We start from the raw sequence: 72,089 nt of genomic DNA on the forward strand, positions 1-72,089 counted from the left end.
AGGATGGGCTCCCCTTTAGAGTCTTGGTTCCTCTCAAGGTTTCTTCCTATATACCTCACATGACTCCTGACCTTTCCTCGTGCTCCAGCCAGCACTCCCAGTCACCAGAATACTAACTCTGTTCACCTGTCCTGTTGTCATGTGACCATAGTAGTTTAATATATAAGCTCAGGCTTTAGCATAGACTAGTTGTGAGGTATTGCATCTATCTAGATCTACTGAGTGTTCTATTGTGTTTATTATTATTCCTGTGTATGACCATGTTTGCCTGTTTATCGACTCTGCCTTTTGCCTGACCCTTTGTGGACTGTTTTGCCTTCTGTTATGTTTGTCTTTTTGTGTTGGCTGTCTTTTTTGGATTTGACCCACACCTGTTTATTGACCATGAAGCTGATATTTATTTTAACAGTAAAGCCTCTTTTTCTCCTTTTAACTGCAAGCATCTGAATTCTTCTGGCACATTCCACAATACATATACATGTACATATATGTGTCAATAACAGGAACAACAGTGCCAACAGAAAATAAAAGCCTAGAATAAGAAAGGCTATTGGATACACAAAGTACACCTACGTCACATGTATGAAAAAAGCAGCTTATTGGATTATGTTACATACAGAAAGGTGACAACTTAAAGAAAAATAAGAGTAACCGAGTGTTTTTGTAAGATGTTAGGCCAACACAAATTGCTTCATTGTGCCTTGGCAGAGATTCTACAAGTCTCTGGAACTATACTAGAAGTATGCAGCACTGTTATTCCAAAAGACATTCCCTTAATTGTTGTTTTGATGATGGTGATGGTGAGAATGCTGTCTAATTTGTCAATCCAAAATCTCCTATAGATGTTCAACTGGGTTGAGATCTGGTGACTGTGAAGGCCATAGCATATGATTTACATCATTTTCATACTCATCAAACCATTCTGTGATGCCTTGTTCCCTGTGGGAAGGGGCATTGTCATCCTGGAAGATATCACTCCTATCAGGGTAGAAGTCTTTGTCATAAGATAAAGATGATCATACAGAATGTCTGATCATAATTTGTATTGATTTGCAGTGACCCTGGTCGGTAAGGGGACAAATCGACCCAATCTATTCCAGCGAAATGCTTCTTACATCATAATAGAGCCACGGGACCCTCTCAACAGGTGTGCTGGGAGCAGGAGGAACACTAAAATGTGCAGGGCAGGGGCTAATCCATGACCAGTGACCTTTGCAGTTGTGGGGAGACGTGCTGACATCCGTCACTGACATTCTCAGTCGCCTGAGGAACAGTTGCTTTTCTGCTTTTACTTACATATGGCACTAATGCAGAAGCATCACAGACAGTGAAGTGCACTTTCATACCACAATTTCCTGTTTACTGATGTTTTTCCTACAGATCTACATGCAGAGGTCACTTTAGACACGAAAGCCACTTCAGCAGGCAGCCTTTGTGACCAACTTTTTCTGACATTCTCACCCCAGTAATGAAGTCTCTTATGCTTGAACCCCAATATGTTTCATCAGTGGATGGCCCATAGATGTGTTTCATTGATATTAGTGCACAACAACACTGTTCAGATGGGCTTAAATCAGAGGTGGGGAACTGAGGGTGAAATCTTTATTTCTCTGCTCTTACACACCAACAGTTAAACTCCAGTTACATTTAGCATGATTTCCCCAACCACGAGGCATAAACTCTAAATATTCATCACTAAAAATCTAACTGGAGTAGAAGTTCATCATTTTGCATGAATTTAATAATAGAAATCCTTAGTAGTTGAAGCCAAAAAGCTATAAAATAATGTGTCATAGTTTACAGGAAATGAATGAATAAATACACAAATGACCACATTTTTTTAATGGTAAAGTATTTGTGAAATCAGCAAATTTTAATATTCAACTATTCACATAGATACAAACAACAACTATATGTATGTATATATATATATATATATATATATATATATATATATATATATACATATATATATTGTTATTATAGCAAAATGAAACTAAATGTAGTTATCACATGGGAAAACCGACACATACAGAAATACAGGAACTTCTATAAATCATGACATTATGTAACATTTGTGAAATGAGCACAGTTTAGTAGTTATGATGACAGTAGGTTTCCAGGTTTGATTGTAACTCTGATGTTGTTTCTACTGATGGGTCTTTACCTGTGCGTACACAGGCTGATCACTGCTGTTCTTTGTTCTGCTTCTTCTTGAGGAGGAAGACTGAGCAAAGCTTAGAGCTGCATAGTTCAAGACGTCAGTATCTTCAGCCTGATAGACCACACAATCAAATATATTATACATAGAGAATAACATGACATTTCAGAATGTGTGATAAACCAAGCTCCAATATTTTTAATTAGAATGACTGATAAACACAAAGGCAATAGTAAGTTTAAAGTTTAGATGTACACTTTATAATCAGTACTACATTTAATATGAACATTGGGGCCATAAAATGATTAAAATAATTAATTGCAATTAAACACATTACTATATGTTTATTACAATCAGTCACTTTTGTTGTAAATGCTGACATTTTCTCATAGAGAGTCTTTACTCCATGTAAAACCCAGTGCTTTTTTTTTATATCTATATGTAATTATAAAATAAGCATCATCGGAATGTATTTAATACTTTCAGCCTTACCCTGACCCTAATCTGCTTTCCACTTTGCTATTGCTTTTGTTATTTTGCTATTGGTTGATTTATCTACAGCTTTTCAGTGAGCAAAGTCCAGTGTTAGTCTGCTGAATATGTCCTTTGGTGATAATGTTAATGATCTTACAGATACTGCTGCACTAGCAGGTTTTGCTTGTGATGATGCTTCAAACTCAATGAACTTAAGTGATAAACACAAATTTACGGCATGATAATAGATAGAAAACACTTTGGTTTTATCAAAACAGCCATCACTAGAATTCGCTATTTAATAGCTTTTCAGTGAAAGTAGAGGGCTGCGGTCAAGGACTCAATCATGGCAAGTTACAGTACATGAGCAGCTCAACTTAGGCTGGATCATTATATGGATGATTTGAAGGTGTTAAAAGACATAGTGATGTTAATTTATCACGTTAATAACATGATACATTTGACACTACTAATTTATAATAATTCATGCACACTCATAAGACAACGTTTGGGCGCTTCTGGTCACATCTTTTGTTGATTTTCTATTTGAAAATATGTTACCACATCTTCTACAGAGGACAGACTTCTGCACATTTTAATACAGAACTACTATTTATTGGCTGAATGTAACATATTGTGTATTTTCTCTGTACAGGATGTATTAACTTACATAAATCAACAAAACATAATTTTTAGAGGTATTCAAACCTTTACAAATAATTGTACATTCTAAATTCACAAACAAAATAAATCTTACTGGATATTCACCAGACAATCCAATGTTGATTTATAGTGACATATTTTACATTTGGAACCCACAATAAAATTACAAAGTTTTTGTATTTTGAGTGTAAAAAAAAAAGATAGAAGTAAATAAAATAATCACCTGATTTACTTGTACTATGTGACCTTCAGCAACACCTTCAACATAAAATAAGTAAATAATTTAAACATACTAAAAAAAATATGTAGAAAAAATGTGAAAATTACATTAAACAGTAATAAGAACTAAACAATCAAATCACAGCCTCATATGCATAAAACATACCTTTATAGTGACTGTTGTGTAATTTTCTGCACAAAAATAAAACCACAGCCATGAATATGATGTTTGATGCTGCTAAACCAAGAATTGCTGGATCCAAAACACCTTTCTCTACAATAAACAGGAAAAATTTTGATAATTGAATCATAATTTCTGATTAATGTAATTCAAACATCACATATTCATATTATTAGTCATTTACATCATATATCTTTGTACATTACATTATTACTGCATTGCAGATATTCTGATATAATTATATAATATGTATATATCATAATGATATCATTTTCTCTGGATTTGGCTTGAGACTATTAAAATGGATTGTAAATATCTGTTCTCACCTACAAAGTCCAGTTTAGTTCCGTTCCCAAAGATGATCTCTCCACACATGAGCACAGCACAGTAGTAAGTTCCAGCATCAGAGAGGCTGAGGTTTCTCTTGGGGAGTTTGTAGACACAGCTCTGTGTAGGAGAATCAGTCTCAGAGCTTTTCTTACACTCATCACTCCTGTTTCCATGAGTGTAAATGATTCCTGGATGAGATTCTCCTGATCCATGTCTGAACCAGTACACACTGTGTTCTCCTGCAGACGTATCTGTGAGTATTGAACACTGCAAAGTTGTATCTCCTCCCAGTTCAACAGGATCTGATACAGGAGGCTGGAGAACAGCAGAGAGACTTGAAGGTGAATCTAAAGAGAGAAAAAAGGTGAATTTTGATTGAGATGCAGATGTAGATTTCAGGTTAACAATGTAGAAGGATTTGTAGCAGACTGTAGTAGACTAACACCTACCTTTGAGAACTAAAACTGTGCAGTCTAATAATGCAGCATCTGAATAATCTGCACCTGCACAGTAATATGTAGCTGAATCAGATGGTTCTGCATTTGAGATACTCAGAGTAAAACTGCTTTGTTCCCTCGATGCATTAAAGCGGCCACTCTTGTCAAAACCATTGTGATATTTAACTGTAGTTGAACGAACAGCAGAAGCAATGAGAAGAAGCTTTTCTCCTGGAGTCTGTTTGAACCATGTAGTTGTTATTGCATTAAAAGTGAGAGAAGGACAATTCAGAGTGATGCTTTGCCCGCTCTGAATGAACCTCATCCCACCTAAACAGGGAATGTCAATCTTTGAAGGGCTACCTGAAAAAACAACAGTGAAAATCTTTTAAAACTATTTTAAATTCACTAAAAAGCTGTACATTAAATACTACTGAATCCATGTGCTTTCAGTACATAGTACACAAATTAACGTCATTAATGTTGAAAAGCAAAGAAAAAGCAACACTTAAACAGTACCTACTGCTGATGAGAGCAAAACCATTACATACAATGAAATCATTGCTAAACTCTCCTGAAGAAAAATAGAAAAAAAGAATAGTATTAGTATTCAGTTATGTATTCATTTTATTTTAGGCTTATGTTACGTGGTTACTTACAGTGTTTGTAGGACAGGAGTAATCTTTTAAGTCGTAGACAAGACGTGGGCATCTCTACACTCTACACTTAAACTTGTACAAGAGCAGCTTTATAATTCTGTGCTGAAAGCTGATTGGCTGCTATAAAAGGAAGTTGAACTTGGCCCCAACCACTCACATCACGGGTATAAATATAGAATGTAATATGCAGCTGAGTTACAAACCTGGTTTATCCAAAGAAATCACACCAAAATAAACATCTCAAGATTGCAGGTTATCTCTTGACACATTTCATTTCATTATTGTGGTGTCAATAAACTGTAATGGGAATGTACTAGTGAGGGTACATGAGGGCAGCACATTACTATGATGAAATACTGTCAAGGCTCACCAGACACTTCTTTGCAATAATTAGAGTGAGCATCTTAGATTATAGAACGTGTGTCTGTGGTATGTTGTTTATTTGTATGGAAAATATGTTTTTTTTCTGACAGACTGGTGTTGAGGTGCTACACTGCATTGTGTAGTTTGAAGGCAGGCAGTAGAAAAGATCCCCAAAAGCGCCTCCTACAGCACCTTGGTGGAATGTGCTGGAGGTTCGTCGGTGCTTTTGACTGTCACACTATGAAGTGGATAAGCAGAATTATTTAAAATGTTCTCCAGGTTTGCTCTCATCTTCTTCTTTGTCACTGCCTCCAGTGAGTCCAGAGTCAGACCTGCAATACTGCTGGGTTTTTAGATCAGTTATTTAAGTTATTTGGCTTCCCCTGCAGTGAAACTGCTCCCCAAGCAGATCATCACATAGAAAAGACTGTTGGGCTAGACAGACTGATAGAATAACTCTGGTAGCTTGGTCACACATTGGAAGACCTAAGCCTCCATAAAGAAGGCCTGCTCTGGCAGATTGTGGTCATGTGTACAGTTAGAGTATTTTATTTTTTTGTTATAAACATTTAGAAGTTGACAGGTTTAGGAAATGAAAAGAGGGGAACACTTCTGTAAAGTTTCATTATCACATGTATGATTTTTTCTGAAATAGCTTTTGGACAGTGGCTGCAGTTTCTGCAAACTGCCATTACCACTATGACAGCAAAGCAACCATCTACAAATTGCATTGCCATTAGTGATCATCGGGGTCCAAGCACCTAATCAACACAGTATGGACATTCTAGCACCTAGAACACATATGGTGGGCAGAGTTTTTAAGATGTTATTTAGGAGTAAATACTGAAAACGGGGGTTCAAAAGGAGCTGTCTGGCAAATCCTATACACTTTGACCTTTTGACCTTGGTGTGGTAATCAATATATTTTAACAAGTAAGTAAAATACCTGAAAAGCAATAAAAAAAGACTTCCAATTGCAAAATTGTTAAACAAAATTGTGAACTGAATCATTCTACAGCATTGACTTGTTTTCCTGTATTTTATTTTCAGAGTGCTTCATTTTTGTATTGAATGACTAAAATTGTCTCCTACAGGATTAAGCTGCTTAATCCCCCTACAGGGGGGTTGTTTCTGAACTTTAGTATTCATGAGTTTGCATGTCATAATAGTGAAATGATTAGGCTTGTGATGAGATATTTTACCAGATCTGCTATTGAGTGTAAAATATGTAATGAGCTAGATCCATTTTGTGTGGTAGATGCTATGTTCTTAGTAACATAACTTTTTTGTTAGTAACTTAACATTTTTTTTTTTTTTAGAAATAGTAGGAGATAATTCTAAAGCACTTTGTAAAGGCTTTATTTGGCCCCAGAACAGGAATTATGGACAATTGTAGCCCCACCTATAGAAATCCTAGAACTGACGCTGCTCTAACACACTGCAAATCCACTACCAATTCTTTTGTATTGGTTACTTTTAAGCAAAAGACAATTTTCCATGCTAAGACAAAGTCCTCTACCAGCCTTCTGAATTCTTACTTATCTCCTTCACTGATACATCTTCGAATTGGGAGAGTGAACACAAAACTTCTGCAAGTTGCATGAGATGGTCTTGTCCTGGACGTCTGCTGTGTAGAGGGCAGATAGAAATGAAGACATGAAAATTCCCTGATGTACTCCAGTGCTGCTCACCACCCTGTCCAACACACTGAAGCTGGGTGTAAATATGAAATAGGCAAGAACATAGCAATTTATTTAATAACAATGATATGCAGTGCAAGATTTCAAAACAAAAAAAAAGTTTGTACTACTGACTGCACTTATCTGATTCAAAAACCCTTTCTTTGTGATGCTTTTCCTTCATTATTTAAAGATTGCAGACTCTATCCATAGGCAAAACAATAATCACTGTGCCATTGAGAGCACCACACATCTGCAGTCACATGATCCATAATGTTACAGGATCAATCAGTATTCAAGGGCATGATACATTACACATTTACCATGCACATTAACATCTGCACATCGCATGGCTGTTCCTTTTAATCAGGTGTTTAAGATGTAAAGTGTATTAATCTGTCTGGCTTTGTATGTAAACGCATAAAATGAATGAACAGTTAATCCCACAGTACCTCATGTACCTGTCTCTGGTAAACCCAAGTCCCTAATTCTTAATCCATCTATATCTATCTAGTATAATGTCAAAACTTTAGGGTTAAAGGCCACATAAAGCCTGGTAATATTCTATGTGACTTGGCATGGAATAACCCATTATCCCTTTTTTAAATTCTTGCAGCCATGGAAATGGTATCAAACTGCAAACTATATATATATATATATACCACATATATTTACAATCTGCGCAGTGTCCCAACTTTTTTGGAAATGGGGTTGTAAACACACACACACACACACACACACACACACACACACACATATATATATATTATATATATATATATATATATATATATATATATATATATATATATATGTGTGTGTGTGTGTGTGTTTACAACCCCATTTCCAAAAAAGTTGGGACACTGCGCAGATTGTAAATAAAAATAGGATGCAATGATATGCAAATCATGTAAGTCATATTTTTAAAGGAAGATACTACAAAGACAACATATCAAATGTTGAAACTGAGAAATTTTATTGTTTTTTGGAAAATATATGCCCATTTTGAATTTGATGCCAACAATACGTTCTAGGACAGGGTCATGTTTACCACAGTGTTTCATCACCTCTTATTTTAATAACACTCTGAAAGTGTTTGGGAACAAAGGAGATCGACTGTTGTAGTTTTGAAAATGAAATGTTTTCCCATTCTTGATTGATATAGAATTTCAGCTGCTCGACAGTTCAGGGTCTCCTTTTTTGTAATTTTTATTTCATAATGTGCCAAATGTTTTCACTGGTGACAGGTCTGGACTGTGGGCAGGCCAGTTTAGCACTCAGACTCTTTTAATATGGAGCAATGCTGTTGTAATACATGCAGAATGTGGTGTGACATTGTCTTGCTGTAATAATCAAGGCCTTCCCTGAAGAAGACGTCATCTAGATGGCAGCATATGTTGCCAAAACCTGTGTATACCATTCAGCATTAATGGTCCCTTCACAGATGTGCCAGTCACCCATGCCATGTGCACTAATGCACCCCTATACCATCATGAATACTGACTTTTGAACTGTGCACTGATAACAAGCTGAGTAGTCTTTATCCCGGAGGATGCAGAGTCCATAATTTCCAAAAAAGAATTTCAAATGTTGATTTGTCGGACCACAGCACACTTTTTAACATCCATTTTAAATGAGCCCGGGCCCAGAGAAGGTGGCAGCATTTCTGGGTCCTGTTTATATGTGGTTTCTTCTTTGCATTTTAGAGTTTTGACTTGCATTTGTGGATGCAGTGACAAATTGTTTTCACAGACAGTGGTTTTCAGAAATGTTTCTGAGCCCATGCAATGATTTCCTCTACAGAATCTTTCCTCTGTTTTTAATGCAAGGCCCAAAGATCATGGCCAGCAAATACTGGTTTTTGGCCTTGTCCCTTGCATATAGAGATTTCTCCAGATTCTCTGAATCTTTTAATGTTATTATGTACTGTAGATGATGGAAAGCAAAAGTTATTTGCAATTTTACATTGAGAAACATTATTCTTGAATTGTTGCACTATTTGCTTGCATAGTCATTCAAAGAGTGATGAACCCCTCCCCATGTTTACTTTTGAATGACTCAGCCTCTGAACCGTTGCCAACTGTTTGTGTCCTCAGAGGGAGGAGCCAAGACTCGAAGAAAATTATCCAAGGACAGGAAGGAGGAAGCCCTCAGTAACTATGTGATTAAATGCTAAAACTACTCCTCAGTGAAACTTCTCTCTCGATCTGGCTGCTGTAGGCAGACTTTTTAAGGGAGGCCTAATTTGACTACTCTGTATGAGAGATGAGACAAAATTAAAGGGATAGGGAAAAATGGGGCCTGTCTGGGGGTCCTTGAGGACCGGTTTGAGGACCACTGCTCTAGATGTCTGATTAACATTTCACATTCTCAAACATCAAACATTCTCATTCACTGATTGTTGATTGGAAACTCAGAAAGATGATTCCCAGTGATCCTGGATGACTTATTTAGTTTCATTCACTGAGGAACAGCGGTGGAATTCCCCCCCCCATTTCAGCAATGAATTGCAAGGACTGAACTGAAACGCCATGCACACTAGACCTAATTGCAAGCAGGAAATTAATTTTTTATATATTTGCATGTGATTGATTTGACACACATTGCTTTATTGTTAGGCCTGAATATCACTTTCAGCACACAGTGCTGTTTCATTTAAATTTTGTTTTGCTTACTGGGTACTCGCTATAACAAAGACAGCAATTCTCACCCTTCTCTTATAGACACATGCAAACACTCTCTTAATCTTCCACACACACACACACACACACACACACACACACGCACACACACACATACACACACAGTTTTAGCCAAACAGTCATTTAGCTTATATACACAGTAAATATATACTGACTGTTGATACTTTTGTGTAAAAATAAATGTATAATTTATAATTAATAATTATAAATAAATGTATCAATTTATAAATAAATTTATAAATGTATAAATACATTTATAATTTATCATTTATTTTCACTGTTCTGTGCCTTGATGTCATTCAAATACTGTTTGCTGGCAATTACAACATAAAGAATTCACATTTATTATAAAAACTGCTAAACTTGTGATTAATATTACTTTCTTTTCACTTCTGCCACCCCCCCCCCACACACACACACAACAACAACAACTTAACTTTTGGTGCCATTTCAGACTATTTCTATTGGTCATTCATCATTAACAGTGTAAATGACAACTGCTGTGTTCATTTGTTCATTTTTTAGACAGTGTCAAAATACTTATCATGTGTTTGTAACCAGACAGATTACAACGTAAATAAGGCATGAATAGCAGAGTAAATGTCAGCTTATATCTTGTAAGTGTACATTACTTAGAATTAACCCCTAAAAATCCCAGGCTTATTATATATTAAGACTTATTATTTAGTAACTACAGGGACCAGTGCAAACTGGTTGATCTATTCTCAGGTTATATGTAATAAAACTTTGGGCCTGCTGGTGGGCCCTGGCCAGTTAGAGGATTAAATTCATTTGTGTATACATTTCATTGCCACTCACAGAATAGAATGTGTTTAGTTTGTCACTTTGATTCCATCCTCCCACCCATCCACCCCCCACCAAGCACATCCTATTAAAACTCTGCATTCATTTGGGCATGAAATTCATTAGTTGTTCTTTATTATATTTATTAAGAATAACTTTGTGATGTTACATGGATTTTGATTATAGATTTACTTTGATTGTGTGTGCCAGTACTATGAATCTGACTACCAGTGTTTACAATGCTTCTACTATATAGTATAGTATAGCCTGCTAGCACTTGTAGCCTACAAGCCCTGGTTGCAAACCGTTAAAAGTAGAAGTAGAAGTAGAGGTAAATCAGCTTGCATGTGGTCAGTGTTAAAGTCTTCTCAGATTTTTGCGGTTCTCTGTGACACTGGAATGTACTAGAATGCAGTGCCATTTGATCACACTCTCACACAGCAAAATCTGTATTTCTGTATCTTGTTTTATTTATGATCTGTTTTAACAATACATAAAAAAACGAATGATCAATTTAAATTGAAAGTCATGGCATTGTTAGAAAGTTCCATATGCCTCAATCAGTAAACACTGCGTTTCAGTAAGCTTTAGAAATTCAGTTTTGTTGGTAATATATGACCCTGGAATACACTTCAGTCTTTTTAACCTGCTGTGGTTCAGTGTTGAAACTTCCTGCTGCAAAGTTGAAAGCTTCATCACATGTGGCCTGCAGAAAGAGACTCTCTTTAATAAACTGCATTTAACAAGTTTTCCTGCTAACTAGCTGAACAAAGTGCAAGATTATAGAGTTTAGCAGAAAAGTTAATAGAAAGTAAAATTTTCACCTGGGAAACTTTAACTATGTGAGCTTCAGCAGCACCTTCAACAAATAACCAAATAACAGAAATCATTCAAATATAAAACATTATTGAACAGCTTGCAAAAGTACATTCATCAATGATTAAAAGTGATCATCAGTTTCAAAGGTAAAACTTACCTTTATGGTATCTGTGTGATTTTCTGCACAGATATATAACCACGAGAATGGACATGATGTTTGATGCTGCTAAAACCAGAATGATTGGGTCCAAAGCACCTTTCTCTATTATTACAAAAATAAATAAATAATTAGAAATGTAATAATTTTAGTAGTTTAATCAAGATCATCAATGAATGGGAAATAAAATAGTATTACATACAAAAATGGCTGTTGTTCAAGAAAAATAAAATCATAATAATATATCCTAGCATTCAAACATTAAGAATCACTTGTTATGTTAAATATTTCTGTCATGTCATTCAATTTTACCTTAAACTGTGTGGACTGAAATATTATAAGCTAAATGCCAGAAAGCATTTCAGGATGTTTTTTTTTTTCAATATTTCAAGTTTTTTTTTTTGTTATTAAATTAAAAGTTATTACATGATTAATGAAACACTGCATTTATCTATGTATAGTAATTTCCTCATAAGTTATCTGGGTAGCACTTTATTTTACAGATTGGTAATAAGTGGGTAATAATATGGTAATATTATGGCAACAAGTTATATTTTACAGAAAACGCATATGATATTTTTAGGTTGTTAGTTTATAATATGCTAGTGGATATAACAATAACAAACAAGTAATAAAATGTAATAATAATAGTAATAATAATAATAATAATAATAATAATAATAATTTTGCATTTTACAGGTCCAATACCATGTAGCCTGTAGCTGTGTCTGAACATCATCCTGAGCCTGACCATTATAGGTAACAAAGAAATGAATTAGTGTTTGACGGCACTAATACAATGTAATTTTAGCAGAACTACTTCAATGTGTTTGTCGTAATAAGTCTACTAACTCTAAAACTGTATAATGATTTAAAATATTTGGGATGGTATATTGATTACACAGATATTATGCTATAAGAGCTGGAAGTCCTTTCTCTATAAATTAAAAATAAAAAAAAAATAAAAATTGTATACTTTATTACCAACTAGTTACCTCTACAATTATTAATTTACTTTTTAATAACAACTAGAATATTAGCATACAATTTATAGGTTAGTATAACCTGTTACCATATTATTAACATTTTTACCTACTTATTACCAATCTGTGACATTTGATCACCACGTCAAATAAAAAGAATTATTATAACTTCTTTCTCAGCATTATAAAAAATCATAACAGGATCATCTACAGTTTATCATTCTTGGAACCATCCTTCTAAACACATCTAAAAGTTCTACTTTTGAAAGCCTCCTACTTATCAGTTGACATCTGTAACATTTTAGAGCTGTAGTATCATAATAGCATCTTTCATACAGAGAATGTATTTTAGTAAAGGTATGGTACACCTTTAGGGCTTGATGTTTTAAGGCATTCTAAAAATTTGCTCTTACCTACAAAGTCCAGCTTAGTTCCGTTCCCAAAGATGATCTCTCCACACGTGAGCACAGCACAGTAGTAAGTTCCAGCATCAGAGAGGCTGAGGTTTCTCTTGGGGAGTTTGTAGACACAGCTCTGTGTAGGAGAATCAGTCTCAGAGCTTTTCTTACACTCATCACTCCTGTTTCCATGAGTGTAAATGATTCCTGGATGAGATTCTCCTGATCCATGTCTGAACCAGTACACACTGTGTTCTCCTGCAGACGTATCTGTGAGTATTGAACACTGCAAAGTTGTATCTCCTCCCAGTTCAACAGGATCTGATACAGGAGGCTGGAGAACAGCAGAGAGACTTGAAGATGAACCTAAAGAGAGGAAAGTGTTACTGATTATTGAGTGAGATATAGATGGAGATATACAGTCTACAATGTAGAAAAAAACTGAGTTTCAAGATTGGTGTTATTTAATAAAAGCAGACTGTAGTAGACGAACACCTACCTTTGAGGACTAAAACTGTACAGCCTAATAATGCAGTGTCTGAAAAATCTGCGACTGAACAGTAATATGTAGCTGAATCAGATGGTTCTGCATTTGAGATACTCAGAGTAAAACTGCTTTTTTCTCTTGATGCATTAAAGCGGCCGCTCTTGTTGAAACCATTATGATATTTGACTGGTGTAGCACGAAAGGCAGCAGCAATGAGAAGAAGCTTTTCTCCTGGAGTCTGTTTGAGCCATGCAGTTGTTACTGCATCAAAAGTCGCAAAAGGACAGTTCAGAGTGATGCTTTGCCCGCTCTGAATAAACTTCATCCCATCTAAACATGGAACATCAATCTTTGAGGAGCTACCTGAAAGAAGACGAACAAAAGTGAAGCTCTTTTAAAACTTATTTTAATTTCACTTAAAGTTGTACATCAGACACTACTGAAATCCATGTGCTTTTACCATAAAGTACACATAATGAACATCAATGTTGAAAAGATAAGAAAAGAAAAAAAACAACACTGAAAGAGTAATTACTTAAAGAAAATACTTAAAATACCTAATACTGATGAGAGCAAAACAGTTACATAAAATGGATTCATTGCAAATCTCTTCAAGTAACGTATCTCCTGAAAGACAATATAACATTATATATTATTATAGTTTGTTATATACATACACACACACACACACACACACACATTACTGTACAAAGCTCAATCTAGGTGGTTTACACTTACTTACACTTTTTGATCGTCAGAATCTTTTGAGATGTAGGTAATATGTGTGCATCACTCTGTACTTAAAACTTCACTCTGTACTTAAAAGTCTACTCTGTCACTCTGCACTTAAACCTTCTACAAGAGCCGCTTTATAATTCTGTTCTGAAAGCTGATTGGCTGCTTTAACAGGAAGTTGGAATGAGCCCCAACCACTCACATCAACAGGTTATATATAGAACATTATGAGCAAATCACTACTACTGAGTTACAAACTTGGCTTAACCAAAGAAAAAAAAAGTTTTGAAATACAAGTTTCTGTCACAAGTTTCTTCAAATATATCCATTAATTATTGTAATGGTTACAAAATGATGGACGGACGGATGGACAGGCGAATGGATGGACACTGTAGGAAAAAAAGCATACTGTTTAGATTATTTTTAGTCCTACAAGCTATAACACTGATGAAAAAGGCATATTTGTACATTTTTTAAAATAGAAAAACAAAACAAAAAAGTCTGATTTTAAGACAGCAATGGAATATAACTCTGTTCACTAACTAAACGTACTGAAAAAATACTGTTGAAGTTACCATACCACTTACAGTGTTTCTACTCTGAAAGGTAACATACACATATTTATATATACACACAGTGCAAAGACATTAGTGCATGAAAGGCCTTAGTGTATAAATACGACAAAGTGCAAAAACAATATCAAGTACTTTGCAGACTGTGATGTATTTCTTGTGAAAGAACATCAACATATGTGTAAAATCAATAAACATACACCGATCAGACATAACACTATGACACACCACCACCACGTCAGTGTTACTGCAGTGCTGAGAATGATCCACCACCCAAATAGTACCTGCTCTGTGAGGGTCCATGGGGGTCCTGACCACTGAAGAACAGGGTAAAAGGGGGCTAACAAAGTATGCAGAGAAACAGATGGACTACAGTCTGTAATTGTAGAACTACAAAGTGCACCTATATAGTAAGTGGAGCTGATAAAATGGACAATGAGCATAGAAATAAGGAGGTGGTCATAATGTTATGCCTGATCAGTGTATGTGTGTGGTATATGTCTTTTTTTATGAAAAAAAAAATGTGTTTGTTTTTAGACAGTGGTGATGAGGTATCATGCTGTGTTATGTGGAGTGATGGTAGTCAAAAGATCCCCAAAAGTGCCTCCTAAAGCTCCTGGAATGAGCTGGTGTTTCACTGGTGCTCCTGCATATCACACCATGAAGAGTACGGGCAGAATTGTTCACATTGTTCTCTTATTTTGCTGTCATCTTATTCTTTGTCGCTGCCTCCAGTGAGTCCAGAGTCAGTCCTGTAATAGTGCTGGCTGTTCAGATCAGTTTATTGAGTTACTCGGCTTCCCCTGCAGTGAAACTGCTCCCTCAGCATACCATCACATAAAAAAGACTGTTGGCAATGACAGACTGACAGAACAACTCCAGTAGTGTGGCCACACATTGAAAGACCTGAGTCTCCGCAAAAGTTGACTCTGCTCTGGCCTTTCCTGCTCAAATCTCTACATCTTGTATCTCTTCATCCTCCCCTTGGGTGTTGTTTGGTTTCACAAGCCCTCTAACACAGATGCATATCCAGGGGTGGGACCACAGGGGCACTGGTCCCAGTACAAATCTGATAGGCCCTTCATGTGCCCCTCTCCTGTAATTCACCACCTCCAAGCATGTCACTGAGTGATATACAAACTCAGAAATTTACTGTTTTAAATTTCTGCTCACCACCATATCCAGCACACTGAAACTGGGTGTAAATATGAGAGAGACAAGAAATACATAGTAGTGGTTTCATTAATATTAATGATACGCAGTGGAAGGTTACTTGACAAGGGTGATGCATGGCTGCTTCCATTACAAAACAAAAAACAACAACAAAAATATTCTACTTCCAACCCTTTTGGTAGCTACTGGTGCCTGATAAACCTGGCAAACAAGTCTACAAACATACTCCCTGTCTATTTACTATAGACTCTAGCAGGATTGACTACTGTAATGGTCTCCTAACTGGATGCCCAAAAAAGACAAACAGCTTCAGCTGATTCAGAAATGCAGCTGCCAGAGTCTCACTAGGAGTAAAAAGAAGAGAACACATTACCTCCATTCTAAAATCCTTACACTGGCTACCAGTCTGTAACAGAACAGACTTTAAGATACTATTACTGCTCTATAAATCACTCAATGGTGCGGACCAGCATATTTATTTCATATGTTGCAGCGATATGAGCCGAGCAGAACTCTCAGATCATTAGAAACTAGTCGGTTAGTCCTGCCTAACTAGTCAAGACTAAACATGGAGAAGCAGCGTTTAGCTACTATGCTGCTCTTAACAGAACCAGTTGACAGAGAGCATTTGTAAAGCACTTTGAATGACAGCAGTGAATGAAAGGTGCGATATAAATAAACTTGTCTTGCCTGGCCTAGAATAAGATTAAACTTTTAGGGTCTAAGGTCAATGAGTGGTGGTTTCCACAGCAGTTTTTAATGCTCCATTATTAGACCTGAGTTTCACTTTCAGCATTACCGCTTTTTCATTTACACTTAGCACCATTTTCCTTTGTTCACTGGAAATTCACTATAACAAAGATAGCAACACTCCTCCCCCCCCATACACTCACACAAACACACATGCAGACGTACTGACTTACTCTTCCATTCTGTCTCTCTCTCATTCACAAACACAGTAATTTAACTTACGTTCACAGTAAATATACTGACTGCTGATGATTTCATGTGTGTTACACAGCAGTTAATAAAGCACTAAATATTTCATTCATTTTCACTGTGTTGTCTGACTTGATGTCATTCAAATACTGGTTGCTGCCAATGTTGCCTATAAAAGAATTCACAGTGATTGGAAAATCTATAACTAAGTCAATAACAGAGATTGTTAGAGATTAGAAATTGTGATATTAATCATTTAAATATTGAAGACTAATTAGTCAATAAGACAGACTTGAGGCCTGGTACCAACTTTAGACAAAGTGCAACCATGTGAGAAAGCACAGCCAGTAACACAGCACTAACCATGTTCATACATTCATACATCATCTAAACCGCTTATCCTTCTGGGTCACGGTGGCGTGCTGGAGCCCATCCCAGCTGTCATTGGGCAGAAGGCAGGATACACCCTGGACAGGATGCCAGTCCATCGCAGGGCAGACATACACAGTCACACACACCCAGGGGCAATTCAGCATGTCCAATCAGCCTGACTGCATGTCCTTGGACTGTGGGAGGAAACCCACGCAGACACAGGGAGAACAGGCAAACTCCACACAGAAATGACACTGGTTGCCTGGCCGGGAATCGAACCCAGGCCATTCTTGCTGTGAGGCGACAGCGCTACCCACCGTGCCGCCCTAACTGTGTTCATTATGGTTATTATTTTTTGTTTTTGCTATTTATTTGTTTCTTTTTGTTCTTGATGACACAAAGGTATAAATTTCAGTTTTGTTTTTTTTCCATCAGCAAATGTTCACATATGTGCATACATACCTTTGTGTAGACATATACAACACACAGCTAAGGCACATGTGCTTATCATGTGTTTGTAACCAGTCAGATTACAAAGCAAACTGCCTTGAAATTAAATTCAGTTGTGTATATTTTAGTGCCGTTCTCATAAAGAATGTATTTAGTTTTAGAACACCCCTTGAGTCCTATTGAAACTCGTGAAGGCAAAAAAATTAAATGAAATGCACACATATCATCAGCTGATCAATAGTTTTATTTTGATGTTGAGAGTAATCAGGGAGGCTCACACAAGAGAGTCTACAGCGTTTCAGATTGTTCCTCTGCTTCTTTGTGGAACGTTCCTGCTTTAACTTCATGCTGTCAATGGCAGTGTTGTTGTGCAGATCACTAAAGAAATGCACTACTGATTACAAATAACATGACAAAAAATGTAATCAGTAATATAATCCTTCAAATTACTCAACGAGTGTAATCAAAGCTTATTACATTAATCTTACACTGTGTTTATACATAATTATAATATACATTTACTTCACTGGTTCCTCATTTTATTACCATAAAGCCCGAACATACTGTGCTGCACTACTGAAGGTCTAATCAACAAAGTACTGAATATTGTTAAGTACTGAGAATGTGGAAACAAAAAAAAACCAAAAAAAACACTAAACTAAAAAGTAACAAAAAGCAAAAAAGACATGCCAACATGTTTCAGTTTCCTTCCTAATGTATCCACTATGAAAATGAAGGAGAATCTAGATTTGTCTGGGTTGTCCAGCTTCTTTTAAAAAGCCAAGCTGCATGTCTTGTAGAGTAAAAGGTACATTTGATCTTAATGTTTATTTGTGAGTTCGGGGTAAGAATAGTGACAGCTAAGATTTTCATCCAGGCAGTAGAGATTTGTTGATTGATTTATTGATTACAGATCCACTAAATCAAAAATGCAATTCTTAAAAATATTGTTCTTTAATCAAAAATCTAACTGTGATCTGATTATGCATACTTCCAAACTGTGTATTGTTTGTCTACTCAACACTGGTCATCCTAAACTCGTCTCTAGTTGCTAATCATCATCTACACCTCTATCTTGTGATGCTGTGATGAGTATTTGTGCATTACATTTGTAATTGTTAAGTCTGATAGTATTATTCATCCATCAGACAGTGTTGGTAATGCCTCCTAGTAAAGCCTTGATAAAGCACTCATCCTACAGCCTCTGACTCCCCACACTTACAAGTAGTTGCCGTACATCAGCTTGCAGGTGGTCAGTGTCAAAGTCTTCTCAGGGCTTAGACGTTCTTTCAGTTTCCTCAAAAGCAGCATCATTTGATCCTTGTCTTTCACAAACACACGCAAAAAGGATTTTAAAATTTGTGTAAAATTATTTTTATTTTATTAATGGTCATTTTAAAGAGTATAGCAAAAACTAGTAACTAGTATCTTTATAAATAGAAAAACAGCACAGTTAGAAAAACTATAAGGCCTCAATCAGGAAACACTGCATTCGCAACAAAAGAGAGAGTTTTGTGAGCTTTAGAAAGTTCAGTTTTGTTGGTAATAAATGACCAGAGAGTGCACATCCGCCTCTTTAATCTGCTGCGGTTCATTGTTGAAACTTCCTGCTGCAAAGTTGAAAGCTTCATCACATGCGGCCTGCAGAAAGAGACTCTCTTTAATATGCTATAGTGCTAAATATAGCTGAGCAAAGTGTGAGATTATAGCTTGAGTTCATTGGAAAAGTTAGAAGAAAGTGAAACATTCACCTGGTGAGCTTGAACTGTGTGACCTTCAGCAGGATCTTAAAAAAAACTAATAACATACAAACATATTATACTATTACACAGATTGCAAAATTCTCACAAAAAGTACTTTCTTTACAACAAAAGTCGAGCAATCATCAGTCTCAACGTAAAACCTACCTTTATGTTTTCTGCACAGATATAGAACCACACTCAGACATATGATGTTCGATGCTGCTAATACAACAATAGTTGGGTTCAAAACATTTTTCTCTAAAAATAACAAACAAACAAACAAATACATAAGCAGATTTTAATAATCTGTTCAAGGTCTTCAATGAATGTGAAAAGTATAAAAACTATTATAGCTATTAAAATAATAATAATAATAATAATAATAACACAGAAATGTATACTATTTTTTGATGTTCATCAAGGAGACTCAATATTCAGGACAGCGTCCTACTACTTAGTTGAAATCTATGAAGATGTCTAGTTGTAGCATCATAAATTATTATAATTACAATTATTCCTGCACTGTTCATATTTGCACCAACAATTACTGTACAAGTTTACTCTGCATACTTATCTTTTACATATGCTGCTCTCACAGGACATACTACCTCATAGTACGCTCTCCACTCACTGTGTATATATGTATATTATATTATATTTGCAAATCTATATTTTTTACCACTATATACTGTCCTTCTGCACTTTATATGTAAATAATACTGTATATTGCACTTCTCGTTAGATGCTAACTGCATTTTATTGGCTCTGTACCTGTACTCTGCACAATGACAATAAAGTCAAATCTAATCTTGAATCTAATCTAATAAAAGAATAATTTCTGACATTTATCTGCAACATTTCATTAATTTTACTGAACACACTGATCAGTGACATTTGAATTTGTGATTCCAAACTTTGAATGGAGTCATTCAAAATGACTTTATCTACAGTCCTAAAAAACTTACTATAAATTACTGTATGATATAAACCAACACTGTTACATAACAGAGTAAACAAAATAAAAAATTGTCATGCAACACTGGATAAAATTTTAATTATATAATTTGCATTAGTAAAAAAAATGTATATAATGTGGCAGAAAATCTAAGAAATACATAAGTAATTTTTTTAGGGCTTGATGCTTTAGGAAATTAAAAATACCTGATCTTACCTACAAAGTCCAGTTTAGTTCCATTCCCAAAGATGATCTCTCCACACATGAGCACAGCACAGTAGTAAGTTCCAGCATCAGAGAGGCTGAGGTTTCTCTTGGGGAGTTTGTAGACACAGCTCTGTGTAGGAGAATCAGTCTCAGAGCTTTTCTTACACTCATCACTCCTGTTTCCATGAGTGTAAATGATTCCTGGATGAGATTCTCCTGATCCATGTCTGAACCAGTACACACTGTGTTCTCCTGCAGACGCATCTGTGAGTATTGAACACTGCAAAGTTGTATCTCCTCCCAGTTCAACAGGATCTGATACAGGAGGCTGGAGAACAGAAAGTCCGCCTAAAAAGGTAAAAATGTTTGTCTGTGATTTTTGAGTAGGGATCAGTAAGTTTCAGTGTATCATTTTTATAATTTTGCAGTCTAGAAAGTTTTGGACAGCTTTAAAATTGATGGAAATAATAAAGAAACCTATAGTACATATACTATATATGTGTAGTGATGTAAGAGATTAGGACATACCTTTAAGCACTAAAACTGTGCAGGCTCCTAATCCAAGGTTTGAATAATCTCCAACTGCACAGTAGTATGTTGCTGAATCAGATGGTTCTGCATTTAAGATATTCAGAATAAAACTGCTTTGTTCTCTAAATGCTCTATAGCGGCTGTTCCCGTTAAAGCTATTATGAAATGCTACTGGTGTAGAACGAAAAGCAGAAGCGATGAGAAGAGGCTTTTCTCCTGTAGTCTCTTTGAACCAGGCAGTCGCTGATGCATCAATGGAGGAAAATGAACATGTCAGGCTAATTTTATCCCCAACATGAATGAACTTCAGCATTTCTAGAGAGACAATGTCTCCATTTACTGAGCCACCTTTAAAAAAGAAAAAAAAGGTTAACACATAAAATAATAATTCACTGAATACTTTAAACAAATATTTCATTAATGTTGAAAAACATATACTTGTACAGTACCTAATGCTGCTGAAAGTAAAACAACGACATACAGTCGAATCATTGTGAAATTCTCCTGAAAAAAAAAAAAATAATAACATTCAAAACAGGGTACATATTTTGTTACGCTGTATAAACAGTAATACAGTGTATAGTAAATGCAGTTTGTAAATGCAATAGTATGCAATTTCATATACTCACAGTTTTTGAAGGACAAAGTCAAACTTTGAGTCGTAATTAATACAACATGCATCACTCTGCACTTAAAACTTCTACAAGAGCAGCTTTATAATACTATGCCGAGAGCTGATTGGCTTCCATAACAGGAAGTTTAACCGCGCACCATCCACTCACATCAACAGGCATAAATTTAGAGCTTAATATGCAAATCACTACTGCTGGGTTGCAAACTTGGTTTGGCCAAAGCAGTCATCAACTAAACCAAATAATCAGACTTAATGTATGAAAATCTGAATTAAGAAAGTAAAAGCTTTGCAGGACACTGTAAAGTAGGGGTTTCTCAGAAGAAGTGTAGACCACAAAGGATTTGAACCCATAACACCGCTTTATTAGAACAAGCAAAGGAGCATTCTCTCTCACTGTTAGCTCACTCTCTCATTGTTCGCTCTTTCTTCCTGCACATGCACACACAGGCAGTAGCCCCACCCTCCAAAATAAGAGCCCGAAAAATGTAGGAACACATAACCCGACATGACACGATGAAGACATTTTAACTAAATAGGACCCCAGCGTGCTCTGATGCCACAATATAATTATTGTCATTATACTATTTTTACTGAAGAATATATTTAACATATCTATGCGCACATGATTGCAGCACACAAATATGATTATATATATAACCTTGGTCCACCATACATCCCTGCAATAATCAACTTATAATGAGCAATTCAATGTTAATACAAAAGCAATTTCCATACTTCCTGAAAGAAGATGTAAATCCTCCATCAGACCCACAGATTCCATGTAAATCAAATTAACATTTTAATATAGAAAAAAAAAACTTAAAATCTTATCACAATCACATGACAGCATAGACGCATTTCAACACACGGCCTTCTTCATATTGACAGCATCGATACTACCAGTCCTCTGAATGAGGGGTGTCCAGTCTTATCCACAAAGGAACAGTGTGACTATAGCACAACTGATTTTACTAGGAGAACACAGTGTGTACTGGTTCAGACATGGATCAGGAGAATCTCATCCAGGAATCATTTACACTCATGGAAACAGGAGTGATGAGTGTAAGAAAAGCTCTGAGACTGATTCTCCTACACAGAGCTGTGTCTACAAACTCCCCAAGAGAGACCTCAGCCTCTCTGATGCTTGAACTTACTACTGTGCTGTGCTCATGTGGACAGATACTGCTTGGACGTGGTACACATTTAGTTGATTTACTCAGCACTGAATTTAGAAGAGTCACATTTGTTTTCTAGATAATTATTATTACTATGTTGATTTTCTGAGTGAAAATAAGTACACATCCTCTACAGTCAACACATTATGCACATTTTAATAAACACTATAATTTACCATTGAATTTATTTATTATTTACTGAGTAAAAATTAGGTAAAAAATATTTGTTTAATATTGAAGTTTTTTGTCTCCACATGTTTTGCTCAGCATATAAAACCAGAAAATATAAATCTTACACTACACATTGCAAAACAATTATCTTATTTTAATGTGTTCTCTGAAGAGGATGCGTTTACTTATTTTTGACAAAACGTTGTTTGACTGGGGGTGTTTGTGCAACTTCTGCATATGACGGTTAGTGATGGTGGAATGTTATGAGTACCGTTTATTTGTGCAAAGTTCAATTAAAACACATTTATACATTTTGTTTTCTGAATTCAAACAGATTGTTGCACATTTTATTATTTTGCCATTTTTAAACATAATTTGTGCAACTAAAATCCTGAGAGTATGGCCTAAACTAATACAGTCTTTTAATTTCATAATTAAATTCAAACAATAACAAAATCATAATATTGATATTATGCAGACATTTTGCTAATGACCTTTTCTCTGTTTTTTTGAAATTTCACTTTAAACAGACACCACTCACTTAAAATTGGTGAAAGAAGCAGTCGTGTGTGCGTGTGTGTGTGTGTGTGTGTGTGTGTGTGTGTGTGTGTGTGTGTGTTTCTTTGTTTTGTTTATCGTTTCATTTTCATTCAGTATTACATGACAGACAGAAATGGGTTTGTATAAATACTGTATATTCAAAAGTATTCAGACACTTCACCTCTTTAGTGAATTTAGCTTGCTTAAGTTGCGCCTATAGCTGACACAGGAGTTCAATCACACACACAGCTTGCATAATTGCCATCCAACATCAGTATCTGACCACACTAATGCTCTTGTAGATGAATGCAAATCCTCACAGCAATGTTCCAACATCTATTTAATCAATGCAGTCATTCAAACATTCTTGTTCTTAGATTTGAAATCACATCTTAAATATTCAGTTTAACCGTTTACAGAATGACAACTGAAATATTAACTGTGAAAATATGCAATATTAAAAATATTTAAAAAAATATAAAAATGTAAGTAAAGTATAAAAATAATATAAACACTAAGTCAAATGGTTTCATGTTCATAAATACCCACAAACAGTTAGTTTATTGGAATTTGTACTTTGTCAAATTGTTAAATTAAAGTTTTTTCCTTCCTAATTTTTCTCTTAGGTGAGATGGCATGAAATGACTCATACTGGACTTTGATTTATTCATTAGTCATTTGCTCTTAAACTTTTGTTGAAAATGACTTTGTGTGTAGAGGTCAATGCAAATGCGGAGCAAAAGTATTAAAAAATGTAAAACCTGAAAAAAAAAAATGATGTGTAACTATGAACCAATATGTATATCATAGCTCATAGATAATGTATGACCTCACAGAGATTCAATAGAAAAGTATGCTAAAGCAAGCCTGAAGAGCAACAAATGGTAGCCGATGCAATCTAACCTCATCAGATTGTTCTCTCGCCGTCATCTGAAGTCATCGAATTTTATTATTATAAAATGATATAAATGACAATTTCAGTAACATAAACATAGAAGAAAGAAACTTGTTTTACAAACAAGTGAAAATCGACACAGTGATTTACAGTAATAATAACATTCTACATGAGTCTGTGTGAAATGAGCACAGTTTACAGAGTAGTTATGATGACAGTAGATTTTCAGGTTTGATTGTCTCTGATGTTGTTTCTACTGATGGGTCTTTACCTGTGCGTACACAGGCTGATCACTGCTGTTCTTTGTTCTGCTTCTTCTTGAGGAGGAAGACTGAGCAAAGCTTAGAGCTGCATAGTTCAAGATGTCAGTGTTTTCAGCCTGACAGACCACACAAACACACATGTAGCAGTTATACATGATGAACAAAATAAAGTGTGACAAATCACGTCAAATTTCAATATCCTTACTTCAAATGACTGATGCACAAAATTTCAACACATCACATACATAATCATTACAATCTCTAACAGCGATATAACACCTTCAACCCAAAAACGACATAAATCTAAGAGGCTGATAAGATACACACAGAGTTTTTCAGACAATTACATATTCAAATTTGAAACAGCAGCAAAATGAGAAAGTTCCTGTAGCTTTGAAAAGTTAGAAGAAAGTGAATTAATCACCTGCTGTATGTGGACTGCGTGACCGTCAGCAGCATCTCCAACAAACAACAAGTAAATCATTTAGAAACTGATAATAATAATAATAATAATAATAATAATAATAATAATAATAATAATATCACAATCAGAGACTATATCTACCTTTATGGTGACTATTGTGTAATTTTCTGCATAGAAATAAAACCACAGCCATGGAGATGATGTTTGATACAGCTAAAACAACAATGGTTGGGTCCAAAACTTCTTTCTCTGCAATAATCAAGAAAATTATTATCAAATTTTGTGAGAAAATTAATGAACAAGAATAGTAATAAAGTATAAATTTTACCTAAATGACCCAAAATGAACAGCTGTAATGGCTGTCATGGACAACCAGTTTTACACAACAATGTTACACAACAGAAGTGATGTGCACATAACAACACTGTGTGAACCCAAGTTTTACTGTGTGGTACAATAAATTGTGATTGTGATAATCTACAAAAATGAGAATTTGGCTTCAGACTAAAGGATTAAAATATCTGCTCTTACCTGCAAAGTCCAGTTTAGTTCCGTTCCCAAAGATGATCTCTCCACACATGAGCACAGCACAGTAGTAAGTTCCAGCATCAGAGAGGCTGAGGTTTCTCTTGGGGAGTTTGTAGACACAGCTCTGTGTAGGAGAATCAGTCTCAGAGCTTTTCTTACACTCATCACTCCTGTTTCCATGAGTGTAAATGATTCCTGGATGAGATTCTCCTGATCCATGTCTGAACCAGTACACACTGTGTTCTCCTGCAGACGTATCTGTGAGTATTGAACACTGCAAAATTGTATCTCCTCCCAGTTCAACAGGATCTGATACAGGAGGCTGGAGAACAGCAGAGATACTTGAAGGTGAACCTACAGAGAGAGAAAATGTTACTGATAACAGAGTGAGATGTAAATGTAGTCAGATTTACAATTTCAAAATTGATGGTATTTAATAAAAGCAGAGTGTAGACTGTAGTAGACTAACACCTACCTTTGAGGACTAAAACTGTGCAAGCTGATAATGCAATATTTGTGTAATCTGCCATTGCACAGTAATATGTTGCTGAATCAGATGGTTCTGCTTTTGAGATACTCATATTAAAACTGCTTTTATTTCTTAAAGCTTTAAAGCGGCCGCTCTTGTCGAAACCATCATGATATGCAACTTGTGCAGTGTGAAAAGCAGAAGCAATGACAAGAGGCTTTTCTCCTGGAGTCTGTTTGAACCATGCAGTCGCTGCCAGATCAACAGATGTAAAAAAGCAATTCAGATAAATATTTTCCCCCTCATGAAAGTACTTCAGTCCTTTAAGACACAGAATGTCAATATTCCATGTGCCACCTAACAGGCAAAAAAAAAGAACATATATAATAAAACAAAACAAAATTGAAACTGCATTGCTATTTTAAAAATTCATGAAGAGCTGCAGTGTATAGCAGTAAACAAAATAAGCAAACTGAACTTACTGAAAAATAAAGAAAAAGCTTAAACAGTACCTAATGCTGTTGAGACAAAAACAAGTGCATAAAAACGAATCATTGCCGAACTCTTCAAGTAATGTTTCTCCTGAAATACACATTTATATATTTAGTTATATTGTTCAAAGATTTCTGGTAATATAATATATGTAGATATGTATATATATACATGCTGCAATCTTATGTCACTGAAATTCTGAGTTCGCTCACTTACAGTTTTTGAAGTGCAAAAGTCTCCTTTTGAGATGTAGTTGATATGTGTGCAACACGTCTATGCGAACAGCTTTATAATTCTGTTCTGAAAGCTGATTGGTTTCCCTAAAAGGAGGTGCAATCAGGCCCCGCCCACTAAAGTTAAATGTGTTACTTTTTTTTTTTTCCACAAAGCTTAGCAAAAAATAAAAGACTACAAAATTATCACAATTAACATATTATGGTGGTAATTTTATTTTCACTGAAGATTTGTTTTTTTTGTATTGATAAAGGCTAATAAAGGTACATATTAAATAAAGCTGAGGCCCACTAGGCATTTCTTTGCTATAATCAACTTAGACTGAGCAGTATAACACACAATCAATTTCCAAAACTCCAAAAAGTAGTAGTAAAACCTCCTACATGATAATGATGAATTGAATATATTACAGTATCGTTCACTGGACCTGCAGGTGCAGTATATACCTACAAAACCAATTATTACAGGCGTTGGGGTCTGAATGGTCACAGGGCTCCAGAACTACACTGGGCAAGGGATTATATATGGGACCACAGATGCCATTTTTACATAAGATTACTTTGTAATATTACTTTGCAATTTTATATAATATTTTGTGTGACATTTTGTACTATATACAAAAGTTATTCACATGTTTGTATTATATATTTTGTAATACATATATTTTACATAATATTTCTTTGTTAACTTTTCTCAGAGAGCTTCAGAAAATCTATCCGTGCCTTTGTCTTTTCCCGTCACATGTACCTTATTTCAAACTAAAGTGCAGCCTTTTATACAGTCTGATCATTCTTTATATATCATTTTATATTTATATGATGAAAAAAATAATTGCTGTAATTTAATGTATACATATATTATTCTTTCTTTCTGTGAACTATATGCCATTACTGAGTGTATATTTAGCAGTGCCCACAGTGGAGATGGGGCACACACATACTGCGGTAGAGGGTGGACAACTGAACCTTCCAACCACATGAAAAGATGATGGTTAAACAGCAACAAAAACAACCCTAAAAATCCAACAAGAAGTGGGGCTGAATTTTTCTTCTTCACTCTCATAAATACACAACTTACAAATTAGTTTCATCCGTTCATTTTAAGGTTTAAAGAAACCTTAAGATTAATAGCTGAATAATAAGCCATGTAGAGGTTAAACCTGAATACTTATTGTGAAGAACCTTCATGTTAACTGAAACCTTTTCATTGACATCCTTCACTGCTTGATATGAAAATAAAAAGACTTACATTGAATATTTATTAAGTTATGAAGTGATAAAAGACCACTAGAATAGAAGCAGTGTGATGGTGAGGGGTGGAATTCCCCATTTTGTAGAAGACTGGCTGAACAGGGGGCGCTGTAGGGATGTAATTGCGTAGATGTTGTGGTCACAGTTGCTCTGAGAAATCCCATCATTGAATTGCAGGTTTAAATGATTATTGGTCAATATATGTATATTGGTCAGTGAATAATGAGCCTTAGTATGTAATAAGCCTGGAATGTTAAGGTGTTAAAGACCCCCTTCACACCTGGATGTTTGTTTTAACCTGTATTCAGTAAGACTTTACCACATGTATTTATAGTTTGTAGATAACTGTGTCTCCAGTTAGTTAGGCTTAAATCTAATTGCTATAAGGCATAGAATATGCAAATCAGCTCATGATATGAGCAGCCAATTGCCTGTTTACTAGAAGACAGCTGTGTAGACTTACTAGCCTCATAGAGGCCACGTCTGTTATAGCATATCCTAGCGAGATGCATAATGCATAATGATGAGGTGGAGTAAAGCAAACTGGTTCTTTATTTACTTGAGTTTTATAAAGCTTTATTTAGGCTGAATAGCTTGGCTTGTTGGACCAGCAAAACAGGCTGTTAAAGTTGAAGTCATAGGAGAAACTCATATCAGGAACTGAACTAAAGAGCAGCTCTGTGTGTGTTAAAGGGCAGCAGTCTAGGGGGTGGTTCCTCTCCCATACGCAGAAGAGCAGGGGGAGGTGTTGTCACAGTGTTGGGAGGAGTTCTGGTTGTCAAATGTGGCTTGGAAAGACAGATGCATTTACACTTATAATTCAGGCCACGTCCTTTTTAGAAATTTAGAATACTTGATGTTATATTTAATGTTAGTGAGAAAGGAGTTCATATAATAGAAACCACAGAAAACAGGTTCATCAATATATATATATAATATATTCATAATGTCTGTATTCCTTACTGCTTCTTTTCTGACCTTCATGCAAATCATCTAGTATTGACTAAAGATTTGGTTATGCTTGTTATGTTCTTATATCATGTTCTTCAGCACATGCACCCTGAAGAAGGAAACAGTAAGAGCAAAATGAGAGTTTAGAAGATTCCACAATCACCACATTTCACCATATTTTGTGTGGTACAAGTTAATGATTGTAGGAAATAACAATTCTAAAGTTCAGATGAAACACTTCTATTACATTTTATAATCATTATGAATGCCAATATGTCCACTATATGGCCAAAAGTATGGACACCCCTCCTAATTGTTGAGAGTGTTTTTAAGATATTTCAGCCACACCCATTGCCAACAGGTATACAATCAAACACATCCATACAAACACTGGCAGTAGAATGGGTCATACTGAAGAGATCAATGACTTAATGTGGTACTGTCATAGGATGCCATCTTTGCCACAAGTCAGTTCATGAAATTTTTTGCACTTCTGCCATGGTCAACTGTAAGGGCTATTATTGTCAACAGCCACAGAGCAGTCAACCACACAAACTCACGTAACAGGGCCGCTGAGTGGTGAAGCCTGTAAAATGTAAAAATTGCCTATCCTTTGCTGCATCACTCACTTCAGAATTCCATACTGCCTCTGGAAGCACAATAACTGCGTCGAGAACCTCATGAAATGGGCTTCCAGGTTGTATCAGTCGCACACAAGCCTAAGATCACTATGTGCAATGCTAAGTGTTGGCTGGAGTGGTGTAAAGCACGCTAACACTGATGTCTAGAGCAGTTGTAACATGTTCTCTGTAGTGGTGAATCACGTCTCACTATGGCAGTCTGATGAAAGAATCTGGGTTTGGCAAGTGCCAGGCGAACACTACCTATGATAATGCATAGTGGTGGATTAAGTTTGGAAGAGGATGGATAATAATCTGGGACTGTGTTTTAAGTGTTTGGGCTAGGCCACTTAGGTGAAGGGTAAAGTTAATGCTACAACTACAGCATACAAAGATGTTTTAGACAATTATATGCTTCTAACTTTGTGGCAACAGTTTGGGAAAGATCCTGTCCTGTTTTAGCATGACTGTGCCCATGTGCACAAGGCGAGGTCTGTAAAGCCATGGTTAAAAGAATTTAGTGAGGAGGAACTCCAGTGTCCTGCACAGAGCCATAAGTGTCGGTCCCTTGTTGATCCTCCTGGGTATCACAGGGAGGATCAGTGCACTCGAATCCAGAAAGTCTGCTGGTTCTCATCTCTGGAAGAGCCAAGGCTGAGTTTGATGTGGGATCAGGCGAAAGTTGATTGGAAATCAGTAGATGCAGATATATATCTCCAAAGTTGGTGATCAGAGTTCAAAAGAACCCCAATTCTTAACTCAAATAGGAACACGATGTGTTGTGAGTTATAAGGGAAGAAGTGGACAGCACCCCAGTCCCTGTCACATCCAGTCCTCACTTGGTCCTTTGATCCCTTGGTTGATTGATCTCTTTTTTATATGGGCAGTGTTTTGGGTGACATTCAGCCTCACCCTCTCACAGGCTTGTCCTGTGAGAACTGGACATAGAGTTCATTTAATGTCCTTATCACATAACTGGTGTATCAAACAACATCAAAAGTCATCTAAATGTTGTTCATTTTACACATGACTCAGAAAATAATAGTGAATGACACCTTAATACAACATGATATGAACACACAAACAACACATGACATTACACAAGGTCACACCCTGAGAAAGTTAAATTACAATATTGTTTAAGAAAATGTCTCTCTGATAATGTTTTGTGTGTAATAAATACTCTGTGTCCACAAAATCTGCAGGGTTTATGGCCCAGTTCGTAACCTTGTTTGTACCTCCACCAGCTTTGGTTTGTCAGTTTTCTTGGTGGAGGTAGGGCAGCTCTAAATGTCCTCTCTCTTTCATTATTGTGGTCCTGCTTTGCCTGGCTATCATTCCATAGGCCAACATGGAAGTCTTCTACACTGCTGGGGGCTTCTGCTAGCAGTTTACTGGTATTTAGCCTGCCTGTTTGCTCTGAGGAGTGAATTCAGTCCTGCATGTCATGAACAATATGAGCTGGATTATCTATATACCTGTGTTCTGACACACTTGCACAAAGTGTATTAAATGTGAGCTCAATATGAGCTAAATGTGCAGTTAAGGCCTTTGTGCTGACTTGCCATATAATTATACATCGAGTAGCTTCCTGAAAATAACAACATATGGCATGTGTGCTTGTCTCATGAAAATATATTGTAATAGTAATTGTAATAAACCAAAATACCAAAACAGCTGTAAAAAAATTATCTAAGAGTTAAACTTCAAATTGTCCCTAGAGAGTAGGCTGAGTCTTGGTTGCATCGATAAATACATAAAAGGGTTCTAAGACACTGAACACAGTGCTGTTGTTTCTTTTTCTCAGAGCTGTATTTGCCTGACCGCTTTCAGCCTCTATCGTATGACAGTGAGAATGGATCTGTCCAGCTTTAAGCTTGTGTCTAAATACTTGAGCGAAATGTTTTTCCCCATCTCATGTCATCATAAGCTACTTATCCTCCTGGGTCAAGGGGGTGCTGGCAGGAAACACGCTAGACAGATCACCAGTCCATCAACGGGCAGACAATTTAAATTATTAAAGTGAACAAAACATTTAAAACTTTAAAATGAAATTTATGGAACAATTCTTTAACGTGTGTAGGTGAAGAGTTCTACTGTGTTTGATCATATCTGGAATCTTTTGTATCAGTAGTTTCCTTTGTAGGGAATACTATCATCTCAAAAAAGAAGCATTTTTCATCCCATGCAACCATGCAAAATTTCAAAGCTACGCTCCAATTGACTGTTTGCATAATAATGATTGACACACTTCACAGCCAGTCACCATAATCTCTAAACGCTTAGAGTCATCAAGAGAAAACTCAGATAGAAACCCTCAGAACAAACCTGCAGTGAGAACAACAGCAGCAGGAAATTTGTCAGTATTAGTCTTAGAGATGGTGAAAAGGTGTTATTGACAAACGTGTAATTCAGACACATGCTGTCCTGATTGTTTGAAGGGAGGTGTTATTCTTATTCTAGTTGAAAAAAAAGTTTTGTATTAGACCAGACTCATAGCTCAGTGTCAGACATATTAACAGGCATACCTCTTTGCTAAGTTTTATCTACATCACTGTGTTGCTAACACTCATTTTAATATATATTTATAAGTTTATCTAATGATAAATGATGTACAGATCAGTGAGATAGCTGAGCTAGCTTTTCTTAACTTAGACATTCACAGTTAGCTTGATAAATTAGACCAAACAGGACAGCACAATGCTTCCATATATGGTTAAAAGATTATGTGTAAGAATAAATATTAGTGCATTCAAATGAACGCAGTCATTATTGTTGTTTCAATAAGACCATGTGTACAAGATAATGAGTTTTTCTCAGCACCCAGTATTGCACAGAATAGCTTTAGTGCTAGTTTTAGTATTTGCTTCAATTCTCAAACTTGTCTGCACTGCAATCTTGCAGTATCATATCATAAATATTGAGTTTAACTGCTTAAAAAATAACTGAACTGAACTGAAATATTAACTGGGTATAAAAAAAAATTGTAAATGAACTCATTTCATGTTACTAAATGTTAGAAGCAGGTCTGTTTATTGGGAGGAAGTGTATTTAGGTAGGATTCTTACATTTCTGTGTGATAAGATTTCTTCATGGTTTAATAATTGTTTGAGAACAAGGTATTAAGAAATATTTTAAAGTGGAATATAGAAAAATATTAACTGTGAGATTTCAAAGATTAAATGTTGAACATAAATATAGCCTAAAAATGTATATCCCCAAAAAGTGTATTAACAATAACTAGTTGGTTTAAAGTGAAGCATATTTATTTTCTCAGTTCAGTCAGGAGCAAAATTTAAAAATTCATCACATCAAAGCACATTTATTTAACTTAAAAAGTTCTTTTTTTTTAATGAAAATCCATAAAGTGACTGGACCGAGCTTAGGCAAACTGCTGTGGAAGGACCCATAATGTAGTTTGATTTTGTCATCATCTTAGAACGTTAATGAAAAGGGACATACATTTCAGCGGAGTGGTAATTATTAGTAGTTAAATACAAAAAGTCTTTCATAGTTTATAGGAAATAGAAAAGTATTTGTGAAGTCAACACTTTTTTATATAACTAATAATATAGGTATGAACAACAATCGATAATTATATTATAATACACTGAAATACATAAGAATTAAAATATTTTCAGTAATGTGAAGAAAAATGAAACAAATGCTTTATTCACATGTGCAATTGACACATACAGAGATACAGTGATTTTCAGTAATTATGACATTCTACATGAGTCTGTGTGAAATGAACACAGAGTAGTTATGATGACAGTAGATTTCCAGGTTTGATTGTGACTCTGATGTTGTTTCTACTGATGGGTCTTTACCTGTGCGTACACAGGCTGATCACTGCTGTTCTTTGTTCTGCTTCTTCTTGAGGAGGAAGACGGAGCAAAGCTTAGAGCTGCATAGTTCAAGATGTCAGTGTCTTCAGCCTGACAGACCAAATAAACACACAGTTATACATAATAAGCGGTATAACATTTCAGAATGTGGAATAAATCAGACTTCAGTATTTGTAGTTGTAATGACTGATATACATGAAGGCAACAGTAATTCTGAAGAAATTTTAAATATAGTAATAGTATGAGTAATTTTAGAGGCTGCTTCAAACTCTACTATAATTCAACAGTGAAAAAATTCACAGCATGGCAGTAGCTGGAAATAACTGGATTAATGAAGAGAGCCATCAATGGATCAATGCCACTAATTAGAATGAACTGTGTACATATATATATATATATATATACATATAAATATATATATATATATATATATATATATATATTCTGTGCATATATTCTGGATGCACAAACAGCATAAACATATCATTGCTGTTGGGAAAAAATCTCGATTTTTATTTTTTATTTTTTTGACATTTGAAAAAGGCAGTTGGCGTTTTGTGTTGTGTCAACATTTGATGACGAACAGACCAAAAGAAATGGTCCAAAATAACTTGGACAAAATATTTCTCCATTTACTTCCATTAAAACTTAAGGATATTTTCCTTGTCCTATAAAGTTTTTTGGGGGATATTTTTGGAGATATAAGGTTTTGTTGTGACAGCAGCGCTATTAATCTGACAGGGTGCTCACACAGATACTTTAATGCATTTTTACAATTACATATTTAAATTTAGAACCCACAAGAATTACATTACGGAGTTTTGAGTCAGAAAAAAAAAAAAAAATCAATCACCTGGTTTGCTTGACCTGTGTGACCTTCAGCAGCTTCTTCAACAAATAATAAGTAAACCATTTAAACATATCACATTAATATTACAACAATGTAGAAAAAAATCATTCAATCAAATACAAATAACACAATAAAATCAAAGTATCAAAGTATAAAACCTACCTTTACGATGACTGTGGTGTAATTTTCTGCACAGAAACAAAACTACAGCCATGGATATGATATTTGATGCTGCCAAAACCAGAAGAGCTGGGTCCAAAATACTTTTCTCTACTATAATCAAGGAATAACAAGTACAAACAACAAATACAAATTGTACTGAAAAAATATTATGTAGCCAAAATAAAATATAAAAACATTACCATAATATAAAATTTACACCAATGAAAAGCTTCTAGACTGCCTTCAACCATGTGTACCAAAACAGAAAAGAAAAATATCCGTATCATGGATCATTATATATCTACATACATTTTACTTTGCAGTTTACATTGTACAATTTACTTTGTATCTGTGTTTGGCTCAAGAAAATGTTAATGGGTTTAGAATATCTGCTCTTACCTACAAAGTCCAGCTTAGTTCCGTTCCCAAAGATGATCTCTCCACACATGAGCACAGCACAGTAGTAAGTTCCAGCATCAGAGAGGCTGAGGTTTCTCTTGGGGAGTTTGTAGACACAGCTCTGTGTAGGAGAATCAGTCTCAGAGCTTTTCTTACACTCATCACTCCTGTTTCCATGAGTGTAAATGATTCCTGGATGAGATTCTCCTGATCTATGTCTGATCCAGTACACACTGTGTTCTCCTGCAGACGCATCTGTGAGTACTGAACACTGCAAAGTTGTATCTCCTCCCAGTTCAACAGGATCTGATACAGGAGGCTGGAGAACAGCAGAGAGACTTGAAGATGAACCTAAAGAGAGAAAAATGCTACTGAATATTAAATAAAATGTAGATGGAGATGCAGATTTACATTGTAGAAAGGGTTGGGTTTAAAATGTATGGCATTTAATAAAAGCAGACTGTAGTAGACCAGCGCCTACCTCTGAGGACTAAAACTGTACAGTGTAGTAATGCAGTGTCTGTATAATCTGCAGCTACACAGTAGTATGTTGCTGAATCAGACGGTTCTGCATTTGAGATACTCAGAGTAAAACTGCTTTTTTCTTTTACTGCATTAAAGCGGCCGCTCTTCTCAAAACCATTGTGATATTTAACTGGTGTAGAACGATAAGAAAAAGCAATGAGAAGAGGCTTTTCTCCTGGAGCCTGTTTGAACCATGTAGTTGTGACTGCAATAAGAGTTGCAAAAGTACAATTCAGAGTAATTTTTTCTCCGCTCTGAATGAACTTCATCCCATCTGCAAAGGAAATGTCGGTATTTGAGGTGCCGCCTAAAAAAAAAAGAACAAATGAAAACCTTAAACTTGTTTAAAATACACAGAAAGCTGTATGTTAGACATGACAGAAATCTATCCAAGTACAAAAAATAAACATTAATATTAAAACACAACAAACAAAACATTTACATAAGTACCTATTGCAGATGAGAGGAAAGCAATTACATAAAATGGAATCATTGCCAAACTCTTCATGCAACGTATCTCCTTAAGAAAAAAAGAAATATATATATATATATATATATATATATATATATATATATATATATATAAATATATATATATTAGTATTTACTTACACATTGAGTTATATAATCAGATATCAAGATATATACTTACAGTTACTTGCAGATGTTGGAAAGAAGTAATCTGTTGAGACGGAGGTAAGACGTGTGCATCACTCTGTACTCAAAACTTCTACAAGAGCAGCTTTATAATTCTATGCTGAAAGCTGATTGGCTGCTATAACAGGAAGTTAAACTGGGCTATAACCACTTACAACACTGGGTGTAAATATAGAATGTAATATGCAAATTACTATGGCTGACTTACAAACCTGGTTTAGCCAAAGGTCACAGCAATCACACCAAAATCAACATCTCTAGATTTGAAATTCAAGTATCAGTTACAGGCTCTCTTTTAGTTTTTCAACAATTTATTGTGGTGTTAAAAACTGTGATGACAATTTGCGTTTTCATTTACTGTACTAGTAAGGGCACACGCAGGCAGCACACCATTGTCGTCAAGGCCCACCAGACATACATGCAACATTTATAGATAAATAGATAGATAGATAGATAGATAGACAGACAGACAGACAGACAGTAAGTGAGAGTAAAGAGAAATGGAGATAGAACAGTTCCCAAGAGTGTGGCCTGTTGGTCAGATGAGCTTGGAAGCTGTGGGAGGACCTACACTGGCCTGAGCTTGTTTCCCAGTCAGAGAGAATGATACTTACTATTGTTGTAGCTTTATTCAGGTAGGTGTGGGCTCTGTGGAGCCTGTAGATAAGAACTATGCTTGTCTGAATAGTAGTGGGTCCTGGTGGTCAATGACAGAAGATCTTCATAATGTGGGGAGTGAGTGTGACAGGTCTGTGGTCCTGTCACAGGAGCTGGGGCATCCTGTCCATGACATGCAGAAAAGTTGACACTAATGATATCACTGGGCTGGGATATTAATTTCCATTTTATTTGGAATGATTGTATTCACGAACATTTGTGAACAAATTTTATTTTGTATGAGGGCAGAAAACATTTCCCAAGTTTCTGTTGTAACAGGGTCAAAAACCTCTAGGGCTTAATAATGGAACTAAATGAAAATACAAGAAAGACAAAAAGTATGGGGCAGCAGTTTATTTAACATTGATTATATGCAGTGACAAGGACAATGCCTGGCTGCCTTCATTTCAAAATAAATAAATTAATAAAACATTAAAAGAGCAATTTTATCCTAGGATGAGTAGGGTGGGAAATAAAGTCACAGTTGCAACCCTCAAGACACTCCTCCCTCATCAGTTTATGTTCCAGCATTTTAGTTTCCAACCAAACTCATCCAAAAAAAAACTCTTTTCTTTTGAAATACACTGCAGCGACCCATCTACTGCTGATGGGCACAGGAGGTGTGGCCATGCAGAGCGGCCATACACAGATGGAATGGAATGTAGCAATGTTGTTCATGATGTTTCATTATTAAAGCCAAGTTAAGGTCAATAGTTGTGTTGTGTAATGATTAGTAGTTGTAGCCAAAAGGCTGAAATGTACAATGTCTATGTCATAATCTACAGAAAAAAAAGAAAACAAAAAATAAACAAATACATTTGTGAATAAAGTGTTTGTGAAGTCAGCATATATATATATATATATATATATATATATATATATATATATATATACAAAGTAGATAGGAAGTAATAAAACTGGAGTAACTAGAGTGAAATAAGCATTTTTCAAATAAGTTTCATATGGTATATAGGTTACCACTCCTGGTTTAAAATGTGTTTCACTTTACATAGCCGTATTCTCATGAGAGAGAAAGAAATCAGAGAGGCCTTCTCAACTGATCTTGAGAAAAAGGTAGGAGTCTGAGAAGAAGACCCAAACAAGACCAAGACCACTACTTTGTGGTGCTGAGACTCGAGTGCTACAATACTATGTACTACACAAATAAAAGTACTCTGGAAAATGGTTAATTCACTGTATCATATGCAGACGTTTGTCTGCAAATTTTAGGACAGATTTTTTAATTCAGTGCCAACTCTACCTAGTAAGTGACATAAGTAGCTGCTTAGGGTCTCGTGGCTGTCAGAGGCCCCCTGACAATTTCTGGTATTACTGTATCATTATTCTGTCTAAGATGCTTGAGTGAAGAGGGAAGAAGTGAATGGTTAATCATGTCTCAAAAAAGGATGTACTCACCTGCAGCCAGAAAATGGGAAAAAAAAAACATGAGAAGAAAAGGCTTAAAGATGAAGGAGTGTTTTTATGCCATTTGTTGTGGCTTATAGGTGGAGAACAAGAAGTAACTGACCTGGGGTCTGACTAACAAAGCATTTATAATGGTAAAAAAGCAATGCTTACTTTACTTAGGAAATCAGAGATTTATTAAAATCAGAGTATTCAAGATTGATAAATTACTTTGAAAATAATTAGTTAAAGTGATTGATTTATATATTATTTTTTAATTAATCTTGATGCCTGTTCCAACTCTGTACTGCACACTGCACATGATAGCTCCAGTTTTAGCAATGCAACCATGTGAGAAAGCACAGGCAATATTACAGCCCCAATAGCTCCAGTTTTACCAATGCAACCATGTGAGAAAGCACAGGCAACATTACAGCCCCAATAGCATTTTGTTGCTTTAATTTGTTTATTTTTATTGTGTAAGGCATTTGTTGTTTATAACATTTTACTTTTCATGTTTCATTATTTTTCCCATCAACATACATGCAAATGAGCTGAGCTGGACTCCAACCACTTACATTAGTGGGCATAAATATAAAATGTAATATGTAAATCACTACCAATGGGTTACAAATCCATACAAAACAGTTCAGTTAGTCAGTGTAGTGCTAACAAACTGTACTGTTAAATTCATATATATATATATATATACTCATATATATAAAAATAAAAATAAAAGAAAAAGCCTGCAGTCAAGACACAGCATATAGCATATAAATTGAAAACTATAACTGCAACGTTATGCAATGGACTAATGCACTGGCAGCTGACTAAAGGTACTGATGACCCTAACTACAGGAGTCTTACAATATGTCCTTCTCTGTTACTGCCTCCAGACTGCATCATACTGTGTCAGACCTGTGATGGTGCTGTTTTTTTCTAAACAATTTATTCAGGCACTTAACTTCCCCTGCAGTGGCACTGCTCCTCTAGCAGACCACCACACAGAACAAATGCTAACTTCAACCTGGTGGTGCATGATTAAAGGTTTTTTACACAGAAAATACATTGACACTAATGGTATCACTCAGCCATTGCATTCTTTTTAATTTTACTCAAAAGGCTTGTGTTCCCAAATGTGTGAACAAAACTTCTCTTGTATTAGACTATTTTGTATAGGTATCTCTAGGAGGAGGGTTGGTGTTACGACCCCACATTTTGTCTAGGGTGCCGGGGGATCAGTAACATGTGGCATTAAAATATTGAACTGGTGGTGATGGATTAAAAGCTTGAGGAACAGACCAGTAGAGCTTTTGAAGCCACTTTATTATTAAAACAAACCAAAATAAAACTGGTGTGCTATGATACCAAGTACCACACTGGAAGAATCAAACTGTGGACGGCACCAAAGAAAAGAACAAAACAAAACCTAACCACGCTAGCCCACTCTGAAACAAAAAGTATTTAGCTAATCTAAAAAAAAGGAAACAAAAGCTAACTACTCTAAACTTCCCTAGCCAGTAATCAAAAGTACAAGTAGACAGAGTAGACATCTACGTGGTGCGAATGCATAGGCACGCCCCTCTTACCTGTTTGAAACCCCAGGTGGTACAAACATACATACATACATACATCATCTAAACCGCTTATCCTTCTGGGTTGCGGTGGGGTGCTGGAGCCTATCCCAGCTGTCATTGGGCGGAAGGCCGGATACACCCTGGACAGGTCGCCAGTCCATCGCAGGGCAGATAGACAGACATACACATTCACACACTCACTCACACCTAGGGGCAATTTAGCGTTTCCAATTAGCTTGGACTGTGGGAGGAATTAGCTTGGACTGTGGGAGGAAACCGGAGTACCCGGAGGAAACCCATGCAGACACGGGGAGAACATGCACACAGAAATGACCCCGGTTGCCCTGCCGGGAATCGAACCAAGGCCATTCTCGCTGTGATGCAACAGCGCTACCCACTGCACCACCGTGCTGCCTGTGGTACAAACAATCTCTTGTAAAACAAAGTTAAGTGTGCAGGTAAAATACCACCACTAACGTACTTCCCCTAACATAAAAGACAAGGTCTTGCAAACTAAGTTAAAAGAAGCACTGGTAAAATACCTAAGACAAAGCACACTCCCAACACAAGAGAACTAAAACAGCACACATGTGATCAGTCCTCTCTCTCTCCAGCCATCTTGAAGCCCTCCTTTTAAAATGTAGGCTCCTCCCCCAACTGCTTCAGCCAGGCCTCTACTTGTGTCTTTCATACACTCAATATACCTAATATGTAAATATTTAATAAACAAGTACACCTATGTCATTTGTATAAAAATTATTAAGACACTAGGCCACCATAAACAGCTTCACTACACCTGGTAGAGATTTTACAAGTCTCTGGAGCTGTACTGGGGGATGGAGCACTGTTCTTCTAAAAGGTTTTCCCTCAGTTGGTGTTTTTATGTTGGTGGTGTCTAAGATGTCAAAAATCTTCCAGGTTTAAACAGGTTGAGATCTAGTGACAGCGAAGGCCATAGCATATGATATGCATCATTTTCTTACTCATCAGACCATTCAGTGACCTCTTGTGACCTGTGCATTAGGACACAGTCTGGAAACTGAGGATGCTAATTGGGAGTCACAGTAAAAGACGTCATCTTGGTGGCAGGAAATGTTTCTCTAAAATCTCAATATACACCTCTGTGTTAATGGTACCTTCACACATATGCACGCCATCCATGCTGTGGGCTCTGATGCACCACCATAGCATGACAGATGTTGGCTTTTGCACCTTTTGCTGATAAAAGTCTGGATGGTCCTTTCATCTTTGGCACGGAGAACTCTGAAACGTGGAGTTTGACCACAGCACACATTTCCACTGTCTTTCAGACCATCTGAAATGAGCTTGGGCCCAGAGAACTCGGCAGTGTTTCTACATAGAATTGATGTATGGCTTTTTACCTTGCATAATAGCATTTCAAGTTGCATTTCTTGATGCAGCAGTGGACTGTGTCAAGTGACAACAGTTTTCCAAAGTACTCTTGAGCCCATGTGGCTACATTTAACAGAGTAGCATGGCAGTTTCTCATGCAATGCCATCTGAGGACCAAGGTCATGCAAATACAGCAGTGGTTTCTGGCTTTTCTCCAGACACACTGAACCTTTTCACAATATTATGTTTGGTAGATGGTGAAAGACCTAAATTCTTTGCTTGTAAAGACTGAGCCTTTGGTGGATGCTTTTCTTATACCCAATCATGATACCCTCACCTGTTGCCAATTCACCTGCTTACTGTGTAATGTTTCAACATGGTGTAACTTGACTATTCTATGAACTTTTCACTCTTATTTGGCCCCGACTTTTAATGAGTGTGCTGTAGGCATCAAATTTAAAATTTGTTTATATTAACAATCAAGTAAATACAATCAAGTTAGTCAGCCAAAACATCAAACGTCATTTCTTTGTACTTTTGTCAGTTAAATAAAGATAAGAGAATGAACAAATCAAAGATTTTATTGCAATTCACAAAAAAAATGTCCCAACTTTACCAGAAACAGGTTTTGTATTCATTATGTACAAATGCAACAATAAAAATAATATTTGCCTTTAAATCAAACTGGATTCATGTTTATAAATATGTGCAGCAGGTTCATTTCTTGGAGAATGCTCGTTTCTGGTCAGATCATGCAAAATGTCATCTGAAAATTTTTAAACTAATTTTGCAAAAAATTAGTTTTATGCAGCATTCCTACATTTCTATGTGATAAAACTCCTTCTTGGTTTAATCATTACTTGAGGATATGAAACTTGGCTGAGAAGCACAATAGAAAAATCACATAAAAAAGAATAAACTGTTGTGGGTATTTGTTAAACTTAATATATTATTTACTGTTGTATTTCTAAACAGATTAAAATGCAACTCAGTTCAGTCATTCTGTATCAGCTAAACTCAATATTTATGATTTTCAGAACCAGGAAAGGTGAAATTCCACTTTTAATGTAAATCCATTATGTAACTGGACAGAGCCTAGGTGATTTGATGTGGAATGATCCATACTTTAGTTTGATTTAGTGGACAATTTGGCCCAGTGGTCCTTATTAATAGTTAAAGTCAAAAAGCTAAAAGGCATAATACTGAGCCATGGTTTATGGAAAAAAAAGAATGAATAAATGTACGCCACCACATAGTAACATGTTTGTGAAGTCAGCAAATGTTAATATTTAATTATCAATATAGATACAAACACAAATATTTATTCATAATAAGAATAAATACAAAAAAAATAAATAGACAAAGTATTTTCAGCTATGTAAACAAAATGCTGTATTCAGGTTTCCAGGTTTCCAGGTTTGATTGTAACTCTGATGTTGTTTCTACTGATGGGTCTTTACCTGTGCGTACACAGGCTGATCACTGCTGTTCTTTGTTCTGCTTCTTCTTGAGGAGGAAGACTGAGCAAAGCTTAGAGCTGCATAGTTCAAGACGTCAGTATTGTCAGCCTGACAGACCAAATAAACACACATGTAGCAGTTATACACAATGAAGAATTAAACATTTCAGAATGTGGAATAAATCAGGCTTCATTATTTGACGTTGGAACTTCTGAAGTTTACATGTATCAAATGTTATACTTTATAACATGATAAAATCTCTAATATTGATATTAGGGGTGTCAAATGATTTCAACAATTAATTGTATTTAATAACATGATTTTGTGTAATTAATTATATTTATATGCATATGTTTTATTTGCTCAGCTTTGACAGTAAATACGATCCATTTAAAAAGCAGTATGTTGTGTTATAGCTATATGAGTGGTCAAAAGAACCTTCATCAGAATATATTACTTTCAATAATTCCCAGGATTCACAACAACCTCAACATGAAGATCATGTGAAAAGAGGATGAATATGAAAATTATTTGAATGCAATTTGTGATAATAATCACTAAGAGTCGATATTTCTCCCTCATGCCTTTAGCCTCTCATATATTTATGTTACATTTCCTACGTTACTACGCTACTTTTAGTTTTCTGCTGGTTGATTGATCCACAGCACTATTCAGTCTGCTGAAGACATCATATGCTTTATTGTTCTGTTTTAAAACATTAGGTTATAAAAAGGTATTAAAATATAATTAAAATACTTTTAACATGGGAAAAACATATTTAAGGTACACAACTGGACCTTGATACCACTGTTGTACCTTTGAGGGAACATTTACATTGCTTGTACCTTGATGAACAAAACATGTACCTGCACACAACCTTTACTTCTAACAGTGTGAATGTAGTGGTGATTTATTGTGTCAATGTGTTAATTTATGTGTTAAATTCGTCTCCGCTAATTAATATTAATCAAGTATATTTGGAACACATACAGAATAAATGTATAAGTCTGAAAGAACATTCACAAGATGTCGATGCTTATTTACGATTACCAATTAAAATTAGGACCCACAAGAAAAATAGAAGAAAGTGAAATCATCACCTGATTTATCTGAACTCTGTAATCTGCAGCAGCATCTTCAACAAATAATAAGTAAACCATTCAAATATATATCATATTTCAACCATATAGAAAAAATACATTGTTATTTGACAGAAATATGAACTGAAATTTCGTACATGTGTAAATCCTACCTTTATGGTGACTGTTGTGTAATTTTCTGCACAGAAATAAAACCACAGCCATGAATATGATGTTTGATGCTGCTAAACCAAGAATGGTCGGGTCCAAAACACCTTTCTCTATAATAATAAAGAAATCAGAGCTTTATCACTGAACCTGAATTTCTGACAAATTTGATGCAGAATGAACTAATACAAAGTGTGCTGTAAAACATCTATGTTATGCAATTTTACATTTAGAAATGGCTTCTTGACTGCATACCATTATGTATACCAACACTGCTGCACAACAGATAAAAAATCCATATCATAGGTCATTTACATCATATATCTGCATACAAATAGATAATTAAATTGTATCTGGATTCGGCTTAAGGCAATTCAAATGGATTGTAAATATCTGCTCTTACCTGCAAAGTCCAGTTTAGTTCCGTTCCCAAAGATGATCTCTCCACACATGAGCACAGCACAGTAGTAAGTTCCAGCATCAGAGAGGCTGAGGTTTCTCTTGGGGAGTTTGTAGACACAGCTCTGTGTAGGAGAATCAGTCTCAGAGCTTTTCTTACACTCATCACTCCTGTTTCCATGAGTGTAAATGATTCCTGGATGAGATTCTCCTGATCCATGTCTGAACCAGTACACACTGTGTTCTCCTGCAGACGCATCTGTGAGTATTGAACACTGCAAAGTTGTATCTCCTCCCAGTTCAACAGGATCTGATTCAGGAGGCTGGAGAACAGCAGAGAGACTTGAAGATGAACCTAAAGAGAGGAAAATGTTTCTGATTATCGAATAAGATGTAGATGTAGGTTTACAGTGTAGGAATATTTGGGTTTCAAAATTGATGGCATTTTATAAAAGCAGACTGTAGTAGACTAACACTTACCTTTGAGGACCAAAACTGTGCAGTCTGATAATAAGGCATTATCCGTATAATCCGTCACTGAACAGTAATATGTAGCTGAATCAGACGGTTCTGCATTTGAGATACTCAGATTAAAACTGCTTTTTCTTCTTAAAGCTTTAAAGCGGCCGCTCTTGTCAAAATCATTATGATATGCAGCGTCTACAGTGTGAAAAGTAGAAGCAATGAGAAGAGGCTTTTCTCCTGGAGTCTGTTTAAACCATGCAGTTTTTGACGGATCAACAGATGAAAAAAAGCAATTCAGATTAATATTTTCCCCGCCAGGAATGTACATCAGTCCATTTAGACATGGAATATCAATCTTTGAAGTGTCACCTAAAAGGAAACAAAAGAAACTGTTAAACTATTGCTGTTTGAACATTTTTGAAGAAAGTACACTATTTTAGCTGCTTCTAAAGTAAAATAAGCAAAGTGAACATCATTAATGTTGAAAAATAAAAAAAAGCTTAAACAGTACCTAAGGCTGCTGAGACAATAACAAGTGCATAAAATCGAATCATTGCCAAACTCTTCAAGTAATATATCTCCTGAAAAGAAAACAAAAAAATGTTATGCTCTTTTATATTTCATGGTGACAAGCAGGTCTGTTAATGATAATATTAGTCTGTGCAATCCTGTTAACTTGTTAATTCTGAGAGCTCACTTACTGTTTTTGAAGGTCAAAAGTAACTTTTCAACACATGCAAAGGTCCACAAGTGCAGCTTTATAACTCTGTGCTGAAAGCTGATTGGCTCCCACAACAGGAGGTAGAATCAGGCCCAGCCCCCTCACCCCTCTCCAGAAATGTAGAACTTGAAATTAACTTTACTAAATTAAAATTTCATAATATAAATTGTAATATAATTGTAATAATATTCACATAATAAAATTGCTAAAATTAATATGAATTTTAAATATCAATTACAGTTTTTCTTCAAACTTTAACACGGTAAAGAAATTATGGTCGTAATTTCATTTTTACTGTAGGCTTATTATTAAATGAAGCTGAGGACCCCTAGACATGCCTATAATCGATTTGGATTGCACAGTTTAACACAAAATCAATTTCCATAACTCCTAAAATAAGCAATAAAACCTTCTATGTAATTAATTGCATTTTAGTATATAATTTCACAGTCTGGGGATGACACTGTAAACACTGGACCTGCAGGTGCTGCTGTTAAACTGCTCATAAGCTACGGAATCAGCTGTTCTGGTCTCCAGACGGGGGCGAATGGCTCCAAAGCTCCAGAAATACACTGGATCAGGAATTATAAACGTGATTAACAGATGACATTTTTACATAAAATTACTTTCTAATGTTTCTTTATAAGCATTTCTCACAGGTCCAGGAAATCTAGCCTTGCTTTTGTTTCTGAGGCTTTTCTCATCGCAAGGCATCCACCTTATCTGTTAAGACAACAATACTATTATGATATTATCATAAAAAGAATTTTTTCTTTATTCTTGTGAACTGCATTTCACATTTAAGTATATGTTTAGCAGTAACCACAGTGTAAATTGCCCACACATACTGCAGTGGAGGGTGGGCTGCTGAAACTTCCAACCACATCAAATGATGGTCCTTAAACAGACCTACTTAAAAACAGCTACTTAACTGACTTTGTCAGGTTTCCTGACTTTGTCACTATGATAAATATAGAACTTACATATTATTTTCAAAGGTTAATTTCAAGGTTTAAACAAACCTTCAGATTAATAATTGAATAACAGACAGAGGTTCAACATGTGAATGCTTGTGATGAATTTTCAGTTTCACTGAAAACTTTTTTATTGTTTGATATTAGAACAAATATTCTTACATCAAATATTTATTAGGTTGATTACGGTTTCTAAGAAGTGCTAAAAGACCCCTAGAATAGAAGCAATGTGATGGTGAGGGGTGGAATTCCCCATGTAGACAGGATGCACTCTGTAGAAGACGGGCTGGACAGGGGGCGCTGTAGGGATGTGATTGTGCAGATGTTGTGGTCACAGCTGCTCTGAGAAATCACACCATCAAATTGCTGGTTCAGATGCTCATTGGTTCTCTGCCTCAGAGGAGCCGAGCACTGCTGGTTACAAGTGACCGTCAGATAAGATGCTCATATGAAAAAATCATAACATGATTTAAAGACCCTGTTTACATCTCACTGTTTGTTGAGACTTCTGTTCAGATTTTAACCACATGTCCTTAAAGCTGATAGACAACTGTGTCTCTAGAGTGTCATACTGAAATCTGATTGCTTTATGCAAAATATGCAAATTAGTTTATAACATGAGCAGCCAGTTGCCTGTGTTTTTGCATGCTCTGTTCAAAACATTGCTGTTACCTTGAAAATCACAAAATTGCATGCCACTTGCAAGAAGACAGTGGTTTAGACTAATTGTAGTTAAAATGGTGTAGTTAGATTGTGAATAACAGTGAGGTGAAGTAAACTGGTGCTTTTATAGTGCTTTATTAAGCTAGATGTTCTATCTAGCTTTTTTTAGCTCAGCATGCAGGGCTGGTGAAACAAACTATTTAACTTGAAGTCACAGGAGAAGCACCTGTCACAAACTGAACTGAAAGAGCAGCTCTGCTTATATTAAACAGCAGCAGTCCAGGGGGTGGTCCTTTCCCATAGAAGATCAGGGGGAGGAGTCATAAAAGTGTTGGGATGGGTCCTCATGGTCAGACGTGTCTTGGGGATACAGATGCATTTACACTTTTATGACTCTTTTTATAGACCATGTCCAGATATGGTTTGAGTGATCAGATATAAATATGTTGTAAATAAAGAGAAAGAGTAGCTTTTATGTCATTATTCTGTGCACATCGTCCATTAAGCTACTTAGATGAAGCAAGACCCTTTTAAAAAGAAGCACTGCAAAATACTGTGACATGAACACCAAGGTAGCCATGATCTTCTGCAAAAAGTAATCTTTATTGAGCACAAAAGCAGAAAAGCACATACTGGACATTGAAACCACAGCGGAGGTCACCACTAGCCACACACTTCACCCTGATGGTGACCCCCTTTTACACACAAAACTCACAGCCCCTGACACTAAACAACACAAATAACATGTACACACAACTTAAATGAACAGAAAATAATATGAAACAACACAATAGGTCTCTTTGTTGGAGGACGGACGCTACCATGAACCTTAACGTGTGGCAACCTGCCTAGCCACACCTCCAGAGTCTCTCGCTGACAGTGCCAGTGAATAACAGTTCGCTACATAGCCCCCAGTGACCTGCTGCAGGGTACTGTAATGTGGCAGTGAACACCCATAGTCACAATACTTTTTAGAAATGCTTGAAGTTGTCTTTAATCTTAATGAGAAAGGTGACTGATTTAAGTGAAAACACAGAAAACAGGCTGATCAATTTCTCACTTATGACAATCACAGAAGACAGAAAGCATATACCCAAAATTATATTGCATTCATATATATTCATGTCATTATAAAATGTCCCAGACATTAGAATGTGATTGGAAAAATATAACAAAGATAAACAAGTTACAAAACGTTCATACCCAAAAACCTTTAGCATCTTGCTCTGACTGTCTTTGGCAAAAAAAAACTAAGCTAACTAAACACTGCATCAAACTTAGTACTCAAATACCAATAGTTGATAATATTCAGTTCAGTAATTCAGTTTTATTGGGGATGTTTGATCTGAGAGTAAACTTCAGCGTCTTTAAGCTTCTGTTGTCTTCTAGTTCCTCTGGCTGACGGTGGTTTATTAGTGAAACTCAGTGCTGCATAGTTCAAAGCTTCATCACATTCACCCTGAAGAAGAAAACAGTGTTTAACAGGTTTAACTGCAAAACTAGAGGAACAAATTGAGAGTTTATCAGAAGAGTTAGAAGATCCCACAACCAGCAGATTAACCATAGTGAGCAAAATCACATTTCACAGTATTTTGTGAGGTACAGAGAGGTAATCATTGTAGATAAGAGTGATTCTAATGTTCAGATGGAGCACTTAACACATGAGAGTTTCCACAGATTGTGTTTAGCAGAAAAGTTAGAAGAAAGTAAATTAATCACCTGATTTACTTGGACTGCATGACCTTCAGCAGCTTCTTTATCCAGTAACAAAAGTAAAAAAGTAAATCAATCAAAGCTGTTACACAATAGCTGAATACCTGAAACTGAACACCTTTTAAAAATCACAAAACTACATTAACAATACAAACTGAACAGTCATATCAGTTTTAGAGGCAAAACCCACCTTCATGATGACTTTTATGTAATTTTCTGCACAGAAATAAAACCACAGCCATGCAGATGATGTTTGATGCTGCTAAACCAAGAATGACTGGGACCAAAACACCTTTCTCTACAACAGGAAAGCAAGTGGGGGTTGGTGATAAAACCTATATTTTTGAGAACATATAGTTTTTGCTGATATTGAATTATCATTGTAAGTGAGAGTGGCCATGTGAGTGAAGACATGCACCACTGTGTCAGTGCGTCAGTGTCAATGTGTAGCTTTGCCACCTTTTATGTGTCCCCTTGCATGATCATTAGATTAATTCTTCTACAAAGTGTCCACATTTGACGAAGGCTTTTCAGAAAAAAATTAACAATCTGCTTAAGACCATTCAGTTACCTTGCAGTTACCTCGCATAAAGTATTAATATTGCTTCATTCAGAAAAGTTATATGCAAATATTCCTGTACATTTAAAACTCTAACTAAATAGAGCCAGAAGAGATATTTGTTGTTTTGTGCAGTTATAGTCAGGATTTGCCCTGTTCTTTTGTGCATTTGGTATCCATAGTTGTGTTTCAGGGGGAGTACGGTTATGAAGCCCTATTTTACATGGTCAAAATGGCTTGAAAACTGCTTTAGCCTCCCATCGCAGATTATGGATTTTTACTGATTAAATGAGAACTAAACATTTTATGTGCAGTTAATGCACAGGATATTGAAATTAAGCACTGAGCTGCCCTGCTTTTATAAATGCAATTCAGCGTGCTGTAATTATTTTCTATACTTATTACACAACATTAATAATGTATAGGTTTTTGAAGGATGAAGATCAGACAAAATCTTTGTTTCAGTCATGGACAATGTAACAAAACCTGTAATTGCAATGGGCAAGAAACTGATTCTCACTGTTAACAATATTCTTACTACTATTCTATATCGCATGTGTATCAGAGTACAGGATGCTACTCTCATCACTAACATTGTATTGAGTTTTAATACTGATTGACAACTCATTAGCTGTAATGACAATATGGTAGCTGTATATGTGAACTTATTTTATTAATCTAGTTTAAATTTCTGTATGGAGGTTATTGTACCCAGACACTGATCACCTCACACTTTACAAACCACATCTTCAGCACCGCACACAATACTGGGAATCATGTGTAATTTGGGTCATTTTCTCTAATTTTATAACAACATTTTGGTATCTGGGTTGTATTTGAGGCTATTTTAAGGCATTTCAAATATCTGCTCTTACCTGCAAAGTCCAGTTTAGTTCCGTTCCCAAAGATGATCTCTCCACACATGAGCACAGCACAGTAGTAAGTTCCAGCATCAGAGAGGCTGAGGTTTCTCTTGGGGAGTTTGTAGACACAGCTCTGTGTAGGAGAATCAGTCTCAGAGCTTTTCTTACACTCATCACTCCTGTTTCCATGAGTGTAAATGACTCCTGGATGAGATTCTCCTGATCCATGTCTGAACCAGTACACACTGTGTTCTCCTGCAGACGTATCTGTGAGTACTGAACACTGCAAAGTTGTATCTCCTCCCAGTTCAACAGGATCTGATACAGGAGGCTGGAGAACAGCAGAGAGACTTGAAGGTGAACCTAAAGAGAGTATAATGTTATTTCATGATCACTGAATGGAATTCAAATGAGGGGTTTACAGTGTAGAAAGATTTAGGTGTCAAAATTGATGTCACCTACCTTTGAGGACTAAAACTGTGCAGTCTAATAAGGCAATATCTGTATAATATTTAACTGAACAGTAATATGTTGCTGAATCAGATGGTTCTGCATTTGAGATACTCATATTAAAACTCATTTTTCCTCTTAGTGCATTAAAGCGGCCGCTCATGTCAAATCCGTTATGATATGTGACCGTTGTAGAACGAAAAGCAGAAGCAATAAGAAGCGGCTTTTTTCCTGGAGTCTGTTTGAGCCATGCTATCACTGTTACATCAACAGATGTAAAAAAGCAATTCAGATTAATATTTCCTCCGTCCTGAATGTACATCAGTCCATTTAGACACTGAATGTCAATCTTTGAGGTGCCACCTTTAAAAAAGGAAGAAGAAAAAATACAGAAAAAAAATGAATCGTTATTTGAAAAATAGAAAATAACTGCTTGAAGTAGTACATTAATCCAGATGTTTTACAGTCGCAGCTTTTAAAAAAAAAACATGAATATGTTACTGTTGGAAAAAGATTAAACAGTACCGAATGCTGAGAGCAGAACAAGTGCCCAAAACTGGATCATTGCCCAACTCTGTAAGTAATGTATGTCCTGAAGAAAAAGCTCTGTTCAGTTACATTTTACAAACACTTCAGTAAATGATTAGTAAATAATGTGCAAATAAGATCCAACTAAATGCAGTTTCAATGCAATGCCAATGAAAAAGAACTCATTCCATGAGCTCACTTACAGTTTTTGAAGGACGATGATAAACTCTCGAGATGTAGCTGATATTCACGCATTACTCTGCACTTAAAACCACTACAAGAGCAGTTTTATAATACTGTGCTGAAAGGTGATTGGCTCCCATAACAGGAAGCAGAATTGGGTCCCGACCACTCACATCAACAGGCATAAATTTAGAGCTCAATATGCAAATCATGTGCTGGGTCACAAACCTGGTTTTGCCAAAGCAGGCACAGCAAATTAACTGGGTCAGTAGATAAATACAAAATGCATATTAGAGTTAGTATCTTTAACTATTTCAAACTGAAAAATAATAGAGCAGATCGAAGCAGGGGTGTAGTTTTTTTACTGAGCTGTTTCTGTATGCTGACTTCTAAAGATGTGTTTTTGCATATACACACTTTACTCTTTAATTCCATGACACATCACAAGTCAGGAGAAGAAAAACATCACATGAGTTTCACTGAGCACAATTTGATAGGGCAGCCGCTGAAGTCTACTCTGGGATGTATCTGAGCATGTGCATGTTTTTATTACACAAAAACAATTCCCTGAAAGAAACAAAGGACTTTCTTTCCCTCATAAGCATACATATGAACATCTGGCTGATTACATATAATGCTGCTTGATGTTTGTGAACCCTTTAGCATTATGTGCATTTCTGCATAAGGTTGACCTAAAATATGACAAGATATTCATGTAAGTCATAACAATAGATAAAAATAATTAAATATCTTTGTTGGCAAAAGTATGTGAACCTCTAGAATTATCAAGTTTGGTATTGGCGATAATTAGGATCAGTAGGTTCAATCAGTTGATTGATTATAAAGTGTGAGTGTGGCTCACCCTGTCCTATTCAAAAACCAAAACATCAACCTGAGTCTTTATCATCAGAGTCTGGCTTTTAGCACGCACATTTGTTAGTGCATGCCATGTCTCAGTCATATGAGATTTCTGAGGACCTCAGAAAAAATATTTGCCAATGCTCATTAGGCTGGAGGAGGTTCCAAAACAATTTCTCAGAAGTGTGGGTTTCACTGATCTGCTGTCAGGCAGATACTGTACAAATGGAAGAAATTCAGGACCATTCCTACCCTTCACAGCAGTGGTCATTCAGCAACAGCGACACCAAGAGTGAAGTGTATAATACTCTGGGAGACCTCAAAGAACCCCAGTGTAACATCTAATTTGCAGGCCTCTCATTGCAGTGGCTAATGTCTCATGCCCATGAGTCTACAATCAGACAGACTCTGAACGAAAAATAGAACGTATGGAATGATAGCATAGAGTTAAAGCTTAACCTCCTAAAATCGCAGGTTTATTACATATATATGTGTAACATAATTAATACTTCATGTGCAGTACTCCATGTGCAATATTTGTCCATGTGAAATACATGCAAAATATCCTTTTGGAGTAAAGAATATATATATATATATATATATATATATATATATATATATATATTTGATTTTTTTATTTATGATGTTTATATTGTATTATTAATTTTGTGAAGGACAAACTTCATATTTTTCATCTTTAGTATTATATAAATTGTCTATATGGTAATAAGTAACAAACTGTTCCCCTTGCTAAGTAATTAACAAGGTTAATAGTCTTTTATCTTACTAAGGCTTATTATTCAATAACTATAGGGACTTCACTGCAAACTTGCTGAGCTATTCTTAGATTAAGATTAGATTAGATTCAGTGACCCTTATTAGTCCTACAACAGGGAAATTTCACCTCTGCAATCTGACCCCTCCGTGCAGTGAAACACCACATTCACTAGGGGGCAGTGAGCACACTTGCCCGGAGCGGTGGGCAACCCTATCCGCAGCACCCAGGGAGCAGTTGGGGGTTAGGTGCCTTGCTCAAGGGCACCTCAGCTACGTACTGTTGGCTCAGGGGATCGAGGTTGGGCTGGAGGTTAGGAAAGGCTGGTTTCCTAACCTCCAGTCCACGACTGCCCCCAAACGAAATGTCCTTCAAGCCGGATGATTATAGAAGTATGCAACAAACCTTTGGCCATGTAGGGGTTTAAGTTTCCTAAAGTCCACCTGGATGATTCAGAAGACCTCTGAAATAATGTTATGTGAATGTGAAAATAGATCTTTATGGTTTTAATGAAAAATCCCATATTTGGCAAAACCAAACACTGCATACCAGCATAAAACGCTCATTCCAAATTTGAAATATGGTGGTGGCAGTATCATGATTTAGGGCTGTTTAGGGCTGTATCCTGCCTTCCGCCCAATGACAGCTGGGATAGGCTCCAGCACCCCACCGCGACCCCGAAGGATAAGCGGTTTAGATGATGTATGTATGCATGTATGCTGCTATTGGACCAGGACAGCTTACCATCATCTGATGGAACTATGAATTCTGTACTGTATCAAGTAATTCTACAGGAGGATGTTAGGGTATACATCCATTAACTGAACCTAAATAGAAGGTGGTTCCTGCAGAAAAACAATTACCCTAAAAAGCAGAATAAATGTTGAATTTGAAGTTGAAGTCCAGACCCTAATCCAATAGAAATGTTGCGGCAGGACCTCAAACTAGGCATTCATGCAAGAAAGCCCACCAACATAACAGAGTTGAAACAGTTCTGTAAAGAGGAATGGGCCAAGATTCCTCCTAGTCAATGTGCAGGGCTGGTCAACACTTACAGGAACCATTTGGTTGAATTCAATGCTGGTCAAGGGGGTCACAACAGTTACTAAAAGCAGAACAGCTGCTGCTGTATTCCATTTATAACATCTGACTGAAATGCGCTAGTCAGGCTATAACTTATATTCACAGTCAAAACCCACAACCCCCGACACTAAATAAAACAAACACCATGTACACATAAATGAAACTAACTGATAATAACAATAAGCAACATAAACAAGTCCTTTGTTGGAAGGCACCTGCTACCATGAGCCTTTGCATGTGGTTATCTGCATAGCCACACCTCTAGAGTCTCAGGTGCCAGTGCCAGCCAGCAGCAGTACACTACAATATCTTTAGGAGTAGTAATAGTATTTTGGTGTGGGATGGTTTACCTCTACAGCCTGGTTGACATCTTTGGCAAAAAAATAGAAATAAACACCAGATCAGCTTGAAATGCTTAAATGTCATCAGCTGAAAAACAGCCTTTTTAATGCTAAAAATAATCAGGGAGGCTCTGATAGCAATTCATACTGTTCCTCAGAAAAAACACAAAAATAGAAACTATACTTCACTGATTATTCATTTTATTAACAAAGATGCCAAACATTATTCTTTACTGCATTATTCAACTGGTAAAGTACTGAGTATCATTAAATACTGATAATGTGGAAATTAGGCTAACACTCCTTTCATTAACCCCTTAAAATCTCAGGCTTAGTACCTATTAAGGCTTATTATCCAGTAACTAGAGGGACATCAATACAAACTCATTGAGATATGCTTAGGCTTTAGAAGTGTGTAATAAAACTTTGGGCCTGCTGGTGGGCCCTGGCCATTTAAACAGTTCGATGCCAACAGGTTTCAGATAAACACAGTGGTTCAAACACCCTTTACAATGTACCTAGAACAAAAATGAAGGGGAATCTAGATCTCTCTGACAGATTTGTCCAGCTCCTTGGTGCATATTTTGGGATTATAACATAACTGAAACACTTCACTATGTGCATTTGTGAAATGATAGAGTGTTGTGGTATGAATATTGCTCCCATGGCTGAACAGCCTTTTCACCAAGGCACCTAAAGATAGATATTTATTGATGCTGTTTAATAAAAAATGTAATCTTGAAATATAACATTCCTTAAAAAACACATAATCAGACTGAAAACACTTTTAAAAATGTACTACATTAACTGTTACATAATTCAGATTAGCTGTAGTCTATTAACCAGCACTGGCCATCACTGTCCCCTAATCATCACCTCCACATGTCTCTAAATTTTATGTGATTTTATGTGATGTGATATGTCTCGTATGTCTATTGTCTAGAATTCTTAGCTGTTTTCTGGTTTCTTGTTTTTAGGATTCTTGTATTTCTAAATTTGTGTACAAGTTTTCTGGGTTTTTTTTATAGATTTGATTGTGTTTTTTAAAGATTGCATGATGAAGGTGGCAGGAACGAAAATGTCCTTAAACCTTACCAGTCTTTTCAACGTCTCTAAAAGTGTCTCTCTTTCTCACACATGCACACACAAACACACACGTGCGCGCGCTCACAAGAAAAATATGCTGAAACGTCTCAAATTATTTCACGTTTATTAATTAAACTTACGAACCATTATTTTGTCATGAACCATTATTCATGTCAAGTATAGCAACAACAAAAATAGTTGTTATTATTATTATTATTATTATCATCATCATCATCATCATCATCAATAATAATAATAATGATTATTATTATTATTATTATTATTATTATTATTATTATTATTATTATTATTACCAATCATCATCATCATCATCATAATCATAATAATAGTCTTAGCAATTACTCAGTTATTCCTCAGTCTGCATCATTACAGTAGCGTAAAAAGGGGAGAGAGCTTTATAAGCTTCATAAAGTTCAGTTTTGTTGGTAATAAATGACCTTCGAGTTCACATCTTCAGTGATCTGCTGTGGTTCATTGCCAAAACTCTCTGCAGCAAAGTACGAAGCTTCATCACATGCAGCCTGCAGAAAGAGACTGAATCATTACACTGTATTTCACAGTTTCACTGCTGACCATCTGATCATAATCAGACATTCTGTAGCCTTATAGTTAAGTTTATTAGAAAAGATTTAAAGTGAATTAATTACCTGATCTGCATGAACTGTGTGACCTTCAGCAGCATCTTCAACAAATAACAAGATAACAACAAATAACAACAAATCATTCAAACATGCACTATTACACTATTACAGTTCATTGCATTCATACACTAACATTAGATATTAATAATAATATCAGTTTCAGAGGTAAAACCTACCTTTATAATGACTGCTGTGTTTTCTACACACAAATAAAGCCACACTCAGAGAGATGATGTTTGACACCACTAAAACGACAGTGGTTGGGTCCAAAGCGCCTTTTTCTACAATAAGCAAGAAACATCAACTTTATAACTTCATCAAAATTTGTGGCTCTGACATACCACAAAAAATGAGCAGTGATGCGCATGAAAAACACTTACTGTTATAGAAAAATAAAATATCATAGTGATATAAATAGATCTAGAATTCTTAAACAAATACTTTTAAAAGGCTGTTATAGAGAACCAGTTTTTTTCAACACTGCTACACAACAGAAGTGGAAAGAAATGTTCAGTTCAGAACATTGAATAAATCCACATCATGTGTCATTTGTATCATTACAAAAAGAGAAAAAAGTTTCCAAATGTTACTTTGTGACAGATATTCTGAGAAAATTATATTGTCAGACAAAAAATACACTGTACACATACACGTATGTTTCTAACCATAAGCCTATTTGAATTTATTTAAAATATATAAAATATGAAATATCTGCTCTCACCTACAAAGTCCAGTTTAGTTCCGTTCCCAAAGATGATCTCTCCACACATGAGCACAGCACAGTAGTAAGTTCCAGCATCAGAGAGGCTGAGGTTTCTCTTGGGGAGTTTGTAGACACAGCTCTGTGTAGGAGAATCAGTCTCAGAGCTTTTCTTACACTCATCACTCCTGTTTCCATGAGTGTAAATGATTCCTGGATGAGATTCTCCTGATCCATGTCTGAACCAGTACACACTGTGTTCTCCTGCAGACGCATCTGTGAGTATTGAACACTGCAAAGTTGTATCTCCTCCCAGTTCAAAAGGATCTAATACAGGAGGCTGGAGAACAGCAGAGAGACTTGAAGATGAACCTAAAGAGAGGAAAATGTTCTTGTTTGATTACTGAATGTTTATAATGCAGAAAAATTGTTTCACAATTAATTGTAATAAAAATTGTTAATAAAAACAGACTATAGTAGACGAGCACCTACCTTTGAGGACTAAAACTGTGCAGCCTAATAATGCAACATCTGCATATAATGTAAGAGAACAGTAATATGTTGCTGAATCAGATGGTTCTGCATTTGAGATATTCAGAGTAAAACTGCTTTTTCCTCTCACTGCAGTAAAGCGGCCGCTCTTGTCAAAATCATTGTGATATTGTGGAGTAGAACTAAAAGCAGAAGCAATAAGAAGAGGCTTTTCTCCTGGAGTTTGTTTGAACCAGACAATCGCTGTCACATAAGAAAATGAAGTAGAACAATTCAGACTAATATTTTCCCCGACCTGAATGACCTTCAGTCCATTTAGACAGGAAATGTCTACCTTTGATGTGCTGCCTAAAAAAAATAAATAAATAAAATATAAAAACTCCATTGTTTTATTAAACAGTACACTCCATGTGCTTTCCAAGTGAACTAAACAAAATTAACTTCATTCATTCTGAAAAATAAATTTTAGAAACTCACTTAAACCGTACCTAATGCTGTTGAGAGCAAGACTATAACAGAAAATTGAATCATTTCCAAACTCTTCAGGTAATGTATCTCCTGAAGAAACAAAAATAAGCATTGGCATTAAGATTCAGTTACACATTCAATGACACGCACACACACACACACACACATAAACACACACACACATATTATATATATATATATATATGGTTTTTCTAAAGTCACTTACAGTTTTTGTAGGACAGAAGTAATCATCTGCAATCAGACAGAAGCATCACTCTGTACTTACAACTTCTACAAAAGCAGCTTTATAACACTGTGCTGAAAGCTGATTGGCTCCCATAACAGGAAGTTGAACTAAACGCTAGCCACTCACATCAGGGGGTACAAATATAGAACTAATATGCAAATCGCTACTGCTGAGTAACAAACCTGGCTCAGGTTTGTCCACAGGAAACACACCAAAATAATCATCTCAAGATCTGAAATTCAGCTTTCTGTAACAGGTTGTATCTTCAAAAATTCCAATTAATGGCTAGTGTTAACAAACTGTGATGATAATTTCATTTTAATAATTTACTGTAACAGTAAGGCCAAAAAAGACAGCACACGAATACGATTACATACATACTAGACATTGGACTGGACACATTGAAAATGCTTTTATTTACAAACCTAAATAAGCCTCCTCTTCTATAAAAGGTCTTGACACAGAAAATATCACCAAAGAGCAAAAACTCCAGTGGAACAAGAAGCAACAAGAGGCTCCAAGTTTGTGAATGAGTGTGCCTATGATGGAGATATGCAGGGCTGACTGGTACTCACTTTCAGACAGGGAGTTAAAGGATAAAGACCAGCATTTTATGGTCATCGTTTAGAGCTGCACCATAGCGAGTGTTTGGACTGGATGCATCACGGTGTGGTTTGGCACTCTGCCCAGGATCTTAGACTCCTGCAAAAAGTCTGTTAGAAGTGCTTCAAAAAGCATCTGCACTTACTTTGTTTAGTTCCAAGATACTATGGCAGATTCCACTTGCTCCAGTTCACGGAAGGGGCTTCAAAAGTGTGGTATGCATAGCTGCGCCACACACCATGCCCCCCTTCACCCAAAGGGACGTTAAATGTTGTCGTTTGTGTGGTTAATGTTGTTGTTCCTTGGTTTTGTGTATGTGTTGATTGTGTCATTTTGTGTAGCTCAGTGAGGTTTGCATCTACCAGTAAGTAATGGCTAGTGGAGACCTTGCCTGGTATGCTACGTGCCTTTTCTGCTGGTGTTAATAAAGAGCACTCCTCATAGCAGAAATCATAGCCTCCCCTGTGTCTTCTTCGCCAAGATGCTACAATATTTATTTATCATGATGCTGGATGCCTCCACTTGTTCTCCACTCTCTCCTTAGGCAAGTGCTTTCATAGCTTCACAGTGTACACCACCTGCTTTAACACCAGCTTCTGTCCACAGGCTCTGAGGACTCTCAGCAGTAAACACTGACTCTCTCTGCCTCACTCACTGAACACTGTGCAGTTTATGGCGTCGCTCTGGTATTTGAATATCTTCCACATTAAAAAAACACATTTTGGACTTTTCATCGACTTAGACTTTAGAATAAAATCCTTTATATTTATTTATTTTATTAAAACAAATAATGAACATGAACATTTTGTTTTGTCACTAACAAAACAATCATAACACTACTGAAGCTTTAATGAATGTTTCAGTAATGACTGTTTCAGTAGTGACAATTTTAGTTCATTTTGATCCTAACTCAAAAACGCTGGCCAGTACATGACTAGCTTTGAACAGGACACACATAAAATCATAATAATTTTTACTAAAACACAAAAATGTTCATTCAATTGCAGAAAATGTTTTAGCACTGCCTTCTACCCAATGACAGCTGCGATAGTCTCCAGCACTGCCCCCCCCCCACAACCCGGAAGGATAAGCGGTTTAGAAAATGTGTGTGTGTGTGTGTGTGTGTGTGTGTGTGTGTGTGTGTGTGTTTCAGCACTAACAACTCCCACTTCATTCGCTTTATTCTCTATGTATTCAGAATACATATGAAAATGAACATGAAGCACAGTGCTTTGACTTTACACTAAAAGCATTACTATGTTCTTTTCTGAACACCAAACATTTTCCCACATCTTACCTGAGTTACTCTGTACTTTCTAATAAATTTCAGATGTGATATTATATTGATTTTCATGATAAGTTGCTCCTTTCTGCCAGCTTTCCATTCAGGCCAGTTTAATGCAGACCTCTTTATATTGTCAGCCAGTGCACCTTTAGTCCACTTACAGCCAGTAAACTCTGTAACACCTTTAAAGTGACTGTTGGCCTGTCTGTGGTTTCGGTCACCTGACAAGTTTGAAGATTCTGCTTAATTGCTTTGATGCAGCTTCCACTTCCTGATCACTGAGCACAGTGCTCACTGAGAGACATTTTAGTTTGTACTACTTTCCAAATTTTGATCTAAAATCTTTTGTTTTATTGTATGGAATATTGTATATTATAGTCCTTATTATCATGCCATTCCTTCAAGATCACAGCCTGACAAATGATTATGAAGCATAGTTTTTTTAAATGTGTTTTTAAATGTTACTTGAATGGTTTACAGATACAAATCAATCATGTCCACTTAAAAGCTATATGAATATAAGCATTGTGTCTTTGATCCAGTACACTGTTATCATACTTCCAGGCCCAGACTATCCCGTAGGTTTTAAGGGCATAAGGCCCAAGCCTCAAAGGCCCCAGGAGCAATTATAACAAAACACAAAGAGCTGTCTGAGACTCGCTGTGGGGACTTTACTAGTGGCAGAGCAAAAAAGTAGACTGATTTCTAGAGATTGCATTAATATTCATTTTTACTAGTTGACCATATTTTAAAAACCATGAGTTTCCTGGACATCAATGATAAGTAGCTTGTTAGTAACTTGCTACACTGTAAACAATTGTTCATCAGTTTAACCTAAAAAATGTACTTTATGTGGTAACAAGTAAATTAAGTAGTTTTATTAAGTTCAAAACTACTTTGATTCAAAGAATTGTTCCTTCAGTGTATTGATTTAGGTTGAATACAACTATCTAATTTAGTCTGAACTGACACACTATATTTTACAGTGTAATAAAGGCTGGGGTGGCAGATACTGTGCTTGACACACCTCTCACCGGCTCCGCTGAAACCACTGCTCCTCACTCTGTTGTGAACTTCAACTCCCAGAATCCTCTGGGAGGTCACCTGACTCCGGACTCAGTACCATCCACCTTTCACGTTCTGCCTCCCCTGATTACTGATTTCCACCACCTGTATCTCACCTCATACAATCTGTCTGTGTTCACGCTCACTTTGTGAAGTATTGTGTCAGCCTGCTGTGCTTTTTTGAGCCGTTTGTTTTTGTTGGTTTTCCTGGTTTGTGACTTTGCTTAGCTTTCTCGTTTATGAATTCTGCCTGACCCTTTTGACTCTGTTTTGCCTTGTTTATGTTCTGACATTTTTGTCTGCTTTTTGACTCTGTTTTTGTCTTTCCTTTTACATGCCCATTGGCCTGTGTTTGACTTTAGATTGTTTTTGGATTCCATTACTGGTTTTCCCCTTTAATAAGCGTTTAAACCAACAGCCTACTCTGCTTGCGTCTGATCCTTCCAGACACCTCACAGTGGTTGAAAGGGCGTTGCAGAAAAGAATTTTTGTTGTTGTATTTCAGTAAGTTTCAGTCTCAGTCAGTCAGCTCTCAGAAAATCAGCTCTCCCAAAGAGTTTTAACTGGCTTTGGTTGCCTGCGCTTCTTTTCCCTGGCATTATCAGTCTAATGGGAAACAAACAAGTGTTTCTTAAGGTAAATGCCAGTAGCATTTTGAGCAAAATACAGGCCTAGTGGCTGAACCAGGACACATTTAGACTACCCCCTTTTAAGAAATTATTCCAGAATTTTTGAATGTTTGATGCTGTAGTTGGAAAGTAAACAAGATATCCTTGTGACTTTGCCGACCAGTACTACACAAATAAGAGTTTGTTGCGTCATGCTTAACGGTCTGTGATTGGTCATTTTGCATGTCAGCCAAATGGCCCTTTCCTATTACAGATGGCAGTTCTCAAAACCTACTCATTCTGGTTTGAGAGCCTGTATTTCAGCAAAGTTGAACTCTTTGGATTGGTTTTATTTTATATAGTATTTCCACAAAAATAACAAGAACTTAAATTTTCCTGAGGTTAGGGAACCAACCTTGTGACCAGAAGATTGCCGGTTTGATCCCTTGAGCCAACAGTACATGACTGAGGTGCTCTTGAGCAAGGCACCGAATCCAGACCTCGTGTAACTTGCTATGATAATCATAAAACATTTAGCCAGGAAGGGGTCCTTCAAACATGTATGCCCAGAGTCCTGTAACTTGATGATCAAGGCCATACCACAACATACCACAACACTGATGACAGTATGTTGTGGTATGGCCTTGGAGGACTTGATAGGGGAAGCTGGGGGGACAACTGCCATCCCGGTGCTCCCATGGTTGAAAAAGTGTCAGTAAAATGCCCTCGAGAGTAGCAAAAATGAGAAGAAGTGCCATATTGGCTGCCCTTCACATTATAAAAAATGACTCTGTGCCCTTTAAAGTGCCACTTTATCAATAAATTATGATGATGTGCCCTCTAGACAAGAAAATTCAATAAGGTGTTTTAATAAGTGCCCTTCTAGTGGACAGAATGTGATGGTCTAAACATGAAATTCCCTATGGGTACCCTTCCGATGGAAAAGGGTGCCGTTATGAAGTTCTCTATGCCACCCCTACATGAGGGTCCCCCAAAAGGTGCCCTTTTCCGGTAAAAGAAAATAGGATGCAGTGCTGTATAGTGTACTGCTACAGGTGAGAAAATATAATGAAGTGCCCAGTTAGGTGCTCTTCTAATGGAGAAGTGCCCCTGCACTGGATAAAATGTGATGCAGTGCTGTAAAGGGTGTCCCTACATGTGTGAGAATGTGTGGAAGTTTCCTGATGGATGCCCCTCCAGTGGAGAAAATGTGATGGTGCCATATAGATGTTCTCACAATGGTATAAACTTGACGTTTCCAACCATGAAATTGATTTCTTTTTTCACTTCTGTTGTGTAAGAGTGTAAAATTGATGTAATTACGATGTTTTTATTTTTTGCTACACAATAGTTGATTTAGGTTCAGTTAGTTTCAGTAAGTAGTGTAAAGCCTTCTCAGAAGGTTAGAGGCTGTTACTGCAACAAAAAGAATAAAATACCTTTGATTTTAATATAAACATTGGATGAGGAGGTGTCTACAAACTTTTTGACATATTATGTATATTCTGTGCTTGAGTCGACAATGCAAGCACAGTTTTTGCAGAGAAAACATGCTCTGTGCAGAAAGGACAGAGCATTTTTTCTGTATTATGTTTCTTCAAGCCTTTATTTACTTTATTTATTTACTTTAATTATTTTAAAAGGGAATTTCACATTTCTCAGAATTTCTGAATGATTAAATTGGTAATATATAAGCAAAATCATTCAGAGTGGGTTGATGTGAAATGGTTGATTGTAGAGAAATAATCTACTCAGATTTTCTTCATTGTGACAGTGATGGGAATCGGGAGGCACAGTGTCAACAACACAAATATAGCCATTTTATAGAGTTTTTATATGTGATGATGATGGTAAAATAATATTAAATCTGAAAAAAATGACAAAACTTTATCTCAGAACTATCTTAAAACAATATATCAGGCATCAGGATGCACGACACATGAAGAATTAGTAGAAAATTAAACTAAATCTAAAAAGAGCTTTACAATTTTATATGAATTAATGGACATACATGTGTTACCAAAAACAATGTTTGCAAAGTTCATGAAAACACTGAAAATATACAGTTGCTAAGCTTTAATAATAAAGCTTTGTGAAGCAAACCTGATAAGTGAACTAACAACCTGTCCACATGTGTGTTTGAAAGCCATTATGTGGTCAGCAAACTTTAATATTTTAATAATTATTATAGATACAATTTAATTCTATTCACAGTAGACAAAAATTTACTGAAATTGTAAGTCATTTCAGCAAAATAAAGTTAATGAAAATGCTTTATTCACAAAGTGACACATACAGAGATATGGTGATTTACAGTAATTATGACATTCTATATTAATCTCTGTGAAATGAACAGAGTAGTTATGATGACAGTAGATTTCCAGGTTTGACAGTAACTCTGATGTTGTTTCTACTGATGGGTCTTTACCTGTGTGTACACAGGCTGATCACTGCTGTTCTTTGTTTTGCTTCTTCTTGAGGAGGAAGACTGAGCAAAGTTTAGAGCTGCATAGTTCAAGACGTCAGTGTCTTCAGCCTGATAGACCACACAACCACACATGTAGCAGTTATACATGATGAGCAATAGAACATGTCGGAATGTGGAATAAATCAGACTTCAGTATTTAGTTGGAATGATTGATACAGAGTAGAGCAGGGCACAACCTAACACACACAACCTCACATATTTTGCTTTTTGCTTAATAAAAAGCATTTGGGCAAGATTCCTTTAAATAGATTTTGCCTATATGTAATGTATAGCATGGTGTCAATGAATTTGTGCATAAAAAAACTTTCCAAGACTGACTGGGCTGTAGAGATTGCCTTACTGTGTATTTTTCAGTGTGCACTATGTTTAGCTGAGCTGCTGTAGCTCTTTGTAGTTTCTCAGCATGTTTGCTCAGTACTTAGTGTGCAGCATTGTTTTAAATGAAACAGCTTTATTTAAATTATACAGAGCTGTGCTGTCTGTAGGGGCTGCGTTTCACATAGCATAAACAGAGTGTTTTCGTATAGTGTGAGTATAGAAATCTTTGCACGTACACAATGGTCTATTCAAACTTACAGTGTGACTCACCAAAGAACAAGATTTCAAAAATCACACAGTGTATGTCTGCCTTTACTGGACTTTCAGTTACAGCTGGATCAGCCAATCAAAATAATTCAGATGTAAAACTCGACATGTGAGCTCCTCAGATTAGTGTTGGATGTGATTCCTGCTGTGACTGAGCTTACAATTGTACAGAAGCACTGGAACAAAATCCACCCTCCAGTGCAGTGCTACTCGATCCAAAGTAACTAAAGTAGCATAGTTAGCTAATGCACTTCATTTAATTCAACTATATTTTAATGATTTAACTGTTAAGGTACGTAGCACTCAGACTAACAACTACTTAATTTTAAGCAGGTAATTTATTATGGTATCTGGTGAGTACTAAAAAATATGTACTCTGTCTGGACGCCTTAGGCAAATGACGTTTGTTGACTTTTCTGAGTGAAAATAAGGTAAAACATCCTCCACAGAGAACACACTTCTGCACAATTTAATGCACACTGTGTATTTGATAAATTTAACACATCGAAAAAAAAAATCAAATCTGGCCTGTGCAAAAGTGACGGCATCTTTTATATAATTTTTTCCCAATATGTTAAACTCAGCAACTAAATAGAAATTGTGCTGTAACATTTGCAGCAAAATGACATATTTGAATGCATTCTCTGCGGAGTACTTATTTTCTCTAAATCAACAAAATATGTAATGTTAAAATATTAAAATATCTCAGTCACATTTTCATGTTAGTTTGTGCCCCACTCTGCTCTACACTAAATGCAATGATAATTCTGAAGATTACATACATCACATCTCAGTTTCTAATATTGATATAAATTATATCATCGGAACTGCAAATGACAATCATCTAAGTCTGATAGGGTAAACAGAAAGACAAAGAAGAAAGTGATCAAATCACCTGGTTTATAATGTGACTTTCAGCAGCACCTTCAACAAATAAGACGTAAATCAATCAAACATATTACATTATTACAAAAATTAGCAAAACATATTTAACAGAAATAATCATATCTCAGTCTCACGTGTAAATCCTACCTTTATGATTGTGGTTGTGTAATTTTCTGCACAGAAATAAAACCACAGCTATGGATATGATGCTTGACACTGCTAAAACCAAAAGAGTTGGGTCCAACACACCTTTCTCTGTAATAATCAAGAAATCAAATTTTTGGTTTCAAAATTTTTATTTCAAAACTTTTCATCAAAGTCATGCAGAAAAAAAACACAAATTGAACTGAAAAAAATAATTTTATTTATTTCAAAAAAAGAAAAACATCAAAATATATGAATTTTATTAATTTTCTAAACATTCTAAAACAAATAGATACAAATGGCTTTGTGACTTGATACAACCGTAAATACACACCCAGCTGCACTACAGAAGTAAAAACCCTCCGTATCATACTGTTTATATCATTTCTACATACACTTCACCTCTACTGTGTGGCAGATATTCTGAGATAATTACATTGGTTCTGGATTTGGCTTGAAGCTATTAAAACAAACTGAAAATATCTGCTCTTACCTACAAAGTCCAGTTTAGTTCCATTCCCAAAGATGATCTCTCCACACATGAGCACAGCACAGTAGTAAGTTCCAGCATCAGAGAGGCTGAGGTTTCTCTTGGGGAGTTTGTAGACACAGCTCTGTGTAGGAGAATCAGTCTCAGAGCTTTTCTTACACTCATCACTCCTGTTTCCATGAGTGTAAATGATTCCTGGATGAGATTCTCCTGATCCATGTCTGAACCAGTACACACTGCGTTCTCCTGCAGACGTATCTGTGAGTACTGAACACCGCAAAGTTGTATCTCCTCCCAGTTCAACAGGATCTGATACAGGAGGCTGGAGAACAGCAGAGAGATTTGAAGATGAACCTAAAGAGAGGAAAATGTTACAATGCAGAAATGCTGAAGCTTCAAAATTAATGGTATCTAATAAAAGCAGACTGTAGTAGACGAGCACCTACCTTTGAGGACTAAAACTGTGCAGCCTAATAATGCAACATCTGTATATGATGTAACAGAACAGTAATATGTTGCTGAATCAGATGGTTCTGCATTTGAGATATTCAGAGTAAAACTGCTTTGTCTTTTCACTGCAATAAAACGGCCAGTCTTGTTAAAATCATTGTGATATTGTGGAGTAGAACCAAAAGCAGAAGCAATGAGAAGAGCCTTTTCTCCTGGAGTTTGTTTGAACCATGCAGCCGCTGACATATAAGAAAATGAAGTAGAACAATTCAGACTAATATTTTCTTCGTCCTGAATGACCTTCAGTCCATTTAGACAGGAAATGTCTACCTTTGATGTGCTGCCTAAAAAAAAATAAACAGTTGAAAATGTGAAACTCTATTATATATTTTGTATATTTTATATGACACACTACAGTCCATGTGTTTGAACAACAAAGGGAAAAAAGTGCTGAAGCACTACCTAATGCTGTTAAGAGCAGAACTGTTACATAAAATCCAATCATTGCCAAACTCTTCAAGTAATGTGGCTCCTGAGGAAAAATATAAAAAGCATTAGCATTAGAATTCATTTATATATTTAATATTATACATATGTATAGTTTTATAAGACGTCACTTACAGTTTTTGTAGGAAGTAGTCATTTGAGATGCATGCATCAGTCTGTACTTAAACCTCCACAAGAGCACCTTTATAACTCTCTGGCAGAAGCTGATTGGCTCCCGTAACAGAAAGTTCAAATGGGCACCAACCACTCACATCAGTGTGCATAAATAAAGAGCTTAATATGCAAATCACTACTGCTGGGTTACAGGCATGGTTTATCCACACCACTTACTGTGCTAGTAAGAGCACACAAAGACAGAACATAAACATCATTAAATACAGCCAAGATCCACCACATTTCTTTGCAGTAATCAACTTGAAATAAGCAGTTTTTGGTCCTGGTGGTCCATGATCAACGTTCTGTGCTGTTTAAGGACCACCCTCTTGAATGTCTTCATGATGTGGGAAGTGAGTGCCTTGTGTCTGCGGTCCTTCTCTGACAATAATGATTTCACTGAGCTGCATTTGAAATAGAACACATAATCCAATTTATTATTAAAACAGGGTCAAATACTCCAGTGGAAATATGAAAGAAGCAACAAAAGGCATCAAGTTTGTGAAAGGTACTGCACTGAACTAACTCATGAAGATTATGATGAGTGTAAACTCTACCTGCAGTTCTCTGCTACCTTCTGGCCCTGTCATGTCAGGATCATCTAAGTAAGGCAATAGGTGGGTTGCATTGTCAGGAAAAGCAATAGAGGCAGAACACAAAACCCTCACAGAAAAACAACCTGTTAGGTTCATGGAATAAACTCACATTACAAGCAAACAAAAGGCAGCTTATATTAGATTACATACATGTATTAGGTACTTGGAAAAAAACACACACATGCACAGAACTAGACACTGCTTTAATCAGCAAAAATGATTAAATGAAATAAATATATAAAAATAACAAGAATAGCAAAAATAGTCATTGTAGTAAATTTATTTCTGATGTAAATAATAAAATAATGTAACATGGGTATCATTGTTATGTAGCTACTAAGGTTATTTGAAACACCTTCATATCTAATTTGTTCCTAGTCTTCTTACACAAATGCACCATAGAAAGTGTATAGCAACCTGACTGTTCAGGATCTCAGGCTCTAAGAAGTGGCTCAAAAAGCTTCTTTACTAACTTTGCTCAGTTCTAAGATATGTATGCATCCTAATGTCGGCCCTGTGCCTTCTCCTCTGGCAAATGCTTCTTTAGCTTCATAGTGTACAAGGTTTTTGAAAAGCCTCTTCCACACTGCAATTGTATCTACTACATTACACTGTACACTGTATTACCCCAAATTACATAGTACTTTGCTTTATATGTATAACACTTGTTATACTATGTTATATGTGGAGTTTGCATGTTCTCCCTGTGTCTGTGTGGGTTTCCTCCCACAGTACAAAGACATGCAGTCAGGTCAACTGCAGGTGCTAAACAGCCCTGAGGTGTGAATGTGTGTGTGAATGTATGTGTGTGTCTGCCCTGTGTTGGACCGGTGACCTCTCCAGGGTGTTTCCTGCCTTCCTCACAATGACCGCTGGCATAGGCTCCAGCACCCCCACAATCCAGGAGGATAAGCGGCTTAGATAATGTGTGTGTGTGTGTGTGTGTGTGTGTGTGTGTGTGTGTGTTTTACTGTAGTAGTCTGCATATGGTATTAGACTATAATACACTGGAATAGGCCTGACAATAAGCCTGATTTGAGCCTACCCATTAAAACCATCCCCACTGCACAACACATGTTTCACTGTATGGGTGTTTCTCTTAAAGTATGGGTGGTTTTATTTACACACTGCACACTGAGCTTTAACTTAAGATTAAAAACATTATCGTTGTCTTGTTTAACTACAAAATATTTTTAATGTCTTAGCTGGATCACTCTCATGCTTTCTGGCAAACTTTAGATGTCATATTATATTGTTGTAACGGCCCCTTTTTGCCAGCTTTCCATTCAGGCCAGTTTGATTTAGACCTATATATATTGTGGACTTGTGCACCTGTGGTCTACTTACAGCCAGTGAACTCTGTAACTCGTTTATAGTCCCTGTTGATTTGTCTGTGGTTTCTCTCACAAGTTCTGAGACTGTGTTTGATTGCTCTGATGGATGGAAACAGGAGTGATGAGTGTAAGAAAAGCTCTGAGACTGATTCTCCTACACAGAGCTGTGTCTACAAACTCCCCAAGAGAAACTCTCTGATGCTGGAACTCACTACTGTGCTGTGGTGAGATGCAGGTATTGAGAGATACTATTTGCATGTGGTACACATCAATTCCTTTACTGATCATTGAATTTAGTAAAGTAATATTTTATAAGTAATACTCAAACCAGGCAAAAAGAACCATTTGCAAATTTTTGTTTTAATACCATTGAAATCTGTTACATTGTTCTACATTTGATGGGAAGTTTCTTGATTTTTTTCCAGTTTTGAGATGATGTAAACTGAGTGTCATTTATTATGTAGATGATGTAAAATGGTCATTTATTATGTAGTTATTAAGATATTAAAACACATTCATAGATTATGTTTTCTGAATGTAACCAGAGTTTCACATTTATTTATTTATTTATTTATTTATTTAAAAGTAGAATCACAGTAGAATCAGCCAAGCTACACACAGTGTTACTGACCTTAGACCATTAAGCATGTGGCATAATGTGTGTTACACTAAATAAAGGGCAGCTTGAATTTATGTGCATAACAGACAGCCAGGGGGTGGTATGTGCACTATATTTGCATTCTTTTATTGACGTATAAAGCCCTACATGGGCTCACTCCTGAGTACCTGCAAGACCTTATTTCCCATTACGAGCCACCACGATTCCTCAGATCACAGAGTGCTGGCTTTTTAATAGTTCCCAGAATTCAGAAGGTTTCATCTGGGGGAAGAGTCTTTTCTTATAAAGCCCCCAAACTCTGGAATGATCTTCCAGAAAATGTTCGGGACTCAGACTGCAATCTTCAAATCTAGGCTGAAAACTCACTTGTTTAGTTTAGCTTTTGGTAGTTAATGTTCCCCCTCAGATAAAGGCAGCAGATCCAGGGGTCCACGGACGCAGGGATTTATAGTAAACTGAGACGCTGGTGCTGTCGTCCCGCCACTCGCATGCGATCACTCAGGTTTGTGGATGGTGGAGCGGAGGGATGCCAAATTGTTTCAGGGGGCTCCCGTGTCTTTTGGTTCTCTTCTTTTAGTTAAGCTGTTATAGTCAGATGTGCCGGAGTCATTAGCCACACTCTGGAAATGTTTTACATATTATTATACATACACCCATACAGAACTAAAACTAATTCCATCTCCCTACCTTTTTCCGAGTAAATGACTGCCCACCTGTCTGGCCGGACACTGATGACACCCAGTCACCGCCACTTGCCCAGCTACCGCCATTTGCCTTGGACTAGCTGCCCACTCTACACTGAGTTTTCATGGACTCCGAACTATTACTACTACTACTACTATTAATATTAGTAGTATAACAATTTTGTAGGTAGTTTGACCAGAGGAGGATGGGTCCCCCCTTGTGAGCCTTGGTTCCTCCCAAGGTTTCTTCCCCAGCTCTGAGGGAGGTTTTCCTTGCCACTGTCACCCCTGGCTTGCTCACCTGGAGGATTTACATTTCATGTTAAAACTTTGTCTAAGATGGATTTCTGTGAAGTTGCTTTGTGACAACATCAGTTGTAAAAAACGCTATACAAATAAATTTGACATGACTTGACTTGACTACATGTCCGAAACATCCAGACACCTCTTCTAATGAGTGAATCCAGCTACTTTAAGATGCAACCATTGCTGACAGGTGTTCAGTTGCATACACACAGCTTGTATAATCTCCATAGAAAAGCCCTAAACACTCTCGAGCAGCTACACATGAGCCTAAGGTCACCATGCCCAGCGCCAAGCATTGTCTGGAGGGGTATAAAGCCCCCCAGCACTGAGCTGTGGAGCAGTAGAACTGTGTTCTCTAGTGTGATGAAATTCCAGTAGCTTTGGGATGAGTTGGAATAGAGTTTGTGACCCAGAACTAATCATCTACCATCAGTACCTGACCTCACTAATGCTCTTGCTGCTGAATGCAATCAAATCCTCATGGCAATGTTTTAACATCTGTTTTAATTCATGCATGTCAATATACTTCAAATCAAACAGTGTTAATAGTTGTTGTTATATTGTTGTAGTGAATTTTTACCTTGAATTTATTAATGAAAACCCATTACATGACTGGACAGGCCCTAGGTGAGTTGACATGGAATGACCAATATTGTAGTTTGTGTATGTCATAGTTAACAAAACAAAACACAACAAAACAAAACAAAACAAAACAAAACAAAACAAAAGCACATCAATTCGGTCACAAAGCTTAAATAGGAAAGCACCCTGATGCAAACCTGACCACACTTGATTCAGAGCCATCTTCTGAAATCAGCTAATTTTATTATTATCATTACTATAGATACAAACAAAAAATATATATTTATATTAGATTGAAATTTCAGTAAAGTGAAGCTAGAGGAAATAACTGCTTGTATAAATCATGACATTATGTAACATTTGTGAAATGAGCACAGTTTACAGAGTAGTTATGATGACAGTAGATTTCCAGGTTTGATTGTAACTCTGATGTTGTTTCTACTGATGGGTCTTTACCTGTGCGTACACAGGCTGATCACTGCTGTTCTTTGTTCTGCTT

At 36.2% G+C, this 72,089-nt stretch overlaps 4 protein-coding genes, 1 long non-coding RNA gene and 1 gene segment (V, D, J or C); all 6 read right to left on the minus strand.

Annotated features, from left to right (window-relative positions):
• Positions 1-2,149: 2,149 nt before the first annotated feature.
• LOC118826133 lies at positions 2,150-4,570 on the minus strand. Its single transcript, XM_036597020.1, has 6 exons — positions 4,532-4,570; positions 4,458-4,473; positions 4,025-4,375; positions 3,684-3,791; positions 3,531-3,556; positions 2,150-2,275 (listed from the first exon to the last, which is right to left on the minus strand). Exons 1-6 carry the CDS (start codon positions 4,568-4,570, stop codon positions 2,150-2,152), a joined length of 666 nt encoding a protein of 221 aa, XP_036452913.1.
• A 16-nt stretch (positions 4,571-4,586) lies between these two features.
• Positions 4,587-5,265, minus strand: LOC118826509. The gene is made up of 3 exons (XR_005008755.1): positions 5,125-5,265; positions 4,985-5,039; positions 4,587-4,828 (listed from the first exon to the last, which is right to left on the minus strand). It is a non-coding gene; the product is annotated as an uncharacterized LOC118826509 (long non-coding RNA).
• A 4,150-nt stretch (positions 5,266-9,415) lies between these two features.
• LOC118826134 (immunoglobulin kappa light chain-like) lies at positions 9,416-13,841 on the minus strand. Its single transcript, XM_036597021.1, has 3 exons — positions 13,529-13,841; positions 13,045-13,395; positions 9,416-9,420 (listed from the first exon to the last, which is right to left on the minus strand). Exons 1-3 carry the CDS (start codon positions 13,839-13,841, stop codon positions 9,416-9,418), a joined length of 669 nt encoding a protein of 222 aa, XP_036452914.1.
• Positions 13,842-19,287: 5,446 nt separating this feature from the next.
• LOC118826136 lies at positions 19,288-22,333 on the minus strand. Its single transcript, XM_036597023.1, has 5 exons — positions 22,232-22,333; positions 20,671-20,989; positions 19,665-19,757; positions 19,509-19,543; positions 19,288-19,398 (listed from the first exon to the last, which is right to left on the minus strand). Exons 1-5 carry the CDS (start codon positions 22,331-22,333, stop codon positions 19,288-19,290), a joined length of 660 nt encoding a protein of 219 aa, XP_036452916.1.
• A 2,527-nt stretch (positions 22,334-24,860) lies between these two features.
• Positions 24,861-29,674, minus strand: LOC118826137. The gene is made up of 5 exons (XM_036597024.1): positions 29,659-29,674; positions 26,298-26,543; positions 25,826-26,176; positions 25,479-25,543; positions 24,861-24,986 (listed from the first exon to the last, which is right to left on the minus strand). The coding sequence occupies exons 1-5, from the start codon at positions 29,672-29,674 to the stop codon at positions 24,861-24,863; spliced, it is 804 nt and encodes a 267-aa protein (XP_036452917.1).
• Positions 29,675-48,636: 18,962 nt separating this feature from the next.
• LOC118826138 lies at positions 48,637-50,947 on the minus strand. The segment is given in 3 exon segments: positions 48,637-48,698; positions 50,341-50,697; positions 50,797-50,947. Coding segments are annotated over 3 exon segments (570 nt in total).
• Positions 50,948-72,089: the final 21,142 nt, after the last annotated feature.

Source organism: Colossoma macropomum, unplaced genomic scaffold, assembly GCF_904425465.1.
Source record: "Colossoma macropomum unplaced genomic scaffold, Colossoma_macropomum, whole genome shotgun sequence".
Taxonomy (NCBI): Eukaryota; Metazoa; Chordata; class Actinopteri; order Characiformes; family Serrasalmidae; genus Colossoma; species Colossoma macropomum.

What these genes read in the sequence shown, in the direction of transcription:
- LOC118826137 (XM_036597024.1), bottom strand. An exon ending in AACTAAACTGGACTTTGCAG is followed by an intron (nt 25,544 to 25,825) that starts GTAAGAGCAGAT and finishes TGATTATTGCAG; the next exon opens with AGAAAGAAGTTTTGGACCCA. An exon ending in ACATCATCTCCATGGCTGTG is followed by an intron (nt 24,987 to 25,478) that starts GTTTTATTTCTA and finishes GTGGTCTGTCAG; the next exon opens with GCTGAAAACACTGACATCTT.
- LOC118826136 (XM_036597023.1), bottom strand. Translation starts at nt 22,333, where the DNA reads ATGTCGGGTTATGTGTTCCTACATTTTTCGGGCTCTTATTTTGGAGGG. An exon ending in TCTGTGCAGAAAACATAAAG is followed by an intron (nt 19,544 to 19,664) that starts GTAGGTTTTACG and finishes GTTTTTTTTAAG; the next exon opens with ATCCTGCTGAAGGTCACACA. An exon ending in ACACAGTTCAAGCTCACCAG is followed by an intron (nt 19,399 to 19,508) that starts GTGAATGTTTCA and finishes CTCTTTCTGCAG; the next exon opens with GCCGCATGTGATGAAGCTTT.
- LOC118826133 (XM_036597020.1), bottom strand. Translation starts at nt 4,570, where the DNA reads ATGCAGAACCATCTGATTCAGCTACATATTACTGTGCAG. An exon ending in AACTAAACTGGACTTTGTAG is followed by an intron (nt 3,792 to 4,024) that starts GTGAGAACAGAT and finishes TGTTTATTGTAG; the next exon opens with AGAAAGGTGTTTTGGATCCA. An exon ending in CTGAAGGTCACATAGTACAA is followed by an intron (nt 2,276 to 3,530) that starts GTAAATCAGGTG and finishes GTGGTCTATCAG; the next exon opens with GCTGAAGATACTGACGTCTT.
- LOC118826134 (XM_036597021.1), bottom strand. Translation starts at nt 13,841, where the DNA reads ATGAAGTTTATTCAGAGCGGGCAAAGCATCACTCTGAACTGTCCTTTT. An exon ending in TACAGTTTTAGTCCTCAAAG is followed by an intron (nt 13,396 to 13,528) that starts GTAGGTGTTCGT and finishes TCCTCTCTTTAG; the next exon opens with GTTCATCTTCAAGTCTCTCT.